The 57,248-nt window shown below is 59.3% G+C and overlaps 2 protein-coding genes across 6 annotated transcripts; one reads left to right on the top strand and one right to left on the bottom strand.

Annotated features, from left to right (window-relative positions):
* Nucleotides 1-6,698: 6,698 nt before the first annotated feature.
* Nucleotides 6,699-26,319, top strand: ADGRD2 (adhesion G protein-coupled receptor D2). The gene is given in 20 exon segments (XM_053910778.1): nt 6,699-6,708; nt 7,599-7,685; nt 8,015-8,227; nt 8,495-8,612; nt 8,614-8,667; nt 8,669-8,957; nt 8,959-9,119; nt 9,498-9,595; nt 9,958-9,988; nt 10,280-10,508; nt 11,524-11,630; nt 12,343-12,387; nt 12,389-12,480; nt 12,979-13,102; nt 13,549-13,654; nt 17,331-17,482; nt 19,292-19,412; nt 19,568-19,602; nt 20,890-21,013; nt 26,212-26,319. Coding segments are annotated over 20 exon segments (2,304 nt in total).
* A 3,612-nt stretch (nt 26,320-29,931) lies between these two features.
* NR5A1 (nuclear receptor subfamily 5 group A member 1) lies at nt 29,932-55,986 on the bottom strand. Of its 5 annotated transcripts, XM_045196874.3 has the most exons (8): nt 55,831-55,986; nt 53,338-53,632; nt 49,504-49,620; nt 49,222-49,363; nt 46,540-47,165; nt 39,812-39,931; nt 37,978-38,125; nt 29,932-30,886 (listed from the first exon to the last, which is right to left on the bottom strand). In XM_045196874.3, the coding sequence occupies exons 3-8, from the start codon at nt 49,603-49,605 to the stop codon at nt 30,639-30,641; spliced, it is 1,386 nt and encodes a 461-aa protein (XP_045052809.2). In that variant the 5' UTR covers nt 49,606-49,620; nt 53,338-53,632; nt 55,831-55,986; the 3' UTR covers nt 29,932-30,638. The 5 variants fall into 5 exon arrangements, with proteins under 5 accessions (XP_045052809.2, XP_024418108.2, XP_053771502.1 ...); XM_024562340.4 differs by lacking the exons at nt 53,338-53,632; nt 55,831-55,986 and adding an exon at nt 52,957-53,052; XM_053915527.2 differs by lacking the exons at nt 53,338-53,632; nt 55,831-55,986 and adding an exon at nt 50,988-51,020.
* Nucleotides 55,987-57,248: the final 1,262 nt, after the last annotated feature.

Below are 57,248 nucleotides of genomic sequence, written 5' to 3'. Positions count from 1 at the left end.
CGGTTTGAGTTCTTACTCGCTTTCTGGCGTAATATGGCGTTCCAGGCATGGAGGGGAGTGCTCGCTGGGGCCACCCAGCCTCCCGGACCAAGGGAACAACCACTCACCTCTGGACCCATGGGGGCCCTGCAGGAGGTCAGCAAGCAGTGAGGGAAGCAGATTCAGAATTCTTTATCTCAGAAGCAGTCAATAGCCCAGCTTTAATGATGGCCTGGCTTCAAGGAGATAGGGCACCAGCCCACTTGGGCATCTCATTTCACATCTCATCTGTTTATTTCTGGCGCATGGAAGGAGGTTAATTATGGTGCAAAGATGAAGAGAAACTGTGTTCTTTTGCAGCTTCACAAGGAAAGGAAAGCATAGAAGGGAAAAGCATGTGAGCGTGTGTGTGCTCCCAGGGTCTCCAGGCCTCTGCATCCCCTTCCTTCTTCTTTACCTTCCTCTTTTCCTTGTTGAGGCATAGTGTGCATGCAGTAAAATGCAGAGATTTTAAGGATCCAGCTGGCTGGGTTTTGAGAACTGTGTAACCAGAACCCCAACCAAGATCTAGAACCTTTCGGCCACCCCCAGGAAGTTCCCTCATGCTCCTTCTAACCAGTCACTCATAAAGGCAGCCACTTTCTGAAACCTAAAAATTCTAGAACTTCATGTAAACGGAATCACGCAGTGAGCCCACCACCTTCCTGTCACATACAAGGGTGGTGGAAACCCACCAGCACCACACTCGCTCCCGAAGTATTTCTGGGGCTTTCCCGGGGAGAAAGAAGCAGAGTACTATGTCTGTCTGTGGGTCCTCTTTCCATCCCTGCTCCCAGGGTGGTGGCTGAGAAGGGGACCCAGCCCAGGCTCATTCCCCTACCCGGAAAAAATCACCTTCCTTAGCCAAGAAACTATGGCCAAGAAACCCCACCAGACACAGCAGGAGCCTGTCTGCCTGGCAGTGCGGTTCAGACACTCTGACGCCCACCCTGTGCCCCTTACTGGGGGGACCCCCCCCCCGGGGGGACTATGGTTCTGTCCACCCGCCAGCAGGAGCAGCGAGCAGCACCAGTGACCGGCCCATCCTCCTGCATTTTTGCTGTCAATCTCCCCGCTGCCCTGGGTTGTTTACTGGAAGCTGGCCTCCCTGCAAGGGTTCAAAGCCCTGGCCCTGGGCACGTCTGCGGCAGGAAGCAGGCCGGCCAGTAATTGGCTGTGCGGCTGTGCTAAGCGGCCAGCACTGACCCAGCATCTTCCTCCTGCCATCGCCTTTGAGTGGCTCCACACTGACCTTCCAGCCCGCAGGGACTTCCTGCCAAACGCCAAACCAGCAACAGCAACAAATTACTCGTTCCCCAAGAAATCTATTAAAAGGTGACAGCAGTTTGGGGGCCAGGTGGCCAGGGGGCCCCCAGTACAGGAAGCCTAATGTCTCCTGTTCCCAAGAGCCCAGAGCGAACTCCTGCTGAACTAAGAGGGAACTGAACTAGAACTCTAAACTGGGGGTGAAGGAAAAATGACTCAGAGCTCAGGAGAGGCTGAGGCTTGTCCCTGGTTTCACAAAGGCAGAGGAGGCAGGATCTGGAGTCCCCTAGATCTCGGTTCCAATCTGCCACTTCCACTCTGTGTAACCTTGGGCAAGCCACTTGGCCTCTCTGAACCTGCCGCGGCTGTAAAGGAGATAAGATGCCCACCCTTCAGTTTGGTGCAAAAGGCAAATAAACACAAGTGAAGTGCCAGGCACTGTGAGCCTTGCTGGACCAGAAGAGGACTGTGTTTATTTCACCCTCCAGCAGAGAGAGAGAGGAGCCCAGACTGACCTCCATGCGTGTGCCCACATCCACAGGGATGTGGGGGCTGAGCCACGGGATGAGGTGGGGTGGGGCTGCAGCAGCATAGCCTGGGGGCGGGGCAGGACATGGCAGCCTCTGGTTTTCCCTGGGTGAGGAGATCCTCCCACTTCCAGCGAGGCTCTGGCTGAACACTGGACCACTGGATGAATGAATGAAACAAATGAATGCATGCCCACATCATTGGTAGGTGCAGCACGCCGAATAATGGCCCCCAAGATGTTGACACCCTAATCCTTAGAACCTGTGAAGATGTCAGCTGGCGTGGCAAAGGGACTTTGCAGGTGTAAGTTAAGGGTGTGAAGCGGGAAGGCCAGCCTGGACCGTGCAGGTGGGTTTGGGGTCATCACAAGGGCGGTTAGCAGAGGGGCGGGAGGCTCAGAGTTGACTCCTGAGATGGGAGCCGAGGGAGAGGCGTCTAGGTGACAACAGACTCATGTGGCATCAAGACCTGGGGCTCACAGTCATACAATTTCTGTCCTCTGGACCTGGTCGGGCCCAAACTCCAACGCAGGATTTTCGTCATTTGAGCAAGAGTGCTTGTGCCCACACAACTTATGATTTGGAGGATCGGAAAGTGCCACCTCTGCCCTGGCCAGTGTGGCTCAGTTGACTGGAATGTCATCCCGTAACCGAAACGTCGTGGGTTCGATTCCTGGCCAGGGCATGTGCCTAGGTTGCAGGTTCGGTCCCACAGTAGAGACAAGTACAAGAGGCATCCGATTGATGTATCTCTCTCACACCGATGTTTCTCTCCCTCTCTCTCTCCCTTCCTTCCCCTCTCTCTAAAATCAACAACCATGTCTTCAGGGGAGGATAAAAAAAAAAGAAAAGAAAGAAAAGGAAAACCCCAGCTCACAACGGACAGTCCATCTCACAGTTACCCCACGTCCACGGGCAGACGCTCAGTGGGACACCGGAAGCTGACCTTCTAAGGGTGAGCAGTTCTCTGCTACAGTCATGGACTTGCTCCCAAATCCCAGTTAAAAGCAAGAAATGATTTTTGTTTAACAGATGCATCTGATTCATTTGGCAAATTGCCCATTTCTTAAGTGCGTTAATCACTAGTTAATTGATTTTTGGTGAACTGGTATTTTTGGATAATGAGTTGTTAGCAAAACTGACCAGTGCTGGCTTCAGAGCTGGCTGATCCAGGTACAGAGAGAATGGCCTCGACAACTCTTTCTGGGCAGCTGGTACCACGCGGTCCCCACAGCCCGAGAATCACCCGTCCTCGGGCTGACACTGTCCACACAGCATTATGTGAGGGCAGAGGGCAGCCGGGACTCCCATCTTCCCCAAGCACCCAGCCCAGGGCCTGGTGGAGAGGGGGACAGAGGGTGGAGAGGAAGGGAGGGAGATGCAGCCCCCTCTTCCTTGTTAAAACAGAGAGACGTACAAAATCCTGCAGGGACCCATAGACGACAACTCACTCTTCCTGGAGTAACAGGAAAGTGGCCAGGGACACCGAGCTGAGCCTCGAAGCATGGCTGAGAACTCTCTAGAGTTTGTAGACATCCACCAGGCAGGGAAACAGAGGAAAGGCAGTTCAGACAGACGGCACAGCTTGTGCAAAGGCCTGGCATCGTGAGAGAAGGCAGCATGGCTGGGCCTTCGTGAGAAGCCTGGTGCAGTCCCAGAGGGTGTTTGGAGAAAAGAGGGGACAGGAGAGGGGGCCTAGGACACTGGAAAGGACTTCCTGAGCTGGGCAGAGGAGTCGAGACTTGATCCCCTTGATTGGCTGCATCACAGCGATGTGGTCAACTGTTAAACCAGATTAGGAAGAGGGAACCCCAAGTCCAACTACTGTGGGGGCAGAAGGCCCGGGACCCCATCCCCTGCCTGGGCCTCCACGCACCTGCCCTCCCCTCCCACTTGCTCCAGCCTGGATGTTTTTCTCTGCGCTTGATGAAGTTAAAATAAACCCTCTCCGGGGTGAATCACAGGCGTTCAAATTGGATTGGCACGCAGACATGGAGCAGTTGGTGGCAGGAGCCAGGGGACCCACAGAGCAGGTTTTCGCTGGAGGGGACGTGAGCTTTATTTCCCTCTTGGTTGCTGACAAGGAAGCAGCTGTCCTTCCCTGATTATTTTTACCTCAAGTCACAGCCGCTGATGCTGAGCCTCCCAAGTGCCCGCCCGCCTGCCAGGGCCTAGGTGAGGAGCCCAGCACCCCGGCCCAGCTCTGCCATGCACCTCGAGCTCCACCTACCGCCAGCTCCTCGTGGGACAGCAAACAGCCCCTGCCATGGGTCCAGACCCTTCCACCCTAAAGTGGGTCGCCGCCCAGAAGGGAGAGCCAGAGCAGCCTTGAACAATGTTTGAGACAAAAAAAAAACAAGGAGAAAAAATTCATGATCAATAATTCCCTTCCTCTAACATGATAGCTCCTTTCTTCCCTTTGTTTTAGTTCAGACTTTTAGCTTACTGCAACTAAACCCAAATAGCACTTAACTGTTAACTAAGCACTTCCAGACCTGTTCTGTTTTCTATCCCTGGAAAGCCTGGCAGGTCGGTCCATTGGCTCCATCTTACAGCTGGAGAAATTCAGGCTCAGAGGGGAAGTGGCCCCTAAAATCACACAGTAACAGAGCAGGAGAAATGGGATTTGAACAGGGGTTTCTCTAACTCCAACTCTTGTGCACCAGCCGCTGTGTCTTGAAGTCTCTGTCCCCGTATCGGTTAGAAATGCTCTCAGCTGCAACCCATGACAGGGCTGTGAAGAAACAGGGCTTGTTTTCCCTGGCAGTCGGGGGCCTCTGGCTGGGGGCAGTACAAGCATGTCATGGACCCGGGGTCTTTCAATCTTGCCGTCCCAACATTCTTCCCCCGCCCCTCCCTTTAAGTAGACGTTATTTTTTGAAGTGGTTTCAAGCCCACAGCAAAATTGAGCAAAAGGTACAGAGATTTCCCAGCTACCCTCTGACTCACCCACGTAGAGTCTCCTGTACTGTGAAGACCCTTCACCAGAGCGTGCGTTGGTGAAGCTAGATGAGCGTGTATTACCACGTCATGATCACCCCAAGCCCACAGTTCACGTCCGCGTTCGCTCTCAGTATTGCACATTCTGAGGGTTTGGACAAAAGGGTAGTGACGTGTCACCATCATTGTGGTGTCCAGAGTGTCTCCCTGCCCTACACACCCTCTGTGCTCCTCTAGTCACCCCTCCCCCCGCTCAGCCTCTGGAAACCACTGGTCTTTTTTAGAGTCTTCGTGGTTTTGCCTTTCCCATATAGTTGGGAACATACGGAATGTAGACTTTGAGAACTGGTATTTTCCACTTAGTACTGTGCATTGAAGTTTTCTCTGTGCCTTTTCATGGTCTGGGAGCTCACCTCTTTTCAGCACTGAATAATATTCCATTGTCCAGATGGACCACAGTTTACTTATCCATGTGCCTGCGGAAGGACGTCTTTGTTGCTTCCAAGTCCGGGCAGTCATGGATAGAGCTGCTCTAAGCATCTCTGTGCAGGGCCTACGTAGGGCTAGGTAGGGAGTGCTCCCTTCTCCTCCACCCACCTGGTCTGAGATGGGCCTGCATAGTAGGAGGTTGCTTTGGCTTCCACAAATGTGTTTAGGATCTCAGCCTCACAAGGTGGCCCCTCTAATCCGGTGACCTTACCTGTGTATCGTGGGAAGATGAATGACAACAGGCCCTGCCTGGGGACTGAGGAACACACCCCTCACCCTCGCCGGGTCCACCGACTCCCCCATCTCCGGCTGGCCTGGCGCCTGCCCAGTTCCCTGCCGGACTCTGAAGTCCTGGGGCCGAGGGGCGGGGACTCCTAGAACCGCCCCCCCCGCCCCCCAGGAACCGCCCCACCGTGGGTCCTGCTGCGAGGCAGAGAGCTGGCAGGTGCAGCTGCCAGATTTGGCCCCCTAACTGCTCGTAGAATGTGAGCCGACCACAGGCGCCAGGTCAGGCGAAGTGTGTGAGGACCCGGGCTGCGAACGGGGGAGGGATCCGCGCCTGAAGGGGAGGCCCTTTTCCCAGGCCCATCAGCCCGGGGGGATTGTCCACTGGCCTCATTTGGAGAGGGAGATGCGCAGCAGGGGCCAGACTTTGCATCTCTCTCTTGGTGGACAAGGAAGGTGGGCGCCAAAAAGTTTGGCGGGCAGTTATGTATGGGCCAGTGTGAACAGGAATGAGACAGTCACACTTACTAAGCCTCAGCCCTGGACCAGACTCCCACCGCTCCCCCCACCTGTGTGCGTGTGGGGGTATGTTTGGACGCAGGTGCTGTTTAAAAGGGGGGAAGGTGCCCTAGCTGGTGTGGCTCAGTGCATTGAGTGCCCGCCCGAGAATCAAAGGGTCGCTGGTTTGATTCCTAGTCAGGGCATGTACCTGGGTTTCGGGCCAGGTCCCCAGTAGGGGGTGCACGAGAGGCAACCACACATTGATGTTTCTCTCCCTCTCTTTCTCCCTCTCTCTAAAAATAAATAAAATCTTTTTAAAAAATAAAAAGGGGGAAGGTGACAATAAGTTGGTGTTTTTCAGAGTCTAAAATGTGTGAACCTCCTGGCCTCCCATGCTGGGGCATGTTTGATTTCTTATAGACTTTACCTGGGAGAGGGAAAGGGAGTGAACCATCGTTGGTGAGGGCTCCAGGCTTCCAGGGGGCATGAGGCCAACGGGGGAGCCCAGTGGAGTGTGTTTCATCTCCAGAGTTTTCTGAGACCCATTTCTGCCTGAAGAAGCAACCAGGCCACCAAAAGCAGCCCCCGAATCACCCATGATTGGGGTTTCCTCAGTTTACCAAGCGCCTGGACGCGGCAGGCCTAGCACTGGGCTGGATGAAGGGACAAAAAACTGGGCTTGTAGGTGGCATCACTGAGGGACTGGGAGGCCAGTCCAGCAGGAGGGACAGTATGGCCAAAGGTCTGGAGGAGGGATGCTGCTTGGGGAAATGGGGACACGGGAGCAGCTTGGGAGCAGGGGAAAGGGGACTGCGTGGGGCAATGGTGAGGCCAGTGAGCTTAGCAGAGGCCTGACGAAGCAGAGCCTTGAATGCCAAGCTGTGAACCCCAAAGAGCTGGAGGAAGCCTCCAGGGCCCTGAGCTCCCCATCCCTCTGTGGGGGCCCTGCACTTTGTCCCCCCACCCCCCAGCTTACCAGGGTGACAGTGTTTCCCAGCAGTCCTGGAAGGGGCTCCTGGAGACCATCCCTTTGTGCAACTAAGTGTCATCCCCAGTGGGCAGGCCATCCCATCCAGGTGTCCAGCCCAGTGGGGCGTGGGAGCCAAACAAGGGACAAGACGGCCGGCAGACAGAGAGGTAGCCAGGCAGGACACTGAGCTGATTTTCTTTGCTTTCTTCCTTCCTCAGTCCACACTGACCACACCTGCGAGCCCTACAGCTCCTCACTGGCCCCTGCTGGATCCAGATTTGCCCGCTGTACCTGCTACTGCCTCCTCCCCCTCCTGGTACCCCCGCTTCAGGGATTGGGGTGCCGGGGAGGAGACCAAGGGGACTCACAACTACTAGGGTTCCAAGTGTCCACCTCACATCGTGAGGTCACTGAGAGGATTACAAAAGACAAGCCCCTGGCATAGAACTAGCATAAAAGCGTCCACTAGGCGCTTCGCCTTTTTACACTCACTCACCACGGAGGAACCAGGCTCAGGACAGGGAAGCCACCCACCCAAAGTCACACTCTGCACGGGGCTTGAACCAGGTCTGAATGCAGAGCCTGCAGCTTCTACTGCCCCCCACTGGGGCACATAGTAGGCGTTCAGTGGCTGCACACGTGGGGGTGGGGACCTGACCCAGCCCCCACCTGTCTTCTCTCCCGGATACGGAGTCTATCTGGGACCCCCTCCAACTCCCCAGGAGAACCAAGGAGCCCTCGGGACACAGGTTGGTATGAGGGAATCCCCCAGAGGCTCCCATTCCCCAGTTCCCCCACCTGTGATTCACGTGGTACACTGGCCTCCAATGCAGCCTCAGCAAGGAAATGCTGTTTAGTTCAGCCCCCACATACCTGGCCCTGGGCTGGAAGTTTCTCTCCTGTCCATCTCATTCCTGCCATTCCACCGATGACAAAACAGGCTCGGCAAGGGAGACAGCACGGCCAGAGTCTGGCCTGTCCAGCCCAGTGACCCCAAACCTAGCGTCCTTGCCCCGCCCCCCCCTCGTCAGATGCTCACACGCTGCTCTCCCACACCACCCCTCCTCTCGCCCTGAAGCTCCAGTGGCCCCCGGTGAGGTGGTGGAGACTGCAGGTGGGATATACAGGTTCCCAGGGCAGCGGCCGAGCTGGTGGCAGGCCCAAGAGTCCTGCATGCAGCGGTTTGGCCACTTGGCACTGGGTCCCCCAGATGGGGCCCTCACTTCACGCCTGCCCGACACCATCTGGGTGGCCCAAAGAAAGACCCCTTTACAAAGAGCCCCACGGAGGCGTGAGTGTGGGCCTGGGTAGTGGGGGAGGTAGAGGCTTTGGTGATCTCCAGAGGTGGGAGCCCTTGCAGACTGAGCCCAGAACAAGTCCCTGTCACAAAGAGGGTTGATTCCCGGGCATGGGCACCGGAGCCCCCACTCCTTCCTTCCCGAGGGAAGTAGGCACACAAAGCCAAGGAGGGACGCAGCAGCTGCGCCAAAGGGGCTTCAGAGGTAGGATGGTGTGCGCAGCTGGGGAGACTGTGATCCCAGCCGGTGTATCCCTGCAGGCGCGCGAACCACGGCGGCGCTGGCGTTCCGGGAGAGGACACCCCTGCCCGCGCTGGGGGCGCTGACGGTGTGCGTGCACGTGCAGTGGGACTCCGCTTCTACCCACACCGCTGCACTCCTCTCTCGCCGCGCGGACATTGGCTAACGCGCTGCAGCTGCGCGCCATCGCCGAGCGCGGTGCACGTCGCGCTCGTGGTGCTCGGGCACCACGCGCCCTTCCTCGCTGCCTTCCGCAGGGATGGCCGCTGGCACCACGTGTGCGCCACACGGGAGTAGCGTGGACGCTGGGCGCTGTTCGCGGACCCGCGGCGGCGCGTAGGAGCTCGGGGACTGGGCGCGGGCCAGCCCGTGCCACCTGGCGGCATCCTCGCGCTGGGTCAAGATCAGGATTCTCTGGGTGGTGGCTTCTTGGTGCGTGATGCATTTAGCGGCAACCTCACCGACTTCCACCTCTGGGCCCGGCGCACTGAGCCCCCGGCAGCTGCATCAGGCAAGAGCCTGCGCACCGCCCTTCCCCCCTCTTCCCCGCCCCCCTGGCAGCCTACTCTTCCGCTGGGACTGGGGGGCCCTGGATCGCAGGCCCTTGCTGCTGCCGCCGGTGCGGATGCGCCTTCTCTGTCCGGTTACGGCATGCCCCTCCCCCTGGCTACCAGACCCCGTCCCGCCTTTTGGCTCAACTTCCCGCCCCCTGGTCTTGGGACTCCCTTCTGATCTTGGCACCCAGACTAGCCCTTGACAACCTGGCCACCGACACCTCTGGCTGGCCCTGTCCTCTCCAGGCGGCGAGTCCCTTGAGTATTCGCCCAGTGCCAATAGCTTGAGCGGGCTCGCCCCCTAACCGCCTTGCTCCTCTGGGTGCTGCCTGCAGCGCCCTTCTCCCAGGTTCCCAGGCTGTGTGTCCTGGCGCCCTCTCAGGTGTTCCGGCACCTTTAAGGCAAGTGGGTCTTGGGGACGGCTGGGGAGCCAGGATGCAACCCTGACACCTCTCCCACCGTGGCCACGGCCCTCAGAGGGGTGCCCTACATGGGACCCAGGACCCAGCACCCAGGGCTCTTTGCCGTGCCTGCAGCCATGGTCCTTCCTCTGCTGCTACGGGACAGGTGCTCCTGCGCTGTGTTCTGGGCGCTGCTGAAGGGGAAGCTGGGTATGGACCTGTGCAGGCTGAGCTGAGCGAGCAGTCGACACAGCCTGGGAGTTCAGAATCTTCTCAGAGTCTCGGGGCCTCCAGGGAATCTAGACCACAGGCCAGTAGGCCCATACAGACCTGAGGGTGAATCCCAGCTGTGTGACCTTGGGCAAGTGATTTTGCCGTCCTGTGCCTCGACTTCCCCACCTAGAACACTAAGTCTAAGACTCCAGACACACAGCCGTCAAAGTGTTCTTCCTCCCCAGCAGCACAGGGTGGGTGGGGCTCCTCTGGGAACAGTGTTGCCCAGATCCCAGCCTGGCACCCCTTTTGCAGAGACCTATCACCGGCTGCAGGAGGCCCAGTCGTGGTGCTGAAGAGTCTGGGGCACGATGGGTCACCTCCCTGCACCTCACTTTCATCACTCGCAAAGGGGACACCCACCTAATGTGTCTGCAGGAATTAAGGTTGCCTATGCTCCCTATTTTGGAGTCCTTGAGAACTGAGGGGCTTGTGACAAGTTAGACCCCCACCCACCAAGAAGACCCTGGCTGAGCCCAAGTGTGGGCCCTGGGGGATCACCTCCTGACGGCCAGACCAGCAGTAAGTGGTCCCTCTGCCCACAGCTCCTCCCTGACCCTCTCTCGAAAGCCCACAGAGACCTGTTCCGGCCAAGGCCTCCAGCTTCCTGGGCATCCTGGGGAGGGCCTCTGGGGCTGGCTGCACTGCTGGCTGTCATGTACTTCCTGAAGAGGGTGACAGCCCTTGGGGCTGGGGAGCCAGAGCTCTTGACAGGACCCTGAGAGGAGCTGGGCCAAGGCGTCCTGTCTGTGGCTAGCCTGGTCCTGGAGGAGCTGCCGGCTGGTGCGTGGCTGTCGGTGAACGAGGTGAGGTTAACGGAGCCGTTGGGCAGGGGCCTGGGCTCTGGTTCCAACTTTGCCACCAGCAGGTGGCGTAGCCATGAGCTCCATCTCCCCGTCCATCAAGAGGAGTTCCTCTTTGGTCCTATTTTATAAGGTGAATTTTCACATACAACTGCTCTTGAACAAGACTTAAAAATCATTAAGAGCCACTAATCAATATGGGCTTCCCCCATATCCAAGAATCTGCTGACCACCTTAAGTGGGAGGTCCTCCCAGCCGAGTGTTCAGTCATCTTGTCTGCCAAAAGGCCTGGCACTCTGGAGAACACCAGAGATGCTCTCCAGATGGCGAGGGTGTTGGAAACCTTGTCCTAGCAAAGGTGGCTGTAGGCTTGGGAGTGATGGGCCTAGAGGAGGGAGAGAACACAGGGTCACAGACATTGCCTGCAAATCTCCGGGGCTGAAGGAGCAGAGATGCTCCCCCTGTGGCCCCAGAGGGCAGAACTGGGACCAAGGCTTGGGGACTGGGAGGGGATGACACCGCACAGGAGGCTGGTTCCAGGGAATGATCCACCTGTTCAAGTGGTGAGCTCCCCATCCTGGGAAGGGTGTAAGCCCACATTGGACTGGGGATCTGAGTCTCTGTGGTAGACTAGGAAAAGCTGGACTCTGAAGCTCGGTTTCTTCCCTGGAGAATGGGATGATGTGCTTAGGAAAGGACTCAAGGGACACCGGGGCACTTGCCCAGCACCCAGCGAGTAGGTATCCCATTGGTGCACATGCTCCCCTCCCTGCCGTCCTCACCCCCCCCCCCACAGGCTTTCTTTGGGCATCTGAAAGGTAAGCCCCTATTATATAGGTCTAGCTCTGAGTCAGACCAAAGAAGGGGGAGGCATGGCCCTGCCTTCAGAGTGTGGCCCGGTTGGCAAAGGACAGGCCAGCAGACAGGCCACCTCACAATCACTGAGAATGTGTTAACCTGGAGGTCAGGGCAGGTGGGGGTTGGAGTGTGAGGGGAGCTGAGATACGCTTCCTCCCAGGTGGCTGGCAGACCCATGGCCCTGGTGGCAAGTATCCAGCACCTGGCACCCCTGCCGAGCACCCTGCTGACCTCTGAGCAGCTCCGAGTGCTCATCCAGCGTCGCCAGGCCAATGCGGCTGCCCTCATCTACCCCCACAGCAGGACTCTGGGTGGGGCCTGAGCTCAGACATCTCTCCTCAGCCCTGCTCCCTGCGAGCCCTCTGCACTCCCAGACAGCCCACTCAGTTTCTGCCTTTGCCCACGCTGTGCCCTCCAACCAGAATGCCCTTTCTCTCTGACCTAGCAAACCCCTGCATAGCCTTCAGAACCTGCTTGAGCATCACCTCCTCTAGGAAGCCTTCCTTGGTTTAGGCTCTCTCCCGACAGTTCCTCCCTTCTCTCTTACCCCAGTGGCTTGAACATACCTCTTGCTGCATTTGTGGTGGCCACACAATTCCACCCAAGGCTTGCAGAGTGCCCGGGTTCTTTCTGGATCAATTCCACGTCTCAGGGCCAGACGCGAGCACACCCTCAGGGAGTGCTTGTAGACTGAATGGGGGAGCACTTACGGGGGAGCCTCAGGCAAGACTTGCATCCCACATGTGCTCATCCGTGTCTGACGGCTCACAGGTATTCAGGTGCTGCCCACCCCCAGAACTCCCTTAGCAGTGACCCCCTCCCCCTGGATGCACCTTGGGCAGGTTGCTGAACCTCTCTGAGCAGAACAGTGGCCCCCCCTAGACCTGTGGCAGGTAGAGCAGGAGCAGACTCTGCCAGCTGGGCCAGCCCCGCAGAGAGACCTCCTCCCCTGAGGTCCAGCCAACCAGTGCCATTTGACCCCAGGCCTGGAGGTGCGGAGCCTGCACTTAAGAGAGGCCAGCACAGGACTAAGTGTTCACAGTGCCCGGCAGGCACCTGGAGAGGCCCGGCCATGTGTAGGCCCCTGCAGCTGAAGTGAGGCGGCTCCTCAGGAAAGGTGGGTGAGGGTGGAGGGGCGGTGGGCCCTGTTGGAGTCGGGGCCAATCACAGCAGCCAGCTCTGCTACTTAGAATGAGTCACCTCACCTTTCAGAGCCCTTTGCTCATCTGGAAGATTGTCGGTGTCAGCGGTGGCCTCATGGGTTGTTAGGAGGTTGAAAGCACCTGGCAGCAGGTGTTTACTTAGTGTCCTCCACTGAACTCCACATGTTTTCCCTCAGATGTGGGTGGTGGAGGGAACCCCCACTCTGTGCCACCTGCGGGCGGAGGATGACAACAAGGAGCAAAGGGCCCTGGAGCTGCCAGTTTAGACACGTGAACTGGGGCTGGGATTCTGGCTCTGCCACTTACTGTGTGATCTTCGGGAAGTCATGTGACCCCTGTGAGCCTCAGTTTCCCCATCTGTAAGGTGGGCAGAGCCTTTCCCTCTGGCCAACCCATGGTGCCTGCTCAGTCCGTCACTGGCTGGGGTCTCTGGCCCCCTCCCACCCAGCCAGGCCTCTCTGGAGCCACGGCCATCCACAGCTGGTTCAGCTCGAGTGTCTTCCATGACACCCCGGGGGAGCCTGGCCTACGGCCCCAGGCCCCTGGCAGCTCTGAAGAGGTGAGCAGGATGCACGGGTGTGTGAGCCCCACTGGCAGGCTGCTGAAACCTTGGGTGCCCTCCCCAGGGCAGTCCAGGCCTCCATCCCCTCCCAGGACTCCTCGTTCTAGTGGACAAATCTGCCCTTAGCCCGGGGCCAGCCCCTTGCCCCCGACACGCACATGTGTCTCTGGGCCTCCCAGAGGTGTATTTGTGGGAGTGTGGCTCACTCCTGCCTGGGTCCTGGCTTCAGTGTTGAGACTCAAGGATGGGACAGGTCGTAACTCAGATTACCAGCAAGTCCCCAAGACAAGACTGGATGGGACACAGGTGCCGCAACTCCCAGCACAGGGCTTTTCCTGATGTTTCTTTGGACATGAGGGGTGTCATCGCCACAGTAGCCTGGATGAGAGGGTCCCCAGCCAAACATGACCTCTCCCTCATAGTCAGCTGGTGCCCTCAAAAGCTCGCTCTCTCCCCACTGATTCCTGCACACCCACGTGGAGTCAGCCATCTTCTCTTCTGAGCTATGGGACGAGACCGAGAAAGTCACCACGGCCGTGACTTTTCACCTGCCACACCAAGCCCAGGTACCGGGGGCACGTCTGGGCAACAGCCACCTCAGCACACTTAGATTGGCCTCTCCCTCCCCCGATATCTGTTCATTAGACAACCAAAGTCTAAAAACGTTCAAGAAAAATCCTCATCCACAAGCCATCCCCATGTCCTCAAGGGCAGGGGGAGGGAAGGAAAGTATTGCCCACTTCATGCCCAGGGCCCTAAGTAAGCCCCATTCATTTGCTCCTCCAACTGCCCATGCCACGCAGGCGAAGAGTGAGCTTGGGGAAGGTGCTATGATCGTCCCAGAGCTGGGGTCCCATCACTGGTCTGGGTGACAAAAACCTGGTGGTTCCCATTGGGACAAGCAGGGAGGGGTGCGAGGCCTTCACGGCGACCTGTGCCATTAGAGTGAAAAATAACCTAAGTGTCCGTCAACAGGGAACTATTTAACAAGCCACGCGGGGCTGCACAGTGGAACAGTCAGCTGAAGTCAAATAAGAAATGAGGTGTTTTGCCATAAACCGATGTGGAAATATCTCCAAGATATGGTGTTTAATTTTATTATCTGTAATACACATATTCTTTCTTGCTTCTGAAAAAAACATTAGCACATTTCAGAGAAAGCTGAAGTCTCCTTTGCTCACCACCACTACTCCTGGACACACACGTGTGCACACAGGTACACATCACAGCTTGTATGTCGTCCCAAGACTTTTTGAAAATCGAGTGGACTGAAGCACGTAAGTCTCCATGCACTGAAGCATCCTATTTCAGTGATGCGACTTGATGAGCTGGGACCAATGTGCACACATACCGCATCGCCGCCCCAGTCACCGCGGAGGGCATTTCCACCTCCCCCCAAACTCCTTCGCCCCGCCCCTGCCCTGCCCTCGCCCCAGGAAATCACTGACCCGATTCCGGTGACTGTAGATCGTACCGGTCTTTTCTGAAGTTTCATGTGAGTGGAATCTCGTGGTGTGCGCTGTGTTCTGGCTTCTTTTGCTCAGCTGGTGCTTTCGAGAAGCGTCGTGGTGTTGCCTGTCTCAACAGTTGGCTCTTCTTCACCGGCGATTGGGATCCTATGATATGGATGTTGCGTAACTTGTTTTCCCATTCACCTGTTGATGGAGAGTTGTTTCCACTTTGGGCTACTATGAGTAAATCTTCTATGAACATTCCCACCCATGTTCTTGTGGACATAGGGTGTCTTTCTATTGGGCGAATACCCAAAGTGGCCTTTCTGGGTTGTGTACGTGTATGTTTAACTTCCTAAGACAGTTTGTCTGTTTTCCAAAGCGGCTGTACCATCTCGCACGCCCACCAGAGACGGAGGGAGTTACAGCTGTTCCAGGTTGTTTGTCTGGCTTTGGCACGTCATTCATTCCTTGTGAGGGTCGAGAGTTAGTATCTCACCGCGGATCTCGGTGGCACTGTGTCGAGGACTGACGATTCTCCACATCTTTCTCTATATACACTAATGAGGCACTCCTATCTTCCTTTGTGAAGTGTGTGTTCAAATCTTTTCCCCGATTTTTAAATAATTTGTTTCATTTTTAAATTTTAAGAATTCTTTATATATTTTGGATCTAAGTCCTCCGTCATACATGTGTTTTGCGAATAACTTCTCCTAGTCAATGGATTGTCTTTTCATTTTCTTAACGGTGCCTTTGGAAGGTTGTGATGAAGTCCAACTTATCAATTTTTTTCCTTGCATGGTTTATGCTTTTTGTCTCCTATCTAGGAAATCTTTGCCCATCCCAAAAATCACAGATATTCCCAAAGAAGTTTATCATTTTAGCTTTTACATTTAGGTCTATGATTTATCTCATGTTAATTTCTGAGTATTGTATCAGGTAGAGGTTAAAGTTCATTTATTCCACATAGACGTCCACTTCCAACCCATTTGACGTAAAGGTTGTTTTTTCTCCCCCTGAATTATCTCGTCACCTTCTCCTTGTTGAAAATCAGTCGTCCGTGGATGTGCCAGCCTGCTTCTGGGCTCTCTGCTCCGTCCCGCTGATGTCTCTGTCTATCCCTTGCTCAGCCCATACCGTCCTGATTAGCGTAGCTACAAGACAAGCCTTAAAACCAGCTAGGGTAAGCCCTCCAGCTTGGTTCTTCTTTTTCAAAACAGCTTTGGCGATCCAAGGTTCTTTGCATTGCCATATAAATTTTAGAATCAGCTCGTCTATAAAAAAAGCCTCCTGGGGCTTTGACTGGGACTGCACTGAACTGGCATCCTCTCGATGAGTCTTTCATTCCACCATCAAGGTATATTTCTAGTCTATTTTGCTTTTCTTAAATGTATCTCAGCAGTGATACATCATTTTCAGTCTAGAGGTCTTGAAGTATTTTGTGCAATCTATCCTCAAGTATTCCAAAGTGTGAGATGTTACTGTAAATGGCGTTGTTTTTCTAAACTCAAGTTTCATTTTTTTATGACTAGTACAGAGTGATCCAGTGGGTTTTATCCAGCAATCTTGCTACACTCAGCACTTCCAACAGCTCTCTCATGGAGTTCTGAGGGTTTTCTGTGTCTGGGTCATGCCATCTGCAAATGAATGCAGTTTCCTTTTCTCCTTCTTAATCCGTGTTTTTCCTCTTTTTTCCTTCCTTGGTGCAGCGGTGGCATCTGCTTCAGTGCTGACTGGAAGCGGCGAGGCTGGACACCCGTCTTGTTCTCCGCCTTAGGGGAAGAACATCCGTCCTTCACATTAAGTGTGACGGCCACTGTGGGCTTTTCATAGGTGCCCCTTCAGATTCAGTGCCCTTCTATTGAAGTTTACCAAAGGTGTCATTTTTCTCTTTAATTCTGTTAATACAGGAAATTGCATTGCTTATTTTCAAATATTAAAGCGACCTTGGACTCCTGAGATAAACCCCATTGGGTTATATTGTATTATATGTTGCTGGATTCAATTTGCTAATATTTGTTAGGGATTTTTGTGTTTATGTCCATGAATGTGATCTGTAGCTTTCTTTTACTCTCTTCCTCTGGTTTGGTTATCCAACCAAGGCTGACCTCATCAACTGAGTTGGGAAGTGTTCTCTCCTCGTCTGTTCTCTGAAGGAGTTTTGCAGAATTGGCACTATTTCTCCTTAAATGTTCGACGGTAGCAAAGACCAGTGAAGTCTTCGTGGCCTGACGTTTCCTTTGTATGGAGATTTAAAGATGAGCCTTACTTGTGTAGTTGATAGGAGGTTAATTGGGTGATTTATTTCTTCTTGAGATGGTTTGGTAATTTGTGCCTTTCAAGGAGCTTGTCCATTCCACTAGGTTGTCGAAGTTCCAGCATCGCACCGTTCATAAGATACTTACTATCCTTGTACCACCTCCGGGGTCTAGAGTGATGTTTGCCTTTTCATTCTTGGCCGGTCTAGCTGGAATTTTACCAATTTTGTTTACATTTTCAAAACGCTGTTAAGATTGTATTTACATATCAAAATCTACGATTTTAAGTACATTAACATAAAAAATAATTAAAAGTGAGAGGTCACTCATTGTGACAAACCTGGAAAGCACAGGCAGGGGTAAAGAAGACACGATCCTCTTACTCAGAGACAGCTGCCGGGATCGCGTTGGTGTGCTTCCCCCTCGGCTTTCCCTGGGCACGTAGCACATAGATTTCTCCCTTTTCCCCGGTCAAAGCCCTTGCTCCACCAGCTGAGCCAAGTCAGTGTGGTGTGTTTTCCCCTTCCCTTCAGGTGTTTCTGCATCGTCTCAGTCACAGATGTCCCTTGGCCACCCTGTCCTTTCAATCCTACGCAGGCCTCGACTGCAGCCAAGTCCAAAACCACCACCTGCCCCGGGTGATGGTACAAAAGGAACGCAACCCCCTCCTGGTCATGCTCGCAAAGTACCTGCAGGCTTTTCCTCCTGTCCCAGCTCACCCTGCGAGCCCTGTGAATCCTCACTCACCGTACAGGTTCTGGGGACTTTTTACTGGGGGTATATAGCTGGTTCGGGGCCACTGGACACAAATACCTGGTGGCTTCTGAGTCTCCAGCTACAGGGATGGTTCCGTTTGCCCCACTTGGAGGTGCTGCCGGTTGGTATGACAATCACCTCCTTCGAAAGTGTGCGGCAGCTTTCGCAGGGTTCCCAGCACCTGACCTAGTACCCGAGACCCAGGACAAGTATTATGAGTGGACGAATACCTGGGGTGATGATTCAGGCAACCTGAGAAATACCATGTTCTCTGGAGGCAGCGCCACAGAGCCGCGGGGAGAGCGTGGCGGCGACCGAGTCAGGGCCTGGCGTCAGCTCCGAGCTGTGCGATCTTGCAGAGGAACTCCCCTCCCTGAGGCCGTTTCCTCAGCTGAAATGACAGGACTGTATGCCTGTCTCCGACGTGACTACAATCACCTGCAGTAAGTCACAGCAAAGAACTCTGCAGAACACGAAGTGCCATGTTCAGGCGAGGTGACGGTGCCGCCGCCCTCCCCCGTCGGGACAAAGAGCCCAAGTCCGGAGCTCAGGCTGCCTCCCTGCCTGGACTGGAGCAGTTCCATTGGCTGCCAGCTGTCGCCTCGCCGCTGGTGACGTAAAACCTCGATCACTGTTACAGTTTAAGGGTGGTCAAGTTAGCTGTGTCTTTGACTGCAGACCCTTCGTGCGAGCTTTCTCACTTAATCACCCTTATTTTTTTCTACCTAAATGGGTTCATACTCTGCACAGTCGGGCAGCCTTTTTCTTTACTGAACAGCGTGGAGGAGCTCCTTCCCCGTCAGGGGAGAGAGACCTGTCTGTTCTCACCTGGTGCAGAGCATCCAGGTGGCTTAACCCCTCCCCAGAGTGTGGGCCAGCTTGTCCCCGTATTTCCGTATCATACATAATGCTCACCCCACTTTGCTTCTTACAGACGTTTCCTCCAGCCCCTTCACCCGTGACCCACGCTGGGCAAACCCCAGCCCCTCAAACACAAGGACGCCTCAGCGTCCGCCTGCATCCTCTGCTCTCCCTCCTTTCCCCCACACACCTGCCCTCTCCCTGCTTCCTGCCTCAGGCCTTCCCTCAGAAGCTGCTGGAGCCGGTCTGGTCTACGCTTTCTGGAACTTCAGCACCAGGTGATAATTCCATTGTCAAGTTCTTTAACTATGGCAACTTCTTAAAAGACATCCACTCTGCCTGAGGATGAGGCAGGACTCAGGTGTTTTGAGCTTTCCTTCACCATCTGCCTTGTGGGGGTGGCTCCAGGCCCCACTCAGGGGGAGCCTCTTACCCAGGAGGTAGTGAGCTCCCTGTCATAGGAGGTATGTAAGCCTACTCTGTGGGGTGCCTAGGAAGAGACTCATCTGTTGAATAGGTCTTAGAGTTCATGATGTCCAGGACCAGGGCCCTTTAGCATTTGAAGGGGCAGAGGAGGGTACAGGGATTACTGAGCTCCCCACCATGAGCTGAGAGAACAAACATCAGTCGCTGTTGCTTCACGATGAGCACAGTTAGTCAGTGGTGATCCCTGGGGTGAACCCCACCCTCCTACCATCCTAGTACCTTTCACAGATGGGAAACTGAGGCCTGGAGAGGGGCAGTGACTTGTCCAAGGTCACATAGCTGGTTAGAGGCAGGGCACTGAGGGAGCCCAGGCTTTGGGGAGAGGCTTTCTTCTGCTTGCCACCTGCTTCCCAGCCCATGCCCAACCCTTCTGTTCCCTACCCGTCCCCAGCCCAGAGAGCTCCTGGGCCACCACGGGCTGCACTGTGGCTGCCCTGTGCCAGGAGTCTGCCACCTGCTTCTGCAGCCCCAGCACCAACTTTGCCGTCCTGCTGCAGGTGTACGGTGTCCAGGTGAGTGCCTGGCGGGCAGGGGCAGAACCAAGTCCCAAGGATGAACAGGAGGAGAGCAGAAGGCGCTCTGAGCGGAGGGCCAGCCTGAGCAAAGGCAAGGGGACCGGAAGCGGCACTCTTACCAGCAGGAATTCTGATGGGTCTGGCCCTTCCAGGGTGAGGCCCAGGAGTGGAAGAGGGTGGGGGCGAGGTGGGCACAGGCCGGACCACCTCCAGGGCCCGGAATGCCAGGCTTGGAGCTGATCCTGTTGGCAGAGGGCAGGCGTCCGGTTTGCCACAGGGGGCCCTCTGGTGCAGGAGTGGTGCGGGGGTCGGGGGTGGGGAGGGGAGGACATCAGGGGGTGCAGGCCTGGCCTGGCCTAGGCACGGGCGGGGGCCCTGGGCTGGGCTCAGTGGAGAGACCAGGAAACTGGACTGAGGGACGAGGAGGGGTGGTCAGGGATAAAGGGCGGGGCAACTGGGGGATGAGGGACTATCCCTGAGGGGCACAGGTGGGTAGCAGGTTGGGTAGGCCACCAGTCCGAGGGGCCATGGGGTCTGCGGGCTTGGCGTTTGGGGAGAAAAGGGTCTCAGCTGGAGAGAAGGAGCCTATAGGCAAAGCCATGGCCAGATGAGGTCAGACATAAAAGGGCAGGAGACCCAGAGAGGCCCTGAGAGGCACCAGCACTGACGGACTTGGGCAAAGCCCGGGTGAGGAGGGGACCAAGGGAGCGGGGCTCACCACAGCCAGGAAGATTGCGTGTCAGAGGGGCTGTATATGAGCACATGGGGGCATGTGTTTATGCCTGTGTGCGCTCACATGGTCATGCATGTGGATTCGTGTAGTAAGAATGTGCCCACGGTAAGTATGTGGGGCTGGTAAACTGATCCTGTGTGTGGTGGCCGGGGGGTGGACACCAGCCACTGTCCTAGGGGCTTACCATCTGCAGAAGGCACTGATGACCGGGTAGGGACAAGGAAGGAAGACCCTCAAATCAGGCAGTCCGCAGAAGTTCAGGTTCAGGGTGATGCTCTAGGTCCCTCCCCCTGCACTCTCCAAGGTCACCCCTGGCCTCCCTCCAGAATCTCTGACTCCAACCTGGCCTCTTTCTTCCCCACCCATCCTCTGCCAAGGGTGTGCCACCCAAACCAGTGGGTCCCTGAAAAGCCAGGGAGTTCCAGAGCCTTGAGGAGGGGAAGAGAAAGCCCTTCCAGTCTCCATGTGCCCCCGGACACCCTGCCCAGGCCTCGGCCCTCCCTCTGGGCAGCTGCCACCCCCTCCTTCCTTTGGGACTGGAACCTCATCTCCCAGTGCCACGACCCCTCCTTCATACTACCTCTGGGTCTTGGGGAGAGGACAGCTACATCTGGCTGAGAAAGTTGCAGCTACACCTGAGTCCTGAGCCTTGATCCTGCTCTGCAGCTCCGCCCCCCCCCTCCTCCCACGTGCTGCCCCCTCCAGAAGCCCTCCCACATCAGCTTGGCCTGTTCTCCACAGGGCGGCCGCCATAAAGTCCGTGCTGGTCCTGCTGCCGGTCCTGGGCCTGACCTGGCGGGTCAGCACGCTGGTGCACCTCAGCCCAGCCTGGGCCTGTGCTGCTGTGGGCCTCAATTCCTTCCGGGTACCTCCAGGCCCTAGAGCCCAGGAGGTGGGGGGTGGGGGGCAGAGACCAGGGCTCTGAAATGCACTGGAACTCAGAGTGGGTGACTGGTTTGTCCGGGGACTGGGGAGGGAGTTACCCATCATAGGAGGCACCAACAGCAACCAGGGACAATTGTCAAGAGGAGTGGGTGGAAACAAAACCTCAAATGGAAATACTCCATGACCCATTTGACAATTGGGGAAACTGAGGCCCAGAAAGGGAGCCATTAAGATCCCTCTGCCCTGACATTCAAGGGCAAGGTAGAAGGGCAAGGACATTCAAGGGCCAGGCTGGTGCCACAGTCACTTTGGCCTCGGCAGGAAACTGGGATGGTGGTGCAGGACAGAAGGGACATCTCTCCCATTGGGGCCTGCGGCCTACCGTGGGGTCAGCGTGGGCTGCTCCATCAGTGGGGGCAGCGGGTTAGCAAAGGGTATGGTTGGGAAGGCCGTGCTTGACCCACATGAACGAAACAGAAATGCTGGAACTGCGGACCCCGCCGTGTGCCTGTTGGGACCTGTGTCCTGAGCCACAGAAATGGGTCGGACTAAGTGTCTGTCCTCAGGGGTGTTGCAGACCTGTGGGGACCTGGACATGGACACAGACAGCTGCGGGCCAGGGGGTGCTGGGAGAGAAGGGGTCCAAGCAGGGTACCCCCTGCCCCCACCCTTCCCCTCGGCCTACCTTGCAGTACTCCCCCCTCCACACACACACACCTTCCTGGTGTCCGTGCCTACTATTCCCAGCGCGCCCCAGCCCAGGTCCCTCTCTGGGCCAAGAGGTGGGGTGGCCCATCGCTGGACAAAAGCAAGCTCAGAAACTCGGGTGCAAACTCCATTCTGGGTCCGCATGTCCAGAGCTGGGCATCCTGGTCAGAGAAGGGGCGCTGCGGCAGGAACAGTCCCCTCAGCTGCCGGGTGCTCTCTCTGAGCCCCGGCTCCTGTTTTCATCCCTGAACAAGCCTTACTGATGGAGAAATGGAGACCCTGCAAAGCCACCTGCCCAGGGCCTCACTGTAGGAAGGCGCAGCACTGGGGACGTCCGGAGTCTGAGCTGTCAACTGTCGGGTATTCAGCCCTGTTCCCAGAAGCGCTGTGAGGCTGGACGGGGGCGCAAGTGGGGAGGGGTGCCCCGACCCAGTCACTCACCCATCCTTGCGAGGTGATTTGCATGCCCACCAGCTGCCAGGCGCTGCAGCAAAGCGGGTGCTGAACACCCCATGCTGACACGTGGGGGGTGCAGGCCATGACCACGAAGGGAGGTGCTGAAGGAGCGCTGAGCAGGGTGCGGGAGGCGTACCCAGGGTGCTGGTCACCCGGGGCCTGGACCACGTTGTCTTCTCCCCTGGGCCTTGGGGACTCACCCCCCTCTGCCAGGCCAGTATGGGAATGGAGAGAGGAGAGAAAAGGATCGCTGGGGAAGGGTGGAGGCCATGCCCAGAGAGGGGCCTGGAGAATGAAGAAAACTGGGGTTCCACTGCTGTCCTCAAAGAAACACAGCTCCCAGAAATCTGTCTGGGCCTATGCAGTTGGGGACAGAGGGTGGTGCTGCACCCCCTCCCTCGCAAACACAAGCCCTTCTCTCAAGACCCAGCTCTCTTTCAGAGCTCCATAGGTTCAATCCCAGCTCTGCCCCCTTCACCATGTGGCCTTGCCTGGGTTTCTCCACCTGGCACAGAGTGGGATGGGCAGCATCCTCCCGTTGCTATGGTGATGACTCCAGCTCCATCCCTGCCTGTGGCCCTCAGCTGGACAGAGCTGCAGGCAGCCAGTGCCCCCATCCCTGCCCTCAATGCCTCCCTCCCTTCCCCGTCTTCTCCTTTCCTCTCTTGGTGTCTCGTTTCTTTGTCTCTGTCTCAGATTTTTTTCTGAGAGACTCTGTCTCTCTCTGTCACTGTCCCCTCTCCTTATCCCCTTCTCCTCTGGCATGCATCCCACCTAGCTCTTCCTGGGCCTCTCTCTCTCTGTCCCCCCTTTTGTGGATCTTTGAGCCTCTGTCTTCCTGTCACTCTCCTGGCCTCTCCCTCTCTCTGAGTGTGACCTCTCTGGCCCGTTCCCAGTCAGCCTCAGAAGGGCCGAGGCTCCGACCCACCCCAGGCCTCAGGGTCCCTGTCCATCAAATGGGGAGGGCGAATCCACCCACCTCCACCATGGGGTCGCTCTGAGGGGCAAGTGAGACCTCAAGTGGGATGATGCCTGCTCCTCACCTGTGGAGGGTGGAACCAACCACGCCCTAGCCACTCCCTGAGTCCTGCACACACAGCCCCTCCCAGCCCCATCAGGGGGCAAGTTCTGGGCTCGTCATGCCCCCTCTGGCCCCCCCCCCCGGCCCCCACTCCAGATGAAGAGACAGAGAGGTGAAGGCCACCCTGCTGGAGGCGCAGTCAGAATGCGATCACAGGTCTCCTGTCCCAGGACCTGATCTAGCCTTGCAGCTTCAGGAAGGAGCACCTCTCTCACCCCCCACCCCCGCAGCAGGGTGAGGCTGAGAGGGTGGGCAGGTCTGGGGCGTGAGGCATGGAGGGACAGAGGGCAGAGGCTGAAGGGGTGGCGTGGAGTGGGACAAGGCCCCTCCTGGCTCTCCGTGCCAAAGTATGCCACAGCCGCCCCTCCTCAGTGTGGGAGGTGGGGCTGGGCAGGGTTTGTGTTCATCAGCCTCTCTCCGAATATTTCTGAAAGTCTCTGGGTGTATCTCTGCTGTGGCCCCAAGCCAAGTGGTTGTGGGGTGGGTTACAGGCAATGCCAGCCACACACCTGTTGGGTCTGTCCCCGGGGGCCGTACATCTTCCTGGTCTACTTGGCCTGCAATGGACAGGTGAGTGGGGTGGGGCAAGAGGAACTCACCTTGATGGGCTCCAGGCCCACAGGGGCTGAGTCCGGGGTGCCCTGCAGAGGATGAATGAGAAGGCAGCGGCAGCATTCATGGTTCGGGCAGGCACAGGGATGGGGTGGCGGGAGGTCCCACCCACAGCCCCACAGCCCCACAGCCACTACAACCTCTGCTTGCAGACCCGCTGCAGTCCCCAGGGCTGGGCACCACACCCTAGGTCCTCAGGTCCCCGGGGGGCAGCTCTGAACAACCCCGTAGCCTTGGCTCCACCCCGAAGACACTGGGCTCTCAGAAGGTGTGTCGTCACCACCCTCCCATACAAGTGCCTCAGTTTCCCCAGGGCTCTCATGGGGCTGGGAAGGCAACAGCACATCTGAAAGACAAAGAGCCTGAGGTCCAGGAAACTCTGCAACGTTGGGGCCTAGGGGATGGCCTAGAAATGGCTGGTTTCCTCCCGCCACCACTGCTAGGGAACAGGGGCCCCTGGCACCCAGCCCAGAGGCGGCATTTGCCCAGGGTGGCCTTCCCTGAGTATTCATGCAGAAGGGGCCTGAGGGAGTTCCTGAAGGCAGGTGGGTGGATGAGGATCAGGGCCCTGAGACAAGGTATGGGTTGGATGACCTGTAGGCCAGGGCAGGAGTTCCAATCTCAGCTTCTGGTTCACTGCTGGGTATCCTTGGGCAAGTTACCTTCCCTCTCTGGGCCTTCCATGTCCCATCACTAACCTGGAGGGTAAACCCTTGAGTGGGTTCTTAGGTTCTTTGATAATGAGGTCCCCACCCAGGACAAGGGAGCATAGAGAGAGCTTCCTGCCTCAGCCTCCCCAAACGTCACCTCCTTGAGTGTTTTTCCCCCACCAGGGACCCACAGCTCCAGGATCCCACAACCTTCTCCTCCACTGCAGAACCCAAGAGACTGGTGAGGCTGGGACAGGGGCGGCCGGGTTTTGCCAAGGGGCTAGAGAGTGTGTCCGGCAGGGCTGGGAAACCACAGGCTTACGGGTGGGGCTGGGGCGGTGGGCTTCCCCTGGGGATCCAAGGGCCCCCATTCCTCAGTTACGAGGCTGACAGGCCCTGGCAGCAGCGGGGAGGTGCAGACTGCATGCTGGCAGGTCCTGAATGCCAAGGCCACTGGGGGGAGGGGGAGGGAGTTATCACCAAGGTAGCCTCGAGCCGCCAGGGCAGTGGGGAGCAGAGGTATTGTGGGTCTGCCCCCCCCCACAACATCCTCTGTCCTCAGGCTGTGGAGCTGATGGCTTTCAAGGCTTTAGGTAGAGCAACCCCCCTCAGGGGGTTCCCCTTTCCCCCTGGGCACCTGGACGACCCTTCCCCTCACTGTGCCAGAACATTTCAAAGTGATTTGAGAAGCAGCCACACCTGATCTCTCACAATCAAGGCCCCTTCCTCTCACTCTGCTCCTCGTTGGTGCCCACGAGCACACCACGGGCCCTGTGTGTGAAAACGCAGTGGTCCCTAGGAGAGGGTTGCTTGGGGCCCCCTTCCCAGAGCTGGCACTCCGGAAGAGGCAGTGAGCAGCCACTCTCTGTGCGCCCACTCTCGGCCCCCCAAGCCTGGCCTCACTCCCTGTTGGGGCCCCCCTGCCGATACCTTGGGCTCTGAGGGGCCTTCCAAACCAGGGGAGGAGCAGGGGTCCCCTCCAAGGCCTCAGTTTTCCTAGCTGATGGGGGGCATGTAGGGCAGCTGTGGGCAGTGGGGCCAGGCTGGGGCCACCTGAGGTGCTGCTCAAGTTGGGTAGCTCAGCCCAGCCTGAAAGGAGCTGCGGGTGTCCATGTCTGTCAGCTTCTCGGGCCTGAACTCCTGCCATCGTAGACAAGAGGCCCCCCGCTACGAGACGGGAGCTCAGCTTTGCCCTCGTCAAGTCCCGTGGCCGTTTCATCCAGGGCAAGAGGCTCGTTTACAGAGCTCTGAGGTTGGGCTAAACCCGGGGTATTTGCTGCCTTTATCTGGAGACCTGGGGAAATAGAGATGCTGTCCTCCTCCCATGATGCAGATAAGGAAACTGAGGCACGGAAAGGAGCCTGGACTCAGCCAGGGTCAGTGGTGGAGGTGGGGTCAGCTCCCCACCCCAGCAGCTAGGAACCTGAAGCGCAGGGGTAGTCACATAGGTGTAAGCGTAGGCACATCTCAACCCAGGTCTGTGTGACCCCCAAGCTCCCAGCTGGCCATCGCCCCTGCCTAGTGTCCAGTCCCTTGGAGACTCGGCTTCTTCCCCTTTTGCAAAATGGGCTGGAGTCGCCCCCTGCAGGCCTGTAGGGAGGACACAGGCGCCCAGCCAAGGGGTGCGTTCCCCGGAGACCTGAGCTTCCCCTACCCTCGCCCCGCGCCCAGCCGTCCCCGCGAACCCCCACCCCCGCGGGCACAGCGCGTCTGTGGGAACAAGAGAGCGGCACGGCGCCTCTGCGCTCAAGTGACAGCGCCTTTGTCTCCGCTGAATGAGTGGGTTGCTAAGGCCGCTCCTAGCAACCGAGCCACCTCCCCTCCGCCCGCCCCCCGGCCCCACCCTCCGGACGCCCTAGCCCCCCAACTCCACCCCGCGACCTACTCAGGTAGCCTGAGCCAAAGGCGCGAAGGAGTGAAGGCTGCCAGTTGTGTGTCCCTCAAGGTTCCTGCCCCACCCTCCTGAAAGCCCACGGAGCCAGGGGCCACGCGGGTGTTCTTTGGATGGAGAACTGAGGCTCAGAGGGGGAACGAGGAAGACTGACCAGGGTGGCCAGGCCAGGATACCCACCCAAGGTCTTCTTACCCCAGCCTCAGTTCTCGGCCCCTCGGGATCACCCACCCTGATTCTCTGCCAGCCCAGCCTAAAGGGTGCCCTTCCCTCTCAGGTCTCTAGAGAGTGCTTGGGGACTTTTCTCCAAGCTCCTCCCAGGGGTGCCTGGAAGGCCCAAATGGAGGCCCCGAGGGACAGACATCAGCGTGGACCACTGCCTGCTCCCAGCCCCCAAAGCCTCTCCCACCCTCTAATGCCAAACTCCCACCCGTGCTCCCCCAAACCCCACCAAGGCCCCACAGCTCTGTCCCCCTTTCTGTTTGTGGCTGCCTCCCGCATCCCTCCCACCTGCCCTAGAGTTCCAATGGCCCTGCGGTGTCTCTTGTAATAAACCTCTGGTGACCTCTCCCTCTCTGGGATTACCCTGGCCTGGGGATGGGGACAGGATGTTGGGCTCCCTGGGAGGAGAGGGGGACAAGTGGCTAAAGCCACTTTAGCTTTGGGGCTCTAAGTCCCAGCGTCACCACCAGGGTAGGCGCAGCCAACACCTATTAGCACCTCCTACGTAGCTGGCTGGTGCCCAGCCGGTTACGTAGGGTACAAAGGGGGTCCCAGTTCCTGGGCACCCCTTTGACTGGCCCTGGCCTCGGGGCCCGCCCTGGAGCCGCAGGTCGTCACCTCAGACCGGAGGCCACCATCACCCCACTGTGCAGAGAAAGAAACAGAGGTCTCCATGGCTCAGACCTGGGTCTCCCCAACCGGGGAGCACAGGGGTCAGGGTGTGAGTGGCAGCCGCTCAGGTAGACTGCTCAGAGGCAGTGCTGGGGCGGGCGGGACCGGCTCAGGCCCGTGAGAGTGATGCTTCGGGAGGTGCCCACCTCCATTTCTGGCCGTGAGACCAGGTCCTGCCACTATCTGTTCTGTGGCAGGAGTCTTCTCCGCGTCTGGGTCTCTTCTTGGGTTGAATGGTTTCAGAGCCAAGGTGAGGAACACTGATGCTGTGCTAGGGCACGGCGCCAGGGCGGGCCCTGAGGCCAGGGCCAGTCAAAGGGGTGCCCAGGAACTGGGACTCGGGGCACAGAGGCTAACTGTCCTGTTGGCCTCAGCCTGGCTCAAGCGCTGCTGGGGCCAGAGGACGGGGTGCAGTGGAGGAGCGTCAGAGCAACCACCCTGGGGAGGCAGGTGATCACACCAGGCATGGGTGGGTGGGGGTGGGGCGGAGCTGAGCAAGCTGAAGCCCTGAGGCCCTGCAAGGTACAAGCTGCTCCCAGCTCCCTGTAAAACCTGTGCTCCCACCCTAGGCCCTGCCTGGGTTTTGTCTGGGACAAAATCTATAGGGGGTGGAGTGAGGTGGAGCGCAGACCCTCCACACAAAGACAGAGGTCTGGGCATTTCATTCTGGGGGTGAGGGGCGCTGGTGAACCTCTTGAGGCCAGGTCATCATCTGCAGAACAGGGCACATCAGCTGTGCTGAACTGGGCAGGGCAGTTGGTGGTCCCTACTGCCTGCCTCTGCAGTGTCCTCTGACCCCTCCCCCTCTCTTGCAAAGGGCTCCTGCCTCCCCTCCCAAACTAATATGGGGCAGGTGGGGGGCCCTGGTTGGGACCATGAAATCCTTTCTGGTCTCCCCTCCACGTACTCCATACTTCCTCCCCACACACTCTCCTTACTCTCCAACCAAAATTACTTCTCTTGGGTCCCCAAACACCGCTGGCTGACACCCCTCTGTCTCCGTGCTCATGCTGTTGTGTCTGGACTTCCCCCAACAGCTGTGGTAATAAAAAAGGCACAGTGGATCAGAAGCGGCCCTGGGGATGGACAAGATTGGTCAAAGTGGGTCAAGAAGGTTTGCACGATGGCTCTGCCTCTTCTCCAGTGTGTGACCTTGGACAGGCCACTTCACCCCTCTGCACCCAAGCCTGGAGCTGTGAAGAAGAGATGGTACAAGACTGGCACTGCAGGCAAAGAAAGCCCTGGGAAAGCACCTGGAGCACAGGAAGCTTCCTCAGAGGTTGGCCTGCTCACTGCTGCCACCAAGTGGTGGGGGGGAGGAGGCAAGGGAATCAGTGAGAAGGCCAGGCCTTGGGGCCCTAGGCTGGCCACCAGATGGACAGAGAGGGCCAGGCCAGTGCTCTCAAGTCAAGGGGCCGAGGTCTGATTCTATCCCTTCACATCACCGACTGAGAAGCACTTGCCAAGGGCCTATCCTGGATCATAACTCCTGCCTCCATAGGGGCGGGGAGATGGGGGATGGCACGCAATAGGTGCTCATGTGATGGTTACTCCCTCCTACCCAAGATGGGATCTGAGTCCCACCACCAGGGTGAACGGAGGCCAAGGCCCGAAGGCTCCAGTGTCTCTCAGGCCTCCTGGGCACGGCAGAGTCCCAGGGAGGAGTTGGAGCCCAAAGCTCCCCTACCCAGAGCGCCTGCTATTCCCCTGCACCCCAGCCTGCCTCCCCAGAGGTTGAACCAAAGGTTACCTGAGCGTCGCCTCCATGCCAGTCGGAGCACTGCCCCACCCCAGCCCACCCAGGCCCACGCAGGAGCTTCTGCTTTGGCCCACAATGTAAACAGCCAGAGGTAGTTGGAAACTAATATGCAAAATTTATTCCAGGGCTGCAGGGGCTGGGAGATTCTTAAGGGCACTTCTCGTTTGGGGCTGTGGGTCTCTGGCTTTGGTGGGGGCACACGCTTCAGTGGGCAGGGGTGGGGACTGAGACAGGCTGGTGGAGGGCGGGGGCGGGGAAGCCCAGTCACCTTTAACTGGGCAGACTGCACAAGCTGCAACGGCAATGAGAAAGCAGGACAGGTGAGTGCCCAGCCAGGGGACAGGGGACAGCTGAGGCCTCTCCCCGGGGGCCTGGCCTTGGAAAGTGTCTTTTAGGACACAGGGCAGGAGGCCAGGATGTTGAGGTCCAGCTTTGAGGGTTTGCAGCAAGGGACCCAATGGGATGGGGCCAATAAGGGAGGGGCTTATTAGCAAAGTCCCTGATCTGGAGAACCGTACACCCTCCCCAAAGTCACCCATATACCTACCCACAGAGACTCTGAGCCCCCACAGGGCATGCTGCTGATCACTGAGTGAGGGGGGTCCCAGAAACAGTGACCCAGAACCATCGGTGGGGTCCTTGGTATGAGGGGAGGGGCATGGACTGTACTCGGTACTAATCCCCAAACCCCAGCCTCAATCCTCAAATCTGTCCCATACCCACCACACACACACCTTTCAAGGAGTATCTAGATTCAAAAACAAAACAAAGCAAAAATCTTCTTCCCTACTGCCTTGTGCCGCCTTGCAGATAAATACCCGCCCGGCCGAGCCAGCTGTGGGTGGGGCTAGAATGCCGACTGTGCCAAACTTCTCCTCCGGTGGGAGGGGGACGGAAAGACGATTGTAGCAAAATTATCTCCAGATAACAAGTCAAAGTTCTCCCCTGCGAGGCCAAACAGGGCAGAGGGCTGAGGGGGGTCTTTCTGTCCTAGCCAGGCCCCCAGTGCCCCCAGGACCCGGTAGGCCCCGCCCAGCTTTGCAACCCAGTTATCCTCGGGTCACAAAACAGAGGGCTTTCCTCCCGGTCCCTCTGAGGGGGCTCTGGAGACCCCCTCTCCCCCAGTTGGTGCCGTTCAACCCCTTTCTACCTCTGTTTCCAGGAGAGGGGAGGGGATGACCTCTGACCCAAGGGACATCAAGGCCCACCAGGGATTCCCAAACCTCCTCCCCAGACCTGTGCTCCAGACTCCAGGACGGATGCCTGGGAGCTGGGAGCAGGAAGAGGGGTAGGGAGTGGTCAGCAGCCACCACCTGGGGACACTCTTGAGTGGCAGGCAAGTGCCAGTGGCTAATGGGGGCCACCCCAACTTAGCCAGGCCCTGCCGCCCTCACCCACTTCCCAAACACAGGGCTTCCCAGAAAGCGGGGCATCAGCCTACATACAGGGTGGGGCTCATGGGTCGGCATAATAAAATAAGCCACCTGGAGGGCCGAGGGGGTGGCTGCAACCCCGCCCTCACCCCGTCCTGGTCCAGCCCCACCCGGCCCTGGCTCAAGTCTGCTTGGCCTGCAGCATCTCGATGAGCAGGTTGTTGCGGGGCATCTCGTTGCCCAGGTGCTTGTGGTACAGGTATTCCTTGGCCTGCATGCTCAGCGCCCGCACCTCCACCAGGCACAGCAGCAGCTGCTGGAACTTGTCCCCGCAGTGGGGGTAGTGGCACAGGGTGTAGTCGAGCAGGGCAGTGTTGGCCTTCTCCTGGGCATCCTTCACCAGGCTGTGGTTGTTCAGGAACTTCACGTCTGCAAGGGAGGGGCTCCATCAGCACCGCCAGTCGCCAGTCGGCCCGCCGCCGCAGTCACGGGCATTGCCGACACCAGCAGCCCCGTGACCACCGAAGACATAGGCACTGCCACCACCATCAGCAACAAAATACAGCCGCGTCTCCCTGTCCCCACCACAGCACCCTCACCATTGTCACCACCATGGCTGAGGAACACTGCCACCATCATCATTCACCAATACTGACACCCCGGCGTTTTCCCCGAACATGGCCACTGCTGCCGCCACCCACCAAACCTCCATCGTTCCTGTCACCGGCATCACTATCGTCACCGTAGTCGGATGCTGCCACCTCAGCTGTCACCAACACCAGCATCCCTGCGGTTACTGCAAGCCCAGCCCCTGTCATCAAGCACCCGACCACAGTCACCTGTCATGGTCAGGACTGCCGTTGTCCTCAGAGCAGTGGTCACAGGGAAGACCTCCATCGTCCCCAATACCGCCCCCAGCCTCACCAGGGGGGTCCCTGGGCATCTGTTTAACCTCTCAAATGCCTCACCTGTAAGACAGGCGGCGGGGGTGACAGTAATGCCCACTCACAGTTGGGGGAATTCGGGGCTTTGATGCGTAGACACTGCTTAGGAGAACGGCGTCTGGCACATCTCGAGGCCCAAGATGCCAGTCGTCAGTATTATTACCCCAGCCCCCACCACATCCGGGATCAGCCCCACCCCCGTCCCCGTGGTCAAACCCGTCCTGTCGCCATCATCCCCACGGTGGTCACCACCAGCATCACCACCTGGCCAGGGCCGCCACTGTCCCCACCACCAGAGAGGTGCAGTGTGAGTGGAAGGGTCCCATCTCACAGCTGCAAGGCGTGTTCAGCGGTGGCTGCGTTAGAGAGGGTGACAGCCGCACCTTGCGTCTACCCGCCGACCAATGAAGAGGCTCCCGCACCGCAAGGAGACTCTCCAATGGGGCCACAGGGCCATGGACGTTCACAGTGGTGGTATGCATGGTGACGGGGAGGTGGCCTGGGGGCAGTGCGGTGGCCACACCCCTGCAGAGCCCTACAGGCGGTAGTAATGGAGCCGGCACTAACACAGAGACAACGCTTGCACCTTTAAAAGCTGGAGGCTGAGTGGAAAAAAACAAAACGGGAAGATTCAGAATGAGGTCTATGAGGCAAAGATCTCCACATACATTTAAAAGCTGTACACAAAGCTGGCACATTATGTAAGAGCAGGGACAAACAGGGGGGCCTGCGTTACACTGGAAGGGACGACTGTCCGTGGGAGGGGGCAGGGGGCGGCTGGCTCCACGTGGACCCACAGTCCGTTATGCTATGGACAGGCGTGTGTGATCGATGAGCCCCCACACCCCAGGTCCAGGGAAGAAGACAAAAAAATAAAATGTCTTTGGAGTGAGACAGATGGGGGTTCAAATCCCAGGCCCACCGTGTAGGAGCAGTGGCCTGGGCCCTGCCCCTCCTGACCCGAAAGGCCCTCTTCCTCTAAGAAGGGGGCCGTGCCTGCCTTGCAGGGGCAAGGGCGTGGGTGCAGAGGCCGGCACAGATGCCTGGCTCCCCCCAGGTGCTCCACGAGGGTCAGTTTCTTGTCACCCAAATCCTCTTTCAGCTCCTGGGCAGCACCTGCAGCTGGTGCCCTGCCTGGAGGCTGAGGGTCAGCGGGAACCCACACGATCGATCGGTCTCCCACCCCCAAATCCTAGCTGGGATTTGCCTGGGATGTGGCGTCCAATGGCTCAGAAAAGGGCCATCCGCCCATCCACCTTCTCTGCGCCCCCTTCTCCCCCAGCCCCGCTGCTGCGGGGGAGCCGGGAGCCCAGCGTGTGCAGCCCTTGGCCCTTCTAATCCCTCTTAACACCCAGTGCGCCAGGCTCTCCTGGCAACCCTGATCCCCGGCTGCCCCCAAGCGCCCGCGGAGACCTGTGTTGTCCAAAGTCGGATTTAGGGAAACCCGACCTGGGCCTGGGCGAAAGGCAGGACCTGGCCCTGGTCCTCCACCCCCGCTCCCAGCCCCTCACCCCGCTTCGGTAAGTAAGCCAGGGTCATTTTCTCCCTTGCCTCCCCAGCATCGCCATTAGCCCATAAGTCACCTTTGTGTCAAGAAAGAAATCCCCCCTTGTCCACAGAAGGACAGCTTGGTGAGGGGCGTACACGCTGGATTTCAGCCCCCACTCATCCCCTGTCCGCTGCCTAGGGGCCCCTGTGCAGTGAGCAATCTGCCCAGCTGCCCTCAGGCTGGCCTGTTCCTTCCAGACACACTCAAAGGTTGTGGGAAGCCCCCCCCCCCCCATGTAGTTGCATCCCTATCGCAACCTCTCTCCATCTTAACACTGTTCCCTCTACCTTCACCTCCCCCCCTCACTCCCGAGGCCTGACATTGTCTTCTGACAATTCACAATAGGAAGCTGGGGGTCCACAGCAGGGTAGGGACCAGCTCGAGGCTGCCCAGCAGTAAAGGGGCCCAGAGGAAATAGCTGGGGCTGAGGGGAGGACTGGCCAGGATGCTGCAGTAGAGGCAGGAGGGGGAGGCGGCAGGAGGACCAGAGCCTTGGCTTTACCAGGATTTACTGTTCTCGGCAGCGCCGGACCAGGGACAGCAGGGCGGAAGGCAAGGGCTGGGAACAGAGGAGGCACAGCTTTCAGGGACAGCGCCCTGCTAGCAGTTCCATGGGTCCTGCAGCTCTCTGCAGGCTGGAAGCGCCCACTGTGCCCACGAGGTGGGCACCAGGGCTGAGAGGGGAACACAGGCACTGACTGAGCCCCAACAACTACAGTGTAAGTGGACCCAGTTTCCTGGGCTCCTGCCACACACCTTGCTCCCAGCTCAGCTGGTCCCCGCAGACAGCCAGGCAGGCAGCAAAGTGTGTCCCCCCCCCCCAGTGTAGGGACAGTGGGGCGTACCCAGGACACACAGCAGATGCCAGGGCCCTGATTCAAAACCAGGCCTCTCTGGCTGCAAAGCGCTATGGGCAAGCAGGGGCCGTCTCAAGCCTGGACATGAGTTCCTGGAGGGCTGGACATGGCAACTTCATTTCATCCAAAGCAGGGGTCCCATCCAAGGGGCCCGTCTCAGGTCCCAGTTTCCCCAGAGGGGCTGCTTTGGGCTCCAGGCTCAACCTTGTGGTTCTCACGTTGGAGGAGACTATGGTCAAGTCCTGCCCCTTCTCCCAGCGTCCCGACACCCCCGTTTAAAGGGACTATGTGACGACTGCGGGATAGCAGATGTGACAGAGCCAACATCCCACAGAGCACCATGCCCTTCATCCACCGGATGCAGAGCAGGGATCACACACACCTGGAGACTCTCTCAGTGTGTCACCGGTTCAAATCCCAGCTCCACCACCAGCTGGGTGACCTCTGTCAAAGTCCCTTCCCCTCCCAGGGCCTCGGTTTCCTGTGACCTGTGAAATGGGGACAGATTAATGTCTGCTTCACAAGGCACCTAAGAACTGGGCCTAATCTGTGTGCCCAGCCTTGGGCCCTGAGCTGCCTCAGCTTGGCGGTGGGCACCTTCCAGAAAAGCCTGCCTGTGCCTCCAAGCCTGTGAGCTCCCAGCAATCCTGGAGGTGGGGAGGTAGGAGGGGGCTGGAAGCTGGCACCCCCACCTCAGAGAGCAGCCCGCTAGCTCTGCGGAGCTGGGGGCCCCCGGGTTCTCAGAAAAGCCCCCTTTTCACGGTTTAATTGAATATTTGAATAATCCTTTCATTCCGGCGAGGCATAAAGAATGTTGTCCCAATAGCGGTGACTCAGGCAGGCGCCCCCGCGCACAATGGCCCCTCGAGTGGGGCTGCTATTCAGGCTGCCTTTTGTTGGCGCGGAGCAGTGGGTAAATTGCAAACGCTTAAGGGAATGCTGCCGCCGCCGCCTCAATGGGAGTCAGGAAATCGAATGTTAGGTCGATCCATTAAGCTTCGATTAAGTCCTCTGCGGAACAATGCCCGCCGGGCCCATCTTCATAAACACCGTGATTGCCAGGAGAGAGGCACTAATTTTAATTAAACCTCCTTACCTGCCTCCTCGCCTGCCTGAGACGGCTATTTAGACGCCAAATGGCACCCTTCTGCAGAGGCAGGCGAGAAGGAGGCGCTGAGTGGGCTGGCGGGCAGTGTGGTGGAGTGAGGGGGGCGTGGGGGGGGGCAGTCCTCACATGGGTTCAGGCTGCCCAGCCCAGGGAGGCACTGCCACGAGGGTGATGCCCACCATGCCAACTGGAAGTCTATAAGCAAGTGGCCGTCCTCTCTGGGCCTCAGACCCCTTGGGGACCCAGGTCTGGTGGTCATGGGAGGAGCCCACCCCCATTCCCGCCCCCTTCCAGACTCTGGGCAAATCTTGCCCCTCCTCGTGCCCAAATTTCTCCACCTCGCCGGGACCGTGGGTCGTGCCCCTTGCAGGCCTCTGGGCTGCCCCTGCCAGCCTTTCCCTGCTGTAGCGGGAAGCACCTCGCCAAAACGCAAATCCGATCGTGTTGCTCCCTGCCCAAGACCCTTCCCGAGGGAACGCAAGCTGCTTGGCCTGGCATTCAAGGCCTTGCACGTGGCTCAGGTGGCCTCCTCCCTCGCTGCTTTCTGTCCACTTGGGCAGGCCGGGGGCCCAGGGCCCTCTCCTCTCATAGCCCAGCCTCCAGGAGTTTCTGGCCTGCGGGGCTGGGTGCTCTCCCCCAGCCTCCTCAGCCCCCAAAATCAGGCACCGTGCCAGCCGCAGAGCACGCAAGAAAGACAGAGACTGACTCCCTCGTTCGTTCACTCACTCTGTCCATTAACTTGTTCGTTTGCTCGTTAGCCTCATAATGATGGTTATGATGACAGCAATGCCGGCACACACTCCGAGGAAATTCTCTCATTAAACCTCAGAGCAAGTTAAGGGTTATTAGGATGGTCATTTTACAGATGGGGCAATAGAGGCCAGGAGAGGGGAGTGACTAGCTCAAGGGCACACAGCCAGAGAAAGTCCAGATTTAGAATCTAGGAGGTCTACACCTGGCCCCCATTCCTAACTGCAGCCCCACCCTGCCTGGCACGGGTACACACACATGCAGACACTCTTACTCCTCCGTCCTACCCCGCCAGCCTGCTCCCGCCAAGCGCTGTGGACTCCCGGGCTCTTGGGCCCCAGGTTCCTCCTCTGGAAAACAGGAGGAAGGTGAGCATGGGGACGGGGCACTCTTGGCTCCTTGCATGGCCTCTCGCCTGGGCCCGGGGAAGAGGGCTAGGCTCAGCTCTGCTGTCCTCTGTAAACCCCTCAGTCCTGAATTGGTCACCAGCTGGAGGCCAGACTGTGCCAGGCCCGGCCAATCCCAGAACCCGGGGCTTTGGTGGGAAGAGGGGCTGGGGGCCACAGGGCATGTGCCTCTGCCCCGGGTAGTCTGGAAAGCCGAGACCTGGTCCCTGCTCTGCAGGGGGCACCCAAGGACAGATGGAGCCCTGGACCAGGGGATGGGTGGCTGGCAGCCCTCTCTCCACCCAACTGCGCCCCCACCCAGGACCTCCCTGGTGGCCTCTTGATGGTGGTCAGGTCACCTTACAAACCACCCAGACCGCCACAGAGCCCGCATTCCAACACTGTGGGCCCCAAGCACCGCCTGTCAGTCTAAGGCCCTCGTCTCCCCTCTCCTGTCACTCCCCAGTCACACTCAGACTCCACAAGGCGACACATCAAAACCGCAAGCCTGTAAAAGTTCACAGTCTGCCCGTGTGTGAAAACAAATACACAAACACAGAGGCACACACACCCACCGAACTCCTGGAATCCCCACATCCCCATCCACAGCCATCGGGGCTTCACAGCAGCTGAATCTTCCCCGGAGCCCAGCAGCTCCCAGACAGGGCTGGGAGGAGGGTACCCCTGGAGGCAGAGGGAGGACGGGCACTTACCCTTCTCCTCCTGCTGGAGCTAGGGGACCTCAGGTCCCAGTTCCTAACTGGCTGCCTGAGATTCAGCCCCAAATCCCACCGTGGTTGCCCTAGCAAATTCTGCAGTCCCTTGGCTACCAGCCTGTTGAGTCAGAAGACCCAGCCCCGGCACCCAGCCCCGGCACCCAGCCCCACCGCCACAGCCTGAGCACAATCAGCGCTTCACAACCGCCCCTTCCCAGCCCATTTCTGCCCGTCTGCTTCCCCAACGCCCCGCTCTCAGGCAGACTGTGGCTATGACACTGTCTGCCACACAGACCAAGTCTCAAATGCTGCCCCCTCCCCATGTGACAAGGCCCTCAAGCCCCTGTTCCAATCTCCCATCCCCCCTACACCTCTGCTGAAAGATTTGTCTCCCCCGCAAACTCCTGCTCATCCTCCAAGACCCTGCGTGGTCCCTCTTCCAGGAAGCCTACCAGGCAGTCCTTGTTCCCCAGCCTGGGCTCCCCATCTCTCTGTCCCAGCCCTCATGGCACTGGCTGGAGGCCTCTCCCGGCCTGGGAGCCACCTGAGAACAAGGAACACCTCTGTGCTGGCGGCATCGCTGGGCACAGGAGGACACTGAATAGAGATGGCTTCCTGGATGGGGCAGGATGGAAGGAGGCTGTCCATTTACTAATAATTCCCCATCTTAGGTTCGTATCTCTCTCCTCAAGAGAAGGTCAGCTCCTCGAAGACAGGGATTTGGGTCTTTTTTTGTTCATTCTATCCCTGGTGCCTTGCCTAGGGCAGTTGCTCAGCAAATGTTTGTGGAATGTGTGAATGAGTGAGTGAATGAATGGGCAAGGGTGCCTGGGCCCCGGGGAGCTCATAGTCAGGATTTGGATGCCCCCCTCCACCCAGAGCAGGGAGTTAGGAAAAAAAGGGACACCAAGAGGAGGCCAAGGAACAGAAGCTCCTGAAATCACACGGGCCTTTTCTGGAGGCGGTATGGGCACTTCTGTCAGGCTTTCCGCTGGGAATTCACCATCTTCTCAGAAGGGGTCCTTGTATGGTAAGGGCAAGACCTAGACCTTATCTTGGCCCTCTGGACTTGCAAATGGGAAAACTGAGGCCCAGAGAGGAAGCAACCCCCATTGTCAGAGACAGGTCCCCTCACTAAGGGCCCCCAGCCCATAGCCCCTCGTGGGGTCTCAGTGCCGGCTCGGCCATCGCCCCGTCGCCTGCCACTCACCGAGGCTGAAGAGGATGAGGAACTTGAGACAGACGAACTCCTGGCGGTCCAGCTGCAGCGCGTGCATCTGCAGCGCGAGCTCCTGCGCCCGCAGCACCAGGCTGTGCAGCAGCGAGCCAGCCTGCGCAGCTACCGTGCTCAGCTCCACCTGGGCGGGCAGACAGGGGCTCAGCCGTGGAGCGGAGCACGGTGGGGGCAGTTTCTCCCCAAGCCCCAGGAGCCCTCCCAGCCTCTACACCCAGGGCCCAGGCTTGCCAGCCCCCCCTCACACGACCCGCCTGAGCAGAGGGCCGCTGTAGCAGCAGCGTTGACACAGGGCAGGTGTGTGCAGAGCGAGACTGAAGGGCCCTTCACATACAAAGACCTGCTGCCAGGCCCAGTGGCACACGCCGCTTCTGTGTGCGGTGTCTGCAGCGAACACTCCGTCGTGCCGGGCGTGGGGCCGGCGCGGGGCAGGTCTGCCTGGATACGTGTGGATGGGGCCACACCTCAGCTCACACTCACATACACTCCCAGGGTTGCCCACCCACTTTAAGAAGTGAATGCACGCGCGCACACACACACACACACTTGTATGTTCACATCAGGGCAACACAGACGGACAACGCCCATGTATGTGTTCCCACTGGCCTGGTGACAGGCGGATCTCAACTCCGACACATGTATGTGCCTGCAGGTATTTGCACAATAAAACACAGGCAAACACATACTGTTCTCATAGCCTTGGAGACTTCGACCTGCAAGTCAACATGGACCAACACACACACTCAGCCTCAAGGTCATCCCTGGGACCAGCATTCCCCTGGCCCTGGACACCCAGGACACCCGGCCTGAGACACCCAGAGTGAGAACTGAGGGTGAGGACAGAAGAGCAGAGGGTGCAAGTACCGCTGGGGAGAGGGCCTCAGCCTCCCAGCCACACCCCGAGCAGCCGGAAACCCGCTCTGAGCTCTCCATCCCCCGGGGAGGATGCTCCACCCTCTACCAGGCAAGATCCTTCTTCCTCCACTCCCTACACCTCCTCTCACCAGCTGGGGGTCTTCCTCCTGGAGGGGTGCCCCAGGTGCTCCGCATTCTGAGCAGTGGGCGGCTGCCTCGCGTCCTCACCTCCCATCGTCCCCGTCGTGTGCCCCACAAACCTGGCCGCGTCCTTCCCCACTAGACACTGTCCCCTTGCTCCCTGCTCCATTTCAGGAGTGTCTGTGGCCCAAGCTCCCACCCTGGCGCCCTAATTCCCTGCCCTAGGGGGGCTCCAGTCTCACTGTGAGTCCTTTGAAGCCCAGATCCCTCCGCTCGTTCATTGATCCGCTCAATCACTCACTGAGGATTCAGAGCCTGCAGGGTCTTGCCCAATACAGCCCCTGACAACCTCTCCATCCTTACCTCTTACCTTCCCCGCCCCCCTGACAGGGTCCCCCAAACCCACGGCCCAGCATACCAGTGGCTCCTGGTAGCTCAGAGGTTCCACACCTCCCTCTCTGAGCCTTTCCCTACGCTCTCCCCTCCGCCTGCGGTGGAGGTGGGGTGGCTCCCAGCACCTTTTTACTACCTGACCAAGACCGAGTGCCACCATCACCTCCTCCAAAGGCCTCCCCACCCTCCTAACATCCCTGAGTTGCTTCCCCGAGGCAGGGCTGCCAGGGGCTGCCTCCTCTCAAGGCCATGGCCAGGGCTGGTCAGAGGCAGGTCGGGCGGGTGGGTATCTCATGAACTTGGGAAACAGGGTGATAGTCAGGGTCCCCAGAGCCAGGACTGGAGAGGCCTGGGACCTTTTTTTGCTCAGAATTCTGGGAGCGCACGTGGGGCGGGGGCGGGCCACAGTGGCGCTGGTCACCTCCTGCCCGATGACCAGCAGGATACTGTCCTCCTTGCCGTGTTGGATCTGGCGGTAGACGTGGTCGAACACTAGCAGCTCGCTCCAGCAGTTCTGCAGCAGTGTCATCTGGTCGGCCACCTGCAAGGAAGAGCCACACCGGGGTCCGCGTCCAGCATGGGCCAGCCAGGCACCTTCCTCTCACCGCCCCCTCCTCCCAGTTCTCAGCGCCAATGGGGTATGTGACTTGGGCAAGCTGCTTAACTTCCCTGTGCCCGCTCTGCCTACATGCCTACTTCATCAAAGTGTGGCAGGGGGCTTGCAAAATAACAACAGAGACCAGCTTCAGGCCCCAGCTCTGCCTCTTACAAGTTGTGTGACCTTAAGCAAGCCCGGTGACCTCTCCGGGCCTCAGTGTTCCCATCTGTAAAGTGGGCAAAGTACTAGAAGGTGGCCTGGCACACAGCACCCAGTAAATGCTGATTTCATTCCAATGCAAGGAAAGAGCATTATTAATTTGAACTTGTGCCCATTTGTCCTGTGGTCACATCTCTAGCAGCCCCCTTCACTCAAAACCCGACCATGGAGGGGAAACAGGGATTTCCCTGGGCCTCATGCAGAGCCATCAGGCTCAGGACAAGAAAGGAGGGCCCTAGGTCCCGCCCGGGCAGTGATCAGCTGGAGGGCCGAGGTCTGACAGCCCAAGCAGGAACAGAAGAGCGACAGGAGCCAGATTCTGAACCCTCAGGCTACAGGTGGGGCACTCAGCAGAAGGGTGGGGGCTGCCCGGGCAAGCGGCCTTCCCCGCTCTGGGGGATCGATGCATTCAACACGGGGGCTCAGTCACTCCTAACAGTGGGGGGTGGGACTCAGAACCATAAGCCTGAGCCAAGAGGGTGGTGACAGAGCCAGGAGGCCCCCGCGGGGTGCCCTGATCCAAACCCCTATTTTTCACATGAAGAATCTGCCACCTGGAGGGGGTGAGGGACCCCCCCTGGGATCACAGAGAAGCACAGCCAGCCCAGGGCTAAGGCTGGTACCCTCAGTCCACTACTCCTCACGGAGACAAACACTGAGCCCTCCTCGGTGTTCGGGCTGCCACTGGGTGCTGTAGGTCATCCGAGGATGACCCCATACAGACCCTCGTCCCTCTCAGCCTCTGCAACCAGCCACCGTCCACCCAGCAGGTATCTCCTGGCACCTTCCTGGGTGAGTGCGAACACGACAGCTGACCACCGCCATACTGCAGCTGCACAGCCCTGTGAGGTCGGTGTGGCTCTTATCCCCACCGACGGAGAGAGGGTGAGGAGCTCACAGGTGTCAAGGGCTCTGCCCAGGGTCACACGGCTCCGCCTGGCTCCAGATGTGCGCTCTTAGCCACTAGGTGTGGAAATGACGGTCTCGGCCTCCCCGGGTTTCACGGCTTGCTCTTTACCGCCCCCGTGGGGCCCTCACCATCCTCTGGATGTGGTCCCTGCAACATCTGATGGCGCCTACTCACGCCTCTGCTTCCCCCAGGACCTGTGGGATCTGGGAAGGCAGGACTGGGCACCCATAGGAAGGGTCAATAAGCAGTGGATGGACAAACCTGTGCTCCCCAAGACAGGCACAGAGAGCACTGAGGAGCCACCCCTAAACCAGAGGCTGGAAGGGGTCAGGCAGCCCCCCGTCTGAGTGGAATGGCCCAGGCCTAACGAACAGCTTTCTCCTCTGTGGGGTGGAAGCCCCCCCCCGTTCTCTGATGCCCTCCTCTCCTGTCTCGGGCAGACAGAGGAAGAGAAAACGTGGACAAAGAGCGGCAGGACACACCGTCCGGCTCCCTCCCGGCCTCTCCTGCCTGCTGCTTCCCCGACCCACACAACTGAGGACAGGAGGGAGGGCCAGCCTCTGTGCCGCTCGGAGGCCCTAGCCTCCCATCCTCCCTTCCTCACCCCATCGCCAGGTTGAGAACCCAGCCCCCTTCCTCCTCTCCCACAGAAAGCTCTTCCTAGAGCTGGTCACTGTCAGACCAGGAATGCAGCCACAGGGACACGGGGCTCGGTGGCAGCTTGCCTGTGCCGCAGGGGCCAGGGTGAATCACAACGACATCTCTCCTCCTGCCACCTTATCTGTCCTCCGGAAGTGGCCAGTCCCCAGAGGGCTGGCAGAAAGCCTCCCAGTACAGTCTCCAGGGAGGGAGGCAAGGCTCAGAGAGTGCCTAGGACCAGGCCCGGGCCCAGCTCGGCCAGGACTCGTCACCCTTGCCCTATCATCATTCTGCCCAGATTCCAGATAAGGAAACAGAGGCTCTGCCCAGATGCACCCCCAGCTGGGCTGGTCTTAGGAGGGGGGCCTGGGAACTGTCAGAGGCTCCAGCCCAGGAGTCCCAATGGCCCACCTTGGAGACCAGTTGGAGGCACAGGAAGAGTGAGAACGTGCAGGGCTGGGTTCTGCTCCCCACCCAGGGGGGCCCTCGGGTGGGAGCAGACACCCGTGTGCCTGGATTGAAGGAACAGGGGGTGGGGAGAGGGAAGAGTGAGAGATAGGGGGAAGAATTAGGAGATAAGCAAGCTGAGCCTCTGGCAGAAAGCAGAAGGGGTCACAGTGACCCGGCTGGCCAAGCCCTGGAGCAGACTGTGTACCCAGACCTCAGCCCCCAGCAGCGGGGGTGGCCTTGCCCAGGGGGCTGATAGGGGTGGCAGGGGCAAAGATGGGCAAGACGGTGGCGGAGCTTTGGCGCCCGGGGCCTTGTGTGTGACTTCCAACTCAGCCACACACCCTTCTCTGCCCTAATTTCCTGCTCTGGGAAATGGGAAAGATAAATCCTCCCTCTTTCGGTTAGAGAAAACGCATGGATGCTGTGACGTCATCGTGAAGAGCTCCGTGGACCACGGCTGGCTCTCTCCTGGGGACAGGGCCCCGGCCTGGGTTCCTGCCACCCCAGCCAAGCAATCTTGCCTGCCAGACTTTGTACTCGCTCCTCCCCTGGACAGACAGATGGACACATAAAGCCACCAAACTCCAAGATACTGCCCACACAGATGAGCACACACGCACACACACTTCTTTTATTTGGAAGAAAACCAGAGGGCAGCTCTCTCCACAGAAAAGCAGGTGGCTCAGAGGCTCACTTAACCAAAGAGGGTTGGTTTTCACCTTCCCTAAGTTTCCCCCTAAGCAAAAGGTCCCTCCTCTCCCCAGTCCTCCCTGCCGCCCTGGGAACAAGGACATTTACCGTGCAGGCCCTGGGGTCCCTCCTCAGCCTGGCCTGTCTGCCAGCCCCCCAGCCCCCCATCGCTCCTGCTGTCTGCCACAAATCTTCCCGAAGCCTTGACACTGCGGCCTGCCTCAGAGACGGGGTATTTATGGGCGCAGAGCTGGCCTCCCTCCCGGCAGGCCCCTCCTCAGAGCCCCCTGGGATCGGATCAGTCTGGAGGCCGAAGGCCAGCGGGCTCTGTAACTCTCCAGTGGCTGCCACTCTCGGGCCAGCACGGCGCTCTCCCGGCCCGGTGGTCGGCGGGCCGGCGTTTGTCAGCCTGGGACTGACAGAGTTCCTGCCGCTTAAATGAAACCATATATCTGAGCAGTGCCAATCAGGGGCCTCAGAGCTGGACGTTGGTGATGAACTGATGTCAGGATGGGTCATTATGCACTCTTGGCCCTCGCCTCCCCTCCCTGATTCCTATTTTTCGTCCTCCTGGCCTGTCCTTCATGGGAACTGCCTGAACAGGCTGACCGCCTGGGCCTACACACTGCCCCCCCCCCCACCCAACTCACACTGAGCAAGCAGCAGGTACAGGTGGGTTTCTGCTACCTGACAGGAAGGAAGTTGCTTAATAAACCCAGGGCCACGTAGGCCCCATTTCTCTCAGAGCCCGACGTTTTCTCACTCTTTCTAGCCGGGCCTGTGCACCGCCTGCCAGGGTAGATTAAATCACAGAGCAGCAGACAAGTGGTAGGGAAGGGAGCCGCTGCTCCCACGCTAAATCCTTTACCTGCCCTGGCTCACTGGGTCCTTACCACGGCCCTATGCTTGGGGGTGGGGGTGTTAGCTCAACTCTCGCCATTTAATAGGTAAGGAAACGAGGCCCAGAGGAGTGACTTGCCCAAAGTCGCGCACCCTGGAAGTGGCAGAGCTGGAACCTGAGCACAGCCCACTCTGATTCTGGTCTTTGCTATCCACACCGGTGCCACTGTCCGACCCGACATGCCATGAAGTGTGAGGTGGACAAGTGGGGGCAGAGAGACAACCAAGCTGGGAGATTGGATAGAGGAGGTGAACCCCCAGAGAGCATCCAGAGCCCCCACACCTGGGCTCCGGGCATCCCCGACAGCTCAGCAAAGACCCCAGGCCTCCCTCTGGGCATTAAGGCAGCAGCTCCTTGGAGAGCTGAGTGGGCCGCCCGGAAGAGGATGCAGGGCCCCAGGCCCGGTCTGCTGTCCATCACCCACTGCCAAAGGACCCCCTCCTGGTCCAAGCTCTGCATCTGCCGATGCCAACCTCTGCGGCCCCACCCCCCGGAGGGCCACCTGAGCTCCCTGACACACGATGCCTTCCCACACTTCCAGGCCTTCGCCTGTGCTCTTCCCACTTCCTGAGATACCTTAACCTTCTCAGGCTGCTTTCTGGAAAGGCACAGAGCAAAGAAACCTTTCCTAACTTCCTTAGAGAGGGCCATTTCCTCTCCCACTGGGCTCCCTCGGCCCCTGTCCATCGCTCTCAGAGCCCGGGCACCCTGTGTTGCCATTATCTGTGCGCATGTCTGTCTCCTCCTCCAGCTTGGCCGCCTCCTGGGTCCAATTCACTTCAGTGTCCCCAGTGCCCAGCCCAAAGGCCACCTGACTCAGAGCTAGGCAGCCCCCGTTGGGCCTGCTAAAATGTGTCATGCCTGGAGGCGGGAGGGTGAGTGGTCAGCCAAAAGGGAGAACAGGTCACTCAGCACGGCTGCCACTTCTCTGCCCCCCCCCCCCCGCCCCCGCCTGAGGGTGGTGGGCCCGAGGGAAAGAGGTTCCTCAGGGCTGGTGAGAGGCCCTCTAGGGGCTGGGCTGGTACTTATCCGCAAGGCTCCTTTACAGAGGGTGGTGGCCGTGGTTCATATTTCTGGGCTCAATTCAGAGACTCTGGGAAGGGGAAGCAGGAAGGTTTGAACCACAGAGAAACCAGAAGCAGGAAAAAACACTCAGCAAAGCTGGGACAAAAGCCCTTCCCATCCTGCGTGAAAAACCCCGAGAGACTAGGAAGGCGGCCAGAGGAAGTGCCCTGCCCCGGACCCAGGGTTCTGGAAGGCCGGGAATGCTCCTCTGCACAGGAGGATCATGAGGAGTCTGGCGACCAACCCAACAGCGCTGAGATCCTCATCCCCACCAGAGCCTCCAGCCATGAGTAGAAGGCAGATGGGATTGTTCAAGGCCCTGTCTCTTGCCCGATCTACGAGGGCAGCCCCGAGAGGAGGCAGGGGTGAAAAGGCCCGCCCTACCACACATGGCACATCCCCAAGCCTCAGCCAAGACAGGCCCTCTGCAACAGAATTGGGGGCCGTCCCCACCAATCCCTGACTCCCAGATGAACCCAGGCCCCCGGTTCCACGATGCCTCAAGGGCTCAGTGCCCATCCCCACCAAATTTTCCCCTGTGCCCAGCCCAGCAGGCAGTGCCCCTGGCCCATCCGGCCACCTGCCCCTGGAGGAAGCCCAGGCCCGAGTGGCGTCAGCACGGACAATGCTGCTCAAGGCCCCGGCAGGGAGGGCAGCAGGTCCTGCTGTTTACGCCCAGCCCCGGAACAACCCAGGGTGCTGGCCTGGGAAGGGCGAACTTCCACGGGCCGAGCGAGACTAAGAGAGCCGCGTCCAGGCCAGAGAGTACGCGCCTTGGCCGGGCTCAGAGTACCTCTGAGGGCAGCAGAGCGCCTCGGTCACAGGGAGCCAAGGTCCCAGAGGGGCAGCTGCCAGGCTATGGGCCCTCAAGTCACGAGGCAGGATAACTGGGAAGTTCCTCTTGTCGGGCTTCAGTTTCACCTGCTGCTTTAGCTGCAGGTCCCTCAGCCTCGGGGGAAGGCCTTGCTGTAGAGGAAGTGGGTCTCATCTGGAGGATCGGTGGCAGGCCCTGCGACCCCCACCTACCCTCCCACCTTGCTGCCCACACGCACAGACACGCAGACACACGCATGGCACCAACCATCATGCACAAGAGAGTCCGAGACAATAAGATCCTTCCCCTCAGCTGGGACGGAGGAGACCCAGAAGTATGCCAACCCCAGATACTAAGACTCTCATCTGTGACATGTGAGGCTGGCGGGGACTGGCGGCTTCTCCAAATGGAATGACAGGGTGGGTTGGACCCTTTTCCTGACATCAGGCTGGGGCAGCCAGAGACAGTCTCCCAAGGACTCAGCTAGTCCTTTGAGGGTCTAGGTTCTCAAGTAAGTGCTTATAGAGACCCTAAGAGAAACAGGGACAAAAAGGGCTGGGGAAACACAGAGAAGCAGAGAGGTAGCACACCAGGGAGAGGGAGAGGGAGAGAGGGAGACAGAGATACGAGAAGCAGGGGCTGTGAGAGAGAGACTTGAGAACTGGGAGGGGGGCGGAAATGAGTGGGGAGGTAAGGAAGGCTGGGATGGGCCAGGGACACTCCTCAGGGCCTCCCTGTCACGAGACAGTGCCTAAAGCCCGTGGGCAGTCTGGGCCCACCCGAGGAATGGCTGAGATTGAGACTTGGGCAGCCAAAAGGACACCCCAGACCCAGCTGCCAGACAGGTAGGAGGATGGACTCACCTCCAGCTCCTTGAAGACCATGCACCTGCGTGCCCAGTCCACAATGGAGATGAAGGTCTGGTCGGCCATCCTGCACAGGAGGCTGAAGGGTGCAGGCTGGTCGGAGCGGCCTTTGGCGGGCTCCTGCAGGCAGCCCAGGATGCGCGCCCGCACCTGGTCCTCGTCTGGCTCCAGCTGCAGTAGCTGCAGGATGAGCTCAGGCACGCCAGGCCCTCCAGAGAAGGGCTCTGGGTAGCCATAGGGTGGCCCAGGCTGCGGTGGGCTGGCGTAGGGCTCTGGGTACTCGGACTTGATGGCCCGGCCAGGGAAGGAGGGATAGAGGTAGCCAGCCAGGGGCCCGTGGGCACCAGGCACAGCCATGGGCAGTGCTGGGGCCCCAAAGTCGCCCAGTGGCCCAGCAGGCGGACCGGAGGCCAGGCCCTTGGTCTCTGGCGCATGCAGACCAGGGGTTAGCATGTAGTCCGGCGGGGGAGGCGGTGGTGGGGGCACCCCCACTGGAGGGCCTGTCTCCATCTTGAAGCCATTGGCTCGAATCTGTGCCTTCTTCTGCTGCTTCAGGGCCCGGTCCCGCTTGTACATGGGCCCAAACTTGTTCCGGCCACCCCGCATGCGGTCAGCACGTACAGCTGTGGGCACAGGTGAGGGTCAGGCCACCACTCCAAGCCACCCTCCAAGCCACCCCACTCCCAGAGCTTTCCCAAACAGATCTGACTGTGTCACTCCCCAGCTCAATACCCTTTTACGGCTCCCTCTGCCTGCAGGTAAAGTCAGTCACCTTAGTGCGGCACTCAAAGGCCCTGCTTACCTTTCTAGGTTGTCCCTCAAGAAACCCTGTGTTCTTTCTACGCCACCTCACTCATCTCTCTGTTCCTCAAACCTGGCACTCCTTCCACCTTCCCTTTAATATTCCTTTTGCCTCAAACCCCTCCCTTCTCTTCTGCCTGATGAACACCCAGCCCTCAGGTCACCGCTTCCATGAAGTATTCCTAGATTCACCCAGGTAGAAGCCACTGTCCTAGCCCCAGATATCTTGCCTCTTGCACACTGTCATCCTGCTGAGTGGTATCATGCCATGTGACCCAATCTGAGAGTTCCTAGGGGCTCAGTAATGGGTTCAGGTGCCTGGCCCAGGCTTGGCAAGGAGATGGTGACAGGAAGTAGACCCCAAACAACTTCGTTCATAGCTGGGTCCTAGTATTTAGCTGCTCACTGACTGACTAGCTGACTCTGGCAAACCCCTGTTGCAAAATGACTCCCGTTCAGGCTGCCTCAGGCTCTGTGCTGGGGGAAGAGTCCTCCCTTGCTGAGCAGATGTCCCTCTGCCTAGCCAAGAATACCTCACTGGCCAGACCCAAATGTTGGAGCTCTGCAGCTATAGCATGGCCCCAGCCCCTCCTCAGACCGGGAGCCCAGCCTGGGCTCTGGGAGAAGGGAGAGAGCAGGAGGCAGAGAGCCGTGCTCAGCAAGAGATGGGGCTTTGGGGCCTGCCCAGCCCTCCTCCCTGCTGTGTGGGTGGGTAGCTCTGCTCCCAGTCGTTAGGCCCCACCAGGGGGTTTCTGCTGCTCATAACAACCAGCTCTGCTGGCCACTCAGGGCCTGGATCTGGGGACATGGGACCCGGGGACAGGACGGGAGACCTCCCATCAGGAGTCCTTCCTCTAGGTGGAAGGACTGTGGTCTGCCGCTCAGTCACTAGGGGTCTTCTACGTTTTGAAAAAACTTTAGCCAACAGCTGCCTACTCCCGCACAGCCCGGCTGGGGCCAGCAGGGTGGAAGCCTGCGACGTCCACCCTCAAAGAGCTTGAGTCCTTCCTGCTGAAATGTCTCTCCTCCTCCTCTGGCCTGAGAGCTGGGAGGTGGGGGTGGGGTGGGGAGGCAAGGATGGGCCTGGGTTCTCTGGGAGCAATGGTTCTCCACTCCCCAGCTCTCTCAGGGCCTGGCTAAAAACGCAGTGGGAAGGAATCTCACCCGCTGAGTGAACGCACTGAGTGAACCCTTTGGATGGATGGAGAGACGAACAGACGGGTAGGCTGGATGAGTGAGGGCTGGACCATGACGGCAGACAGGTAATAACATAAAGAACAATGGTGATGGTGATAATAGCTAACCTGTTGAGGGTTGACCATGTGCCAGGCACAGAACTAGGAGCTATTCATACAATTCTCTCCCACTAACTCAAGAGGAAGGTACTGCTATAAGCCCATTTTGCAGAGGGGGGAATCTGCAGCTCAGAGAGGCTAAGGAACCTGCCTAATGTCACCCAGCCTGTACGTATCGGCACTGAGACTTGAACTCCAGCAAAAGCATTGGAAGCCCTGGCTCTGTCTGGTGCTGGGTGTCCGCGGGGGTGCTGCAGAACTTTTCGCAGAGGGGGCAGCTCTGCAAGGCTCTGCCCTGTGCTGCTCAGCCCTCTCAGGGGCTGGGGAAAGGCTCATTTCCCTGCGGTTTACAGATACTTCTCAACTCAGCTCTGGCGGGCCCTGCACACATCCCTCCCCCGGCCTGAGCAAGGCCAGTTCTTACCCCCTCCTGAAGAGACCGGCTACCGTCACGTGAAGGGCCCCAGTCGCTCGGCCCCAGAAACTTTAAGAAGGCCAGCGGCGCCCTCCCCTCTCCCCTTCTTCCATCCCACCCCGTCCGCTCGGCCCGAGGGCAGGGGTCTGAGGCCCGCGGAGCGCGCACCTTCCAGGCGCATCCCCACGGTCAGGCACTTCTGGAAGCGGCAGAAGGGACAGCGCTTGCGCTGCGTCTTGTCGATCTTGCAGCTCTGGCTCTCGGTGCACGTGTAGTGCTTGTTGTTCTGCACCGTGCGCTTGAAGAAGCCCTGGGGGGAAGGGGAGCGAGTGCAGGAGGGGGCCCGGGTCCTCTCTACCTCCCCGCGCGGCTTTGCCCCGCGTCTCCCGCGACCCCCGCACTTGCCAGCCCGCCGCGCGCTTTCCCCTGCCCGCCAGTCGCCCCGCTCACCTTGCAGCTCTCGCATGTGAGCAGCCCGTAGTGGTAGCCGGACACCTTGTCCCCGCACACCGGGCACAGCTCGTCCAGGTCCTCGTCGTACGAATAGTCCATGCCCGCGGCGTCCGCCTGAGGACGGAGGAGGGGTCAGTGCGGGCAGGACAGCGACCGGCAGTGCGGCACCCCTGGTCCCGGGGGTCCCACAGCACCGCGGCCGCGTCCCCCGCGGCACCCACCTCCTGTCCGGCCCACGTCCCCCAGGACGGCACCCTGGGCAAGGCCGCCCGGGCCAGGCCCCCATTCGAGCCCCCCGCGCGGCCCGCGCCGGCCTCTCCTGCCCCGTCCCCGCGCCCGCCCCACACTCCTTGTCCTTCCCGGGGGCTCCTCGGGCACTGTCCCGGAGGGGCCCCAGCCCGGACCCGAGGATTCGATGCGCTTCGAGCCGGATTCGTTTGTCTGATAACAAAACCCCGATTCTAAGAAAACGAGATGGGCCGGGCCGCGAGGGAGACGCCAGTGGACCCGGTTGGAGCGGCGCCCGAGTGTCCTGGGGCTCGGCAGGGACGAGGGACACAGAGACAGAGTCTAAGCGAGACAGGGAGACGGGCAGAGACGAGAGCCAGAGGCTCGACTGGCGGAGCGTAACGGGGAACGGACCCCGAGCGGACAGACGCGGCAATCCGAGTGACAGCACGCAGCGACGCCGAGTCCGAGAGAGCCCGGGCACTCGGCAAGGACGGAGGGAAGGGCAGGGGAGCAGAGACGGCGAGGGAGCGGAAGAGCGGGCGATCAGAGACACCGACACACGGAGGCCACCGGAGAAAACCTGAGGGAGACGCACGCAGCGCGGAGACACCGTGCTCGCCGACAGGGAGCGAGAGGCGGGAGGAACCTGGAGAGAAGGAGGCGCCCAGCCGGGCGGTCGGGACGCGGAGCCGCGCGGAGAGCGGCCGCACCGGGGCCCGAGCTCCCGGGGTGGGCGGGGGCTGCCGAGGGGTCGAACCCCGACAGGGGCTTGAGCCGAAAGGGTCGGCAAACAACGGCGCCTGGGCCCCAAGGCGGGGAGAGACAAAGCCCGAGGCCGTGACGGCGACGGGAGGCGCAGCCGGTGCCACCGAGCCCGAGACGTCGGGCGGACAGACGCGGAGACAGCGGGCGCGGCGCGGGGAGCCGCTAGCCGGGCGGCAGGCAGAGACCTCGGGCGGAGAGTCCAAGTCCCGAGGAGGGAAGAGCGCAGAGCCCAGGCCCGGAGGCGCGAAGGGGCGCGACGGCGGCCGCGGCCCCGGAGGCGCCCACCTGGCGGCTCCTGAGAGCAGCAGCGTCCGCGTCCCACCCGCGCGGAGCCCCGCACCTCCCGGCCGCGCCGCCGCCGCCGGCGATGAGCCGCACCCGGGCGCAGCGCCGCCCGCCCGCGATGACGGCCGCTCGGGGCTTGGGCGCTCCCCCCACCCGCGCCTCCCCGCCCCCGCCGCCTCCAGGGCCGCTCCACCGCGCACCTGGGACCCGGGCCCCTCGGCAGCCAGTGCGCGCCGCGCGAACCCGCCGCGCCCGGGCCCGGGCTGGCCCTTCTATATTGGCGCGTGCGGTATCCGGGGGCGGAGGGGCCGGCCCGAGTCCTCCCCACCCCAGGCCCGGCCCGCGCCCTCCCCCGCCACCGGCTCGCGCCTTTACCCCCGTCCTCTGCCCCTCCCATCCCCAGCCTGTTCCCCCAGAGCCCGCGCGTCCCGGAATCCAGGCAGGTGCTGGGCGCCTGGGCGCCTCGTGCCAACCGCCGGTCGTGGGAGGAGGGGGCCCCTGTTCGTCCACCCAGCTTGGTGGTGGCGAGGGCCACGCGGGCGGCGCTGGCCGCTGTGCAGTGTGGACGTGGGTAAGGGCAAACAAACGGGGGCGCCGTGGCCACGGCACGGGTTCAAGGCGAAAAGCCAGGTTCTCGCCCGGGACCTGCCACATTTCTTACCGAAGACTTAAGCAAACCTCCCGCACCCCGCTCCGTCTCCCGCCCTCAGTTTCCTCATCTGTGAAGTGGGCCTAATGACTGGCCTTCCCTAAGGGTGGTCGTTCGTTTGAACCGAAGTGGAGTTGACAAAGCACATGCTTGAACTGGGAGGCGATCGCTGGTATCCAGCGAGGAGACCTGGGCAAACCCTTTCTCCTCCTTGGGCCTCAGTTTTCTCGGCTGGAAATGGGAATCCTAGTTATCCCACCCTGCGAATTTTCCGAGGGGAAGGGCCCGAAGCCACCGAGAGCGCGGGAGTTGGTAGAACGGACCCTGGGGTGGAAGGAACCTTCCCGGCTCTCGTGCTGCGCCCGTACGGGGCTGGCGGCGGGGGAAAGGAGCGCCCGGCCGCCCTGGGGACAACGGCGTCCTCTGCGCGTGCCGGGCTGAGCCGTCTCTCTGGGCTGGGGAACGTCATGGGCACTCTCGGTTTTTCAGATGGAAAAATTGAGGAAGGAGCCGTCTCGCGTCCTGCCCCCACCCCCTCGGTCACCTAGGGTCCCAGAAAGTGTTGAGGGCAGCGAGGCCAAAAAGCCGCAATCTTCAAGGCGAGAAATGGGACGGTTGTGCACCGCTGCCCACAGAAAGGCCGAGATCTGGAGGCCCTCGGCGGCCTGCGTCTGGGCCCCCGGACCCGAGGCTTCCGGCTGCAGTTCGAGCTGGAGCCTTGGTCCTGCGAGCCGAGGCCTGGAGACCCCGCGCAGACCGCTTCTTTCTTGCTCACCACGCCGGGACGCAGGGCGGAATCTGCGGCCGACTTGCTGTGCAAGCTCGGGCAGGTCCCTTCGCTTCTCTGAGCCTCAGTTTTTCGGGTATGAAACGGAAAAGATCGGCCCTATAGAAAGGGTTCAGCGGTTTCCATGAGATTCCGTGGATGAATCTTGGTGAGGAGGAAGGAGAGAGAACCAGAGCCCCAGTTAGCTGCAGAACCCCTCACCCCAAGCCCCGAGAAAGAACCGCGTTTGCCAGAGCTGGAGGGGGGCGGGGGGCCACTGCCTCTGAACAGCTCCTCATCAGGGAGGGACCCTCAGAAAGTGGGAAACAGGAGGGGCACCTCCTCTGCAGGGGAGCGAAGGGGACTGAAGGGGAAGGCTGGCCTGGGGTGGGGGTGTCTAGAGTCGACCTCTCTAGGGTAGAGTCCCCTGGGGCCCCCTGGATGTTGCTGAGAAAGACTAGCCAGTGTAAGCACATCCTGGGGGGGCGGGCAGCAGGTCAGGTTGGGGCTGTGCTCTCAGATAGCTCCCCCTTCTCCCTCCAGCTTGACCCCCCTCTTCCCGGGAAGTTCTTGAGCTGAGCCTCCAGGCCCCCTTGAGCCCACCCCTCAGTCCCAGGTTTCAGCCCACGTGGGGAACCACAGCCCCTCAGCAGCCTGCTCAGGGAAGCGACATTGACCTGGCCCAGCCACAGACCCCGGACGGACGGACGGACAGACGGATGGACAGACAGACACTGGAGACAGACATGCAAACCTATTCGAGTCTCCGAGACACCCACAGAGGCAGCACAGACATGCAGGCTGGGAGACCCAGGGGCCAGGGACACATTCACAGACCCCTAGACTCGGGCCACCACAGCCCTGGGAACACTGGCCACTGAACAACAGCAGGACACTGCAGACCCCCACAGCGCCTGTCCCCAGAGGCCTAGCTCCTCCCACCAGCAGCCCGGGGAGGGAAAAAGAGGGAGTAGCAAGCTGGGAGGGCAGGTCTGGGGAGAGCCCTGGCCCCTTCTCTGCCCAGAGCAGTGGGCACCAGCCACTCAGCAGAGCGAGCAGTGGCCGGGCCAGGCCGCAGGGCGGCACTGAGGAGGGAGGCTGGCCATTAGAGGCCTGGGCCCAGGCCTTCACTTACGGAACGCAAGGCGAGCTCTCACGCCGGATGAGGGCGGACAGTGGGTAACGGGGGTCCAGAGGGCGGCTCTGGTGGCCCAAGTGGGGCAGTGGTGACCGTGGGCACACGGGAACTCCTTCACGCCACGGCGGGTGGCGGGCGGACAGTAGGCTGGCCCTGTCCAACCGTCCTCCTCCTCCCCGCCCTGGGGGGGGGCCACCAGAGGCCCAATTGGTCTCTGCCCCCACGTGACTCTGCAGGCCTCTCTCCTTCTTTGTTGGTATTTCTCTTCATTTAGGTCTATTTTTTTCTTCTCCTAAAAGAAAAAAAATACACCCCTATCTATCTGGGGGCCGCGGGTGGGGGTGGAGGCCAAGGCACTCTGGAGGCCTTGGCCAGCTGGCTGCTCCAGGCCGCTGTGGGAGCCCAGAGGCAGGGACCCCACGTAGGCGGGTAGGCAGCCCCGCTTGTTAGCGACGGGGTGGGAGTGGGCCCTGATTTATGGGCAGCTCCCCCACCGGCCTGCAGCCCAGCCTCTCTCCCCTTGAATGGCTACCTCCCTGGGGCCTGGCCAACGGGGTCCAGTCTGGCCCAGACATGGGAGTAGAGTCAAGTTGGACTGGAGCGTAGGCAGGAGCATGGATAACTTGACCAGGTGGCCCTGAGATTTTGGCCTGTTTTTTTTTTTTCCTCTTCCAGAGGTGAAGAAAGGAAGAGGAGACGAAAGGCAAGCAGGTGAGCTGACCGACCACCTCCTGTGTGCATTCCACGCTGGCTTTCTGAATGTTACCATGCCCACGGGCTGCTAGTGCTCCCTTTCGATCACTGGGAAAACTGAGGCGGGATCAGGTGGCCACAGTGGCTCCAGTTTGGGACAAGTGGGTAGCTAGGCCGAGACAGGGCAGGACAGAGGGACGGGGGCTTTGTCTAGAAGGTCAGGCCTTCTCTTGCAGCTGGGGATGTTCCTGTCCAATCTCCAGGCTCAGGCTGGTGCTGGACGGTCCTGGTCCCGTCGGGCCCAGATTGCTGTGCTCTGTCCCCCTCCCACAGGTGACACGCTCTTTTGTGCTTTCTTTCATTCATCGCACCCTTACTGAGGGCCACGAGGCGCCAGGCACTGGTCTGGGTGCAGGAGAAAAGGGAAGACAAGGGATGAAGCCTGTCCTTGGAGGATTTACCCCCCAGCCATCCATCGTGGGGTTGGGGAGGAGCATGAAGCCCCTGGGTGAGGGGGACCGTGGGCCAGTCACTGTTGAGAATGCTTCATTGGAGGAAAGACACAAGTGACACAGACACCTCATTTACCCAGCTTGGAACTAGAGAGGTTTTTCTGGATAATTGAAACCAACTATATTGAAAACCTAGTGTATCTTCCTTACTGCGCCACTTAAAAGAGTCTTTTAATTGTGGAAATACATACCAGACAATAATTTTACTGTCATAACTGATTCTACCGATTGGTATATTCTATCTACGACATAACACACAACTCATTCCCCGACGTGCATGGCCTCCTGATTACGTATTTTTCACTCACAGAAGTTCTTGTAAGATTCACTTCTCTTGCATATAACTGAACCTAACTAGTCTCCCCGTTTTAATGCAGTGGTTTTGTTTGTGGATTAATACCACTCACCCTCTGAATTTAAAAAACAAATATCCCAGCAAACACCCTAAAGGACCAACACGTCACATACACGTAACAAGTAGTCACGGTCCTTTGCACCTCTTTGGAGGGAAGACTCGGTGGAACGGGGACCACCTGCCCTGCCTTCTCGAGCAGGTCCAGCAGGGGCTTTCGACCCCGTGGTGCTGTGTGAGGACCAGCCTGGCTCGGCCTGTCTCCTGTGAGGCCTTGGGGGACTCAGGGCAGAGACACTGGATTAAATCCCAGTTCGGCCATTTCCTCGCTGTGTGACCTGGGACCAGTCGCTTCCCCTGTCTGGGTCTCATGTCCTTTCCATCAGATGAGGACAACGAGACAATCCATGCAGCAGGCACAGGCTGCCTGGCACGTTGCTCGTGCTCAGTAAATGTCAGCAAAACTCCGAGAAACAACAAGCAGAAGGACTGGCTGTCTGTCAGGGCTCCTTTCTCTGTCGAGATTGATACTGTACCATCACCCTGAACACCATCCTTCTGTGACAGAGTGATGCACCCCAACCCAGAGAACCCTCAGGAAAGGCCCAGGGCTGCTGTTCGCTGTGTCCACCGCAGCCAGCACAGAGTGAGCCAGCCTCGGTGAGTGCGTGTCCAGCTTGCCTCTGCACCAAAGGCCCCGCACGCTGCCGGCCTCCTCCTGACCTGTCGTCTTCTCTGTATGCAGTCAGCTGGCACTTGCCACCACTCGGGCTGCATGCTCCTCACCCCTCGTCACCCCGGGTATGTTTACTGACACTCCCCTCCTCTATGCCACTGCTCCCCGGCCCTCACCCTTAAGGATGAGGCATGCTGGGAATGAATGGCAAGGCCCTCACACAGAAGTGCCTCCTGTGTGGTGGGTCCCCTACTAACCAGTTTGTACGCGTGGTCAGTCTCGAACCCTCTCCACCGTCCTGGGAGGTAGGTAGCATTTCCCCCTCACCTCCCATGAGCAGCATTGGAGAGATGAGGAAACTCGTCCCAAAGTCACAGAGCAAGGCTGTGATGGAATCTGGATTCAAATTCAGACCAGGGAGTCCAGAGCCTGGGCTGGCCGACTCAGGGTCCTCTCCACTCAGCCAGATCCCCTGGATGGCCTATTTGTCGTTTCCTTCAAGCCCAGCCCAGGTGGTCCCAGGACATGAGACCCACCCAGAGGGGAAGGAGGAGCAGAGTAGTCCTGACCCAGGCTCCCCCCTCCCTCCCCAAGCAAACAAAGCCCAGGGTCTCTCCTCTAAGTGGGGACTTTCCCAAAGTGCCAGGCCGGTTTCCTGGAGGTCGGATGAAGAACAAACAAACCAGAGCCCCAGAAACTGAAATGCTGAAGATTGAAAGACAGACAGAAAAAGAAACCCTAGAGAAATGAGCATAACAGACCCAGAGATGGTCAGAGAGAGAAAGGGAGTGGGGGGGGGGGCGGGGGGAGGAAGGAGAGAGGAGGAGAGCCAGGGAGAAGGAATGAGAGAGAAATTCATGTAGCGAGAAGAAATGGGAGAGGGACAGAGACAGACACACTGAAGCAGAGAATGAGAAGGGAGAGAGAGGCAGGGCCCAGAGCTAGAGGCTGAGGGGGTGTGGATGTGGAGACCCCTCACAGGGCAGTGGAGGGGGTGGGGCTGCTGGCAGCCGCAGAGGCTGTTTCCGCTGCACCCCTTATCAGCCTGCTGCCAGATGTTCAGATCCGATGCCAATGTCAGAGAAGTCCACAGTGCCGGGTCAAGGCCGTGGCCAGCGGGAGCCTCAGCTGCAGTGTGGGGAGGGGGGCCGGGGGACTGCGATAGACCTGCTTGCTCTTCCCGCTCTGCCTTGTGGCTCTCTGGGCTGGACCACCTGGTGGGGGTGGGAGAGGCCAGGTGCCTCTGGGGACTTCTCCAGTCTGAGAGCAGGGACTTGTGGAGGCTGAGTGGGGCTCTTGACACGTACACCCTGGCACACCCCCATGTGTGAGGAAGCACAGGGATCCACGCACACACAGACCCACACTCATGCACATGGATGCACAAAGCTACATGGGGGCGGCTCAGTCCTGTGTGCAGCCGCAGCACCTCAGCCCTCCTCTGCCAGGGCCCCGCTCTGCCTGGTCAGTGTGGTGACCACGGCCCCTCACCTGAGCCAGGGCTGCAGCCAGAGCAGCAGCGGGGAGGCTGTGCAGCCACAGGGTTCCCAGGACCCACCCTGCTCATCCATGAACAGGACACCCACAGCCTCTGCCGTGCATGCCCTCGAGGACTGGGCTGAGGGACCTGGGACCTTCCAGAATATGATGCTGGTGGAGCCCCTCAGGACCAGAT

Source organism: Desmodus rotundus, chromosome 1, assembly GCF_022682495.2.
Source record: "Desmodus rotundus isolate HL8 chromosome 1, HLdesRot8A.1, whole genome shotgun sequence".
Classification (NCBI taxonomy): domain Eukaryota; kingdom Metazoa; phylum Chordata; class Mammalia; order Chiroptera; family Phyllostomidae; genus Desmodus; species Desmodus rotundus.
Note: the sequence above shows the minus strand (reverse complement) of the source record. Positions and strands in the feature narration are given on the sequence as shown.

What these genes read in the sequence shown, in the direction of transcription:
- NR5A1 (XM_045196874.3), bottom strand. Translation starts at nt 49,605, where the DNA reads ATGGACTATTCGTACGACGAGGACCTGGACGAGCTGTGCCCGGTGTGC. An exon ending in CGTGGGGATGCGCCTGGAAG is followed by an intron (nt 47,166 to 49,221) that starts GTGCGCGCTCCG and finishes CTGTGCCCACAG; the next exon opens with CTGTACGTGCTGACCGCATG. An exon ending in TGCTGGTCATCGGGCAGGAG is followed by an intron (nt 38,126 to 39,811) that starts GTGACCAGCGCC and finishes CTGCCCGCCCAG; the next exon opens with GTGGAGCTGAGCACGGTAGC.